This window comes from Ceratotherium simum, chromosome 33 (assembly GCF_057802395.1).
Source record: "Ceratotherium simum simum isolate JZ-2026a chromosome 33, ASM5780239v1, whole genome shotgun sequence".
NCBI lineage: Eukaryota > Metazoa > Chordata > Mammalia > Perissodactyla > Rhinocerotidae > Ceratotherium > Ceratotherium simum.
This window is the reverse complement of record NC_141932.1, coordinates 6,028,437-6,094,222: the sequence shown is the minus strand read 5'-3', so window position 1 is coordinate 6,094,222 and position 65,786 is coordinate 6,028,437. Positions and strand designations below refer to the sequence as shown.

General features: G+C 45.8%; 2 protein-coding genes across 2 annotated transcripts; both read left to right on the top strand.

Moving 5' to 3' along the window:
• Window positions 1-40,535: 40,535 nt before the first annotated feature.
• LOC101406929 (leukocyte-associated immunoglobulin-like receptor 1) lies at window positions 40,536-49,920 on the top strand. The gene is made up of 8 exons (XM_087421164.1): window positions 40,536-40,747; window positions 41,217-41,252; window positions 42,999-43,319; window positions 47,135-47,245; window positions 47,343-47,385; window positions 47,473-47,510; window positions 47,720-47,772; window positions 48,329-49,920. The coding sequence occupies exons 1-8, from the start codon at window positions 40,714-40,716 to the stop codon at window positions 48,473-48,475; spliced, it is 783 nt and encodes a 260-aa protein (XP_087277290.1). The 5' UTR covers window positions 40,536-40,713; the 3' UTR covers window positions 48,476-49,920.
• A 6,667-nt stretch (window positions 49,921-56,587) lies between these two features.
• LOC147912723 (leukocyte-associated immunoglobulin-like receptor 2) lies at window positions 56,588-65,401 on the top strand. The gene is made up of 6 exons (XM_087422326.1): window positions 56,588-56,638; window positions 57,761-57,833; window positions 58,272-58,307; window positions 59,703-60,020; window positions 65,038-65,088; window positions 65,235-65,401. Exons 1-6 carry the CDS (start codon window positions 56,588-56,590, stop codon window positions 65,399-65,401), a joined length of 696 nt encoding a protein of 231 aa, XP_087278452.1.
• Window positions 65,402-65,786: the final 385 nt, after the last annotated feature.

The following is a 65,786-nucleotide window of genomic DNA, read 5'->3' as shown; positions in this document are numbered from 1 at the left end:
ATTGCTCATTGCAGTGACAGAGAATGCACATCATGGGGTAACAGGTAACACATACCAGGTAAGAGGGTGATAATCAGGGCTGCATGTGTCCCCCCCACATTCATATGTTGAAGTCCTCAGCCCTAGAACCTCAGATGCGACTATATTTGGAGAAAGAGTCTTTAAAGAAGCAATTAAGTTAACATGAGATCATTAGGATGGGCCCTAATCCAATATGACTGGTACCCTTATAAGAAGAGATTAGGACACAGAAGGAAGACCACATGAGGACACAGGGAGGAGACTGCTCAAATTCTGACGCAATTACAATGGCTGTTTTTTCCCCAACAACAACAAGCAATTCTCTGACACCAGCTGGGTATCCCACAATTCAACTCAGTTCTGACACTATCTATCCAGAGATAGCATCAGATCCCACAGGTTAAGGGCTCAGTCCCACAGGACTGTGCTATGCCTCTCCCCAAATTCAGAAGACACGAATCACAAGTTGTCACCTGTGCTTCTGACCACCTGGCTATAGAACAGAGGTTCCCACAACCCGTCCTTTGGTTAGCTTAATCTGCTAGAGCAGCTCACAGAACTCAGAGAAACATTTTACTCACTAGATCACAGTTTATTATAGAAGGATATAACTCAGTAAGAGTCAGATGAAGAGATGCATGGGGGGGGTATGTGGGAAGGGACACAGAGCTTCCATGACATCTCGAGGAACACCACTTTCCCAGCACCTCCGTGTGTTCACGAACCCAGAGGCTCTCCAAACCCCGTCTTTTTGGGTTTTTATGGAGGCTTCACCATATAGTCATGATTGATTAAATCATTGGCCTTTGGTGATTGATTCAACTTCCAGCCCCTCTCCCCTCCCCTGAGGTCAGGGGGTTGGAACTGAAAGTTCCAACCTCTAACCACTAGGCTGACTCTCCTGACAACCAACCCAACTCCCATCCTTAGGTGGGTCTAAGTCACCTCATTAACATAACAAAAGAACCATTCATTGCTCTCATCACTTAGGAAATTCCAAGGGTTTTAGGAGCGCTGTGCCAGATGAAGACCAAATACATATTTCTTTTTATAAATCACAATATCACAATGATCATCTACAAGCCAAGGAGAGATGCTTCAGAAGACACCACCCCTGTGAATACCTTGATCTTGGACTTCCAGCATCTAGAACTGTGAAAAAATAAAATTCTGTTGTTCAAGTCCCCCAGTCTGTGGTCCTTCGTTATGGTGGCTTGAGCAGACTAATACAGAGGGTGTTAGAAGCTTTCTAGGATTCGAATTTTCTTGGGTCATTTTGAGCACGGTCAAAGGAAGAGAGAGCTTGCTCTGGATTTGGGTGTTGTCAGGAAGCAGGGGCAATTCTGTGATCGGGTATCTCCGGAAATCTTATCCACAGGGGGGCAGACGAGAGGGGGGATAAAGTTGTTCTTGGTGAAGAAGCAGCTGTCATCACTTAGCGAGAGGGCGGGGTGTTCTGTGGGTGCACAGCGTTGACTGAAGTGGACAGTCTGTGAGAGTGTTTGAGTCCCACGGGAAACCGTCACCAACTAGCTGCCCCAAGGAACTCAAGGGTGGGTTCAGAAGCATTTTACTGTTTAAGAGATGCAATCACCAACCACCCTGAGCCGGACCAAGCCTTATCACAAGAGCCATGCCTGTCACCTTTGCCTCATTTTTAATGCTAAGCTCTCCGCTCTGGGAGGAGCTCAGGCCTCATTACCATAACCTACAGTCTCTGTGGAAGCGTGTTTTCTAACTGAGCCTGCGCAAGCGAATGCCTGCCTCTCCCTTTTGAATATTCATTCCCCATCCGAAATAAAAGGCCCCTGCTTTCCTGTGTTGGGGTACTCCACGACTTTGGAAATGATTCCCCGTGGCATCCTATTTGCTGCAAAGAAGTTCTACTTTGTGTGACAACTACTTCTGGTCGAGAGTCTGATTTTAACTCACCAGGAGGTGAACCTACTTTTGGTTCAGTAACACATCCATTCCACATGTCTGGGGCTCCTTTTTTTTTTTGCTGAGGAAGATTGGCCCTCAGCTAACATTTGTGCCCATCTTCCTCTATTTTTTTGTATGTGGGATGCCTGCCATAGCGTGGCTTCATAAGCGGTGCATCGGTCTGCATCCGGGATCTGAACCTGTGAACCTGGGCTGAAATGGAGCGCACTAACTTAACACTACGCCAGCGGGCGGGTCCCCTGGGGCTCCTTTTCTTCTTTCTCAGTGGGAAGCAACCTGCCAGCCAGGTACCTGCATTTATCTCCTCCTCTCCCTCGAAGGTCATCACTGCTTCTGGACTTTGGAATATCTGCAGAGATGATGGGCATCACTTTCAGGCTTGGCCTGCCTCTCCTGCCATCTGCAGCAGGATGAATGGCCGTGGTGTGCCCACTGGTCCAGGAATGCCTGCAGGGGACCCTGACATGAGGGAGGAATAACTTGGATTAGGCCAAACCTCTGAGGTGGGAGTTTACCTATTGCAGTGCTACCTGAGGTCGCCCCTCTGCACTGCGCTTGTCTTCTTACTCTCTCCCTGTCCTGCTGTGACGCTCCTGGCTCCTGCTCCCCATCATACACCCCCGGGCCCTCTCCCCCTCAGGCACTCCTCTGGGAGGTTCTCATGGCCAGGCAGTTTCCGCAGTGTCAGATGCTCTGTGCTCGCTGTGCCAGCAAGGGCAGCTCCAGCAGTCTGCTCAGCTTTACGTCCCCCGACCCCGTACTCCCAAACTTCAGGACTCACGTCCTCTTCTCTCTCCCTGCTCCAGCCCAGTCCCATGGAGGCACCAAGATGTTTTAAAATATAGGTTTTATTATTATCCAGGTATGGCGAGGCCACCAGATCAGAAGGAGACTGCCACTGAAAACGTGGTTAGTTACATCACAGATTCTGGGGGGCACTCTCTCTTCCTGGCTTGCAGCTGACCACATTCTCGCTGTGTCTTCATATGGCACAGAGAGACAGAGACAGACAGACACAGACAGAGACAGGCAGAGAGAAAGAAAGCGACAGAGAGAGAGAGAGAGAGAGGGAGAGAGAACGTGAGCGACTGTGAGGTCTGGTCTCCCTTCTCCTTCTTGTAAGGTCACTAATCCCATTATGCGGGCCCCACTGTCTTGACCTCATCTAAACCTAATCACCTCCTGAAAACCCCACCCCCTAATACCATCACGTTGGGGGTTAGGGCTTCAATATATGAATTTGGGGGGGGGGACACAAACATTCAGTCCATAACCACCTACAAGAAGGGAATGCACTCTCTCCTCTGCAAAGTACATTTGCAAGAATCTCACCCTTTTATGAGCCTCTCATCTCGAGATGAGTGATGGGGTAAATGCACCACTTTTCGCCGCTGCATGGCAAGTTCCACGGGGTTGTGTCTGAACCTCTCTTTAGAACAGGGGGACATTTATCATCCATTGGCTACATCATTGGGACCTCTACCAAAGTGCAGGGATAATGGGAAAATTTCCTCTATTTTATTTTTTAATTTTATTTTGTGAGGAAGATCAGCCCTGAGCTAACATCCATGACCATCTTCTTCCACTTTGTGTGGGCCGCCGCCACAGCATGGCCTGACAAGCTGTGCGTCGGTGAGCACCCGGGATCAGAACCCAGGCCGCCAGTAGCGGAGCGCGTGCACTTAACCTCTACGCCATGGGGCTGGCCCCCCTCTATTTTAAAAACAGCTTTATTGAGGTATAACTGCACATATTTAATGTACACTATTTGGTGACTTTTGACATGTGCAAACACCCGTAATACCACCGCTGCATTCAAGGTCACAGACATTCCCAACACTCCTCAAGGTGCCTTCTTCCCTCTTTTAACATCTTTTATTTGTTTATTTATTTTGTGAGGAAGATCAGCCCTGAACCAACATCCATGCCAATCCTTCCTCTTTTTTTTTGCTGAGGAAGACTGGCCTTGAGCTAACATCCGGGCCCGTCTTCCTCTACTTTATATGGGACGCCACCACAGCGCGGCCTGACAAGCGGTGCGTCGGTGCGCGCCTGGGATCCGAACCCAGGCCGCCAGCAGCGGAGCGCAAGCACTTAACCTCTGCGCCACGGGCCCGGCCCATTAACATCTCTTATACTCTCCTTTGGGAAGGTTTTTGCACTCTTGCAAAAAACAACTACCCATCCCTCTGTAACTACAAATAGGTTGGTTTTTTGCCTTTTTTTTAATTTGAAAATTTTTATTTGTGGTAGAATACACATAACATAAAATTTACCATCTTAACCATTTTTAAGTGTACAGTTCAATAGTGTTAAGAACATTCACGCTGTTGTGCAACCAATCCCCAGAACTTTTTCAGCTTGCAAAACTGAAACTCTGTACCCATTAAACAACTTCCCATTCCCTCCTTCCCCAGCCCCTGGCACCCACCCTTGTACTTTCTGCCTCTACGAATTTGACTACTAGGTGCCTCATATGAGTGGAATCATAGCATATTTGTACTTTTTCGACCAGCTTATTTCACTTACCATAATGTTCTCAAGGTTCATCCATGCTGTAGCATGTGTCAGAATTTCCTTCCTATTTAAGGCTGAATAATAGTCCATTGTATGGATGGATCATGTTTTGCTTATCAGTTTATCTGTCGATGGACATTTAGGTTACTTCCACCTCTTGGTTATTGTGAATAATGCTGCTATAAACACAGGCATTCAAAGTATTTTTAAAATTTTTTTAATTGAATATATTTGACATGTAACATTGTGTAAATTTAAGGTGTACACCATGTTAACTTGATACATTTATATGTTGTAATATGATTGCTACTGTAGCGATGTTTAGCGCCTCTATCACCTTACATAATTATGCTTTCTTTTTGGTGGTTGGAATAATTAAGTTCTAGTCTCCTAGCACGTTTGATGATTATAGTAAAATACTGTTGTCTATATTCACTATACTGTGCATTACATGTCTAAGACTTGTTTAATACTCATTGCAAGTATGTACCCTGAAACAATAAGTTCTGTTTGAGACTCTGCTTTCAACATTTTTGGGTACAGACCCAGAAGTGGAATTGCCAATACTTGGTTTTTGTTAACATATTCTACTTTTCTATTTTGGAATAAATTTTGATTTACAGAAGAGTTGCAAAGATGGTAGAGAGTCCCCCAACACCCTCCGCTCAACGTTTCCTGAGGTTAACACTGAGAGGCAAACGTTCACACATTAGAATTAAATAAACTACAAACAGTGTTAGAATTTCCCCAGTTTTTCCACTAATGTCTTCTCTCCAATCTGGGATCCCACGTGACATTTAGTTTCCTCGGGTCTGTGACAGTTCTTTGGTCTTTCCTTGTTTTTCACGACCCTGACCAGTTAGCACAGAACTGCTCAGGGGTTTTGTCCAGCCTCCCTCAGTTTGGCTTCCTCTGATGTTTTCTCCTGATTGGACTGAGATTGTGCATTTGGGGGGAAGGACCAGAGAGGTGATCTGCCCTTCTCATCACTCAGGTGGTTTTCCTTTGATGGTTTTTTAGTTTCTGGTGGTGTGATGGGGACCCCAATATACAGCACTACCTATATGGTTCCAAATTGAGAACAGAGATATGATAGCAAAGGATGAGGAGCTATGAGGGGGTATAACAAAGGACCCACTTTATTTGGTACGATGATGAGGTATTTTGGAGGAAGTGATACAAGATAGTACCTGAAGGATGAGAGAAAGCTGGAGGGAAAGAGTTTCAGGCAGAAGTAACAGGATGTGTAAAGGCCCTTGGGCAGGGACAAGGTTTGGATTGGAGAGAAAAACAGTATGTGGGGGGTGGCTGGAGTGAGCAATGGAGGGGAAGTGCTAGAGGATAAGGCTGGGGAGGTGGGCAGGGCGAACTTGTGCAGGGTCTGAAGTCTAGAGGAGGAATTTAGAGCTTATTTTCAGGCATGAGAAGCCTCTACGGGCTTTTAAGCAACTCTGGGCATGGCCGTGAGGCTGTGAATGGAGTTTGGCAGGAAATGGTATGTGGGCCCAGATGCTGCAGATACGTTTAGCTGTAACAGGTGTGACAAAAATTAAAATGTTTTATTTATAGCATGACAGGCATGTAACAATTGGCCACCAGCCAAGAAAAAGACAGCATAACCTGCAGACTCCTGGAATCCCCTCTGAGCAATGCCGGACAGCGTGCCTCGCCTGGGCTGGCAGGGAAAGGAGGGTCAGATATTTTCAAATTTACTTTTCCCCTCTCTTTCGTTTGCTCTCACTTTCACACTCACTGTCTTTTGTGGGGGTGAGGTGGGGTGTACAACACAATCCATGCTTCAGAGGAAACCTTGCTCGGAAGCCTAAACAGAGGGAAGAAGTACCAGCAGAGCTGATATGGTGGAGGGAGAGATGCGAACCCTGAGTCCATCATATGACCCGCCCCGTCCCCCAGCAGGGTAATTTTTAAAAAGAGAGGCTCCAGTGCCAGACAGACAGCCTGGGTTCAGATCTCAGGTCTGCCACATGCCGGCTTTGTGACCCTGTGACTTGGAATATCCATCACCAGATATGGAGATAACCATCTTGTCCTCATAAGGAGCTATGAATGAATAAATTCACATCTGTCCAAGGGGTTACATGGTGTGTGGCACCCAATAAATGCTCAATACGTGGTAGCTGTTCTTCTTCTTATTATTTTATTATTGAGGTAAAATCCTCATAACATAAAGTAACCATTTTAAAGTGCTTGATTCAGGGGCGTTTAGTGTATTCATGATGCTGTGTGGGCATCACCTCTATCTAGTTCCGAAACATTTTCATCACCCCCAAAGGAAGCCCCATACTGATTAGCCATCGCTCCCCATTCCTCCCTCCCCTCTAGCCCTGGGCAACCACTAACCTACTTTCTGTGTCTGTGGATTTGCCCGTCCTGGACATTTCATATAAACAGAATCATACACTCTGTGGCCTTCCGTGTCTGGCTGCTTTCACTGAGCATCATGTTTCGAGGTTTATCCACGTTGTAGAATGTTTCGGGGCTTCCTTTCCTTTTATGACTGAGTAATAATCCATTGGATGAATATGCCACATTTTGTGTGTAATTTTATTTTTACTACAACAACAACCCTTACTACTATTATTGCTGCTATTATTATTACAACTACTGGGGATGTTTGCAGAAGAGGACAGGAAAACAGCCTGGAGAAGGAAAGTGGGCGAGCTTGGTGGGACACAGATGTGAGTTCAAATCTTGATTCTCTCGCTGTATAGGTCTGCGACCCCGTGGAAAACACACCCCAGATCTGGCCTTGTTTTTTTTTTTAGCAGTAAAATGAAGCTAACAATGCTTGTTTCCTAATGTTGTTTTTTATTTTCATTTTTAAATTGTGGTAAAACGTGCATAACATAAAATTTACCCTTTTAACCATTTTTAAGTGTGTGGTTCAGTGGCATTAAATACATTCACGCGATTGTGTAACCATCACCACCATCCATCCACAGAACTCTTTCAACTTCTAAAACTGAAACTCTGTCCCCACTAAACACTAACTCCCCATTCCACACCACATCAGCCCCTGACACCTGCCATTTTTCTGGGACAATGGCCATATTCTATATCTTGATGGGGGTTAAGTATCTAATTGTTAAAACACAGCTACTAGTATATTCAAGATTTGTGCATTTCATTTCATTGCATGTAGGGTGAAGCATACTGATGTCAGCAACTTTTTTTTTTTTCGGTGAGGAAGATTAGCCCTGAGCTAACATCCTTTGCCAATCCTCTTCTTTTTTTTGCTGTGGAAGATTGGCCCTGGGCTAACATCCATGCCCATCTTCCTCTACTTTACATGGGATGCCGTCACAGCATGGGCTGACAAGCAGTGCGTCGGTCCGCGCTGGGGATCCGAACCTGCGAACCCCGGGCCGCCTAAGGAGAATGCGAGCACTTAACCACTGTGCCACCAGGCCGGCCCCCAGCAGCTTACCTTTAAATGCACCCAAAACACTGCAAATGGAGTGATGGATAGCTACGTGATAAAACAGAGTAAAATGTTAATGGTTGAATCTAGGTAGTGTGGATCTGGGTATTCACTGCAAAATTCTTTCAACTCTTCTGTGTGTTTGAAACATTTTCATTATAAAATGTTGGAGAAAAACTCAGCCTGTAACAGTCGTCTCACCCACAGGTCTGTCAGTCTCTTTTCATTACAAAAAAGCTCTGGGTACCTGGCAGAAACTGGGTGGGAGGAGAGGTTTTATTTAAGGAATCACCTTGGTATGCACGGTGGTGCAGAGTACATTTGTCATTTTTGGCTCTCCACAGGGACCCTTTTCCTATTTGGGAAGAAGTTCCTGTCAGTCTGAGTCTTCGTGGGAAGTCTGTTCTGCTTCCCTCTATGGAAACCAAGGTGCTCGCTGTCCACACGTTTTGAGGTAACTGGAGTGTGTTTCTGACACCCATTCTGACATGTATTTTTTCCAACACCACCAAGTAATTCTCCGACATCAGCTGGGTGTCTGACAGTTCAACTCAGTTCTGACACTATCTGCCTGGAGATAGCGTCAGATGCCGCAAGTCAACGGCTCAGTCACACAAGACTCCCCTACCCTCCAGACTCCAGCAGCAAATCCAGGTTGTCACCTGTGCTTCTGACCCACAGGCTACAGGTGGGAGGTTCCCATGACCCCCTCCTCGGTTCTGTTAATTTGTTAGAGCGGTTCACAGAACTCAGAGATAACATTTTACTCACTAGATTGCCAGTATATTATAAAAGGATACAACTCAGAAACAGCCAGATGGAAGAGGGCATAGGGCAAGGTGAGGGGGAAGGGTGGGAAGCTTCCATGCTCTGTCCTGGCACACCACGTCCTCCAAATCGCCACGTGTTCACCAACCTGGAAGCTCTCCAAACTCCATCCCTTTGGGTTTTTATGGAGTCTTCATTAGAGAGCTGGATTGATTAAATCACTGGCCATTGGCGACAGATTCAATCTCCAGCCCCTCTCCCCTCCATAGAGGTCAGGGGGATGTGACTGAAAGTTCCAGTCCTCTAATCACGTGGTTGGTTCCCCTGGCAACCAGCCCCCAATCTTAGGTGCTTTCCAAAAGTCACCTCATTTACATAAACTTAGATGTGGTTGAAAGGGGTTTGTTATGAATATGAAGACACCTTTACAGCTCTTATCACTTAGGAAATTCCAAGGGTTTTAAGAGCTCTGTGCCAGGAAAGGGGACAAAGACCAAATATATATTTCTTATTATAAATCACAATATCACAGGTGGAGAGTGGGCATGGGTCCTGGGCTCAGCCTATCACATAGTCCCACATGGTGGGAATTTCCTCTTGAGAGAGTTAAGGCAAAGATGCTTTGCCTCCTGTGTTTCTGCCCATTCTCGGAGCTCAATTCTCTAGCCTTTCCTTAGAGTCCATAAGCTACCCAACGCCTTGGGAACACATTCCTTTTCTCATTTTCTGTTGCTTGCATACTCTGGATTGACACACTACAAATAGCACTACCATCACTGCTATTTTTACTAACCAACCTTACTTATGGGCTCAATATGTGTAAAATGTTTTCATGCATTGGTCAATGTCTAAGTCCATTTGAGCAGCTATAACAAAATACCACAGACTGGATGGCTTATGAACAACAGGCATTTATTTCTCACTGTCTGGAGGCTGGAAGTCCAAGATCAAGACACCAGCAGATTCTGAGTCTGATGAGGGGCCATTTTTTCTGTCTGTCATGTGAGGAAACCAGGAAGAGGCCCTTATCAGAATTTGACCATGCTGGCACCCTGATCTCAGACTTCCAGCCTCCAGAACTGTGAAAACAAATGTCTGTTGTTTACACTGTCGGGAGAAGAGGGAGAAGCTCCCTCTGCCCTTTTCCTTAAGGTTCTTATGGCTGGCCAAATAATCAACAAGACAGGTTAGCAGGAGAAAATAATACCAAGTTTAATAACATGTATACATGGGAGAAACTCAGAAATGAGCAACTGGTCCCTCTGTCTAAGCTGCTTGCTTAAGTATTGCAGCTAAAGGTGAGGAGCGTGTTGGGGGTGGGTAGTGGCCTGGGACTTCAGAGGGCAGGAGGACAATTCTTTTTGGGGTCATCTATAGATAATGTGGTCAGGGAGAGACAGAGTTTTTTGATAAAAGAGGCTTGGTGCCTTTGCTATTGTAACCTCTATCCTACATTATCTTTACAGCCATCATGATAGAAGATCTGTTCCAGGAAGGAGCCACCATGTCAAATTCTTTAGGCAGTTAGTGGGGGAGGTCAAATGTCCCTCAGAGAAAACAATCAAGGTAAAGAGATATATTTCAGGGTGGCCAAATCTTGATCTCCCACACCACCATCCAGTCTGTGGTATTCTTATTATGGCGGCCTGAACTGACTAAGAGAGGACTGGATGATTCTTTGCCATAGGGGCTGTCTGGCAGATTGCAGCATGCTTAGCAGCATCCCTGGCCTCCCCCTGCTAGATGCCAGGAGTATCGCTCTCTCCCTCGAGTTGTGACAATCAACAATGTCTCCAGACATTTCCCGATGCCTGTATTTGAGACCCTTCTATTATTACGGCTGATTCCATGACTCCATAGTAATTACCCAGCGGATTCCAGGGACTCAACTGTAATTACCCAGCTGGTTCTGGGAGCTCCTGGTGCAATTATCCAGCTGGTTCCTAAGACTATACCGTTGATGTGGGGCCACTGAGTCACGAGTTGAAAAATAATTTTCAGACATGACCTGCTCATTCGTGCACCTTTGTTTTGTGTTCAGCATGGGGACAGGACCCCTGAGCAGTAAGGAGCTGCAGTGCCAGTGTCTGTGTGGGACCATTATATACGATTTTAGCTATTTTACTACTCTAAAGAAACGCCAAAGGAAAAAGTATTAGGTGATCTGGTTAGTCCCAAAGAGTAGGGCATGGGGGTATGTGAATGAGATGTGTCCTTGCATTCCAAGGTATGCCTCAAGGAACATGTAGGCAGGAGATTAAAGTCATTGATCACCTCCTGAGGTGAATTCCTTCGCTCCTAGCCAGAGGCGATTGAGTAGTGCAGGACTAAGTGGAGTCTTATGGAAATTGTAAAACGAGTCATAACAAGGTTTTGACCATGTCACCATGACTCCCTAGCTGATTCTAGTGACTTTACATCCTTCAGTGACTCTACATAATTATGGGCCAATTCTTAGAACCCTGCCATAGCTATCTGGCCTTTTATAGAAATCCAATCATAATTACCCAGACAAATTGTTTATTTTATTTATTAAGTAGGGTGCCATTGAAGCCTCTAATATTTCAATTCCTCTTCTGGGTACCAGGGGTATAGATGGGACTCTGATTCTATCTTGTCCTCAAAAAGCTTATAGGCTGTTGGGAGGAGAGGAGAGAAGTGAAGCCGTTGTATCAACCAGAGAAATGACATAGCCAGCGCAGAACTTGGTGAGAGCACAGAGGAGCAACATTAGGACCTTCGTGTACAGCTGTGTAGGTTGTGCACTGCACAACTCTAGAGTCACCATCCCACAAACTTCATTTTCAGTAGAGTTCCCTGGGAAATTTGAGTGGATTCCAGGGGTCAGCCAGATACAACCTAGAGCAGGAGGAAGGAGTCCTGACTCTTAGAAAGAAGGGGAAGACTTGCTGAGGATGTTTGAAGGCTGACGGGATGATGCATTCCCTGCTGTGGGGCACGGCTCAGCTTTCTTGTGGAGATCCTGGAGAAAGAATCACTGACTAAGGTGTGTTCCATTTGGGGTCCATGTCCCTTCCCATCTCACTTAGGGTAATTGCAGTGAGTAGCAGGGCCCTATAGGATCTGTTGCCTCCATCCTTACCTCTCTGAATTAACCCCCACTCCCCTCTCCCCACCCTCACTCTGCACCAGCCACACTGTTCTCCCTGTGGATCTGTGAATGAGCCACACATCTGTCCACTCTGGTCTTTTGCTCCCACTGCCCCCTCCACTTGGAGCTATGTCCTGCCAGCTGACCACTGACTAGTCCCACCTCTCATTCTAATCATTGTTCCAATGCCACATCCTCAGTGCCTTCCCTGACATCCTTATTAACGTGCAGCCTGTCCCACCCCCTCGGGCATCCTGGATGCCCTGGACCTCTCCTCCACTTTCCACCTTCTAGTCATCTACGAGTTTACTTGTGTCGATGGTGTATTGTCTTCTCCCTCAAGGGCAAGGACCCTCATTTGCTTTGTTTATTGATGGATCTCAAGAGCCTCAAACAGCGTCGGCCACACAGCAGAGGATCAACAAATACTTATTGCATGAAAAAATGAATTTGTCGGATGAAAAAGACATTTTTCCTTCAATTTAGAAGGGGATTCCCCCACTGCGGCCACAAGAGGGAGCGCAAGGTACGTGTTAATTCTTTGCAGCCCCAGGTGGGTGGTCTCTGCCCCTGAACTTCCAGGACCTGGACCAGGTGACCTTGACCACAGGAGCCTCCGCCCCCCCACACTGGTACCACCGTGGGGGTGAAAATGCCTGAAACGGGCTGCAGTGAAGAGTAAAAGGGACAATGCACGTGCTTGAAGGTGCCTTAAAAAGGTATTGCACGAGTGGGTCCAAGCTCATCAAATGGTACACATCACACATGTGCAGGTTTTTAAAATATATTCATTATACCTCAATAAATCTGTTTAAAAATAAATAAAATAAAAATTACATTGAACAATAATGAAAAGCCATTAGGCTAGCAGAAGAAATGTGAACATCCCAATATATCAACAAAATAAGCAATATTAATCAAAGGAACTGACAGTAACACTATCTCAAAAAGCAGAAATGTGCTATAAAAAAAAGTTACTGACCACACAATTCCTTATTCATAGAAAAGGAATCACGTTCACCAAGGTCGATGTGCAGCAGTGTAATCGTGTCCAAATATCAAGGAACATGAGAGTAGTAGGATGAGCTCCATTAAAACTAAGAAAACAGCAGGAAATACGGAGGTGATTAAGGTTAAAAGAGGTTGTAAGGGTGGGCCTGATCCCATAGGAGTGGTGGCCTTACCAGAAGAGAAGGAGATACCAGACAGCTCTCTCTCCATGTGTGCGCAGAGGAAAGGCCAGATGAGGCCATAGCAAGAAGGCGACTGTCTGCAAGCCAAGGAGAGAGGCCTCAGGAGAAACCAACCCTTCGGACACCGCAGTCTTGGACTTCCAGCCTCCAGGACTGTGAGGGAATAAACCTCCGGTCTGTGGTATTTTGTAATGCCAGCCCCAGCTAACTAATATAGCATGTAAAAATCAAAGATCAACACAAATTCTGGCTCTGCTTTCCCCTCCTTTCTCTGGGCTGTGACAGGGGAGGGAGCATCTCTTTTCGCATCATTTCTCCTATCCCTTGGACTGGCCTCTCCTCTAACAGTCTCTCTCCCTACCAGGTTATGAGCTCCTCTGGCGTGAAAACTTTGGTTAGTTCAGCAAAGTTCCTGCCTCCACCACCCAGATTGTCAGAGAAAATGTCCCAATAATTGTCTGTCTGTTTTGATGACCTCCATCAGATTACTCTAAACACCTGTGTTAATGTTCCATTGCTTCTACAACAAATTATCACAGACTTAGAGGGTTAAAACAACACAAGTTTATTGTCTTACAGTTCTGGACGTCAGGAGTCTAACACTGGTCTCATCGGGCTGAAATCAAGGTGTTGGCAGGGCTGCATTTCTTCTGGAACCTCCAGGGGAGACTCCGTTCCCATGCCTTTTCCAGCTTCTGGAGGCTCCTGCATCCCTTGTCTCGTGGTCCCTTCCTCTGTCTTCAAGTCACTCTCTGACTCTCCTGCCTGCCTTTTTCACTTGTAAGGACCCTTGTGATGCCATTGAGGCCACCTGGTTAATCCAGGATCATCTCCCTGTCTCAAGACAACTTGATTAGCAACCTCGATTCTACCTGCAACCTTATTTACCCTTTTCCACGCCATGTAACATATACACAATTTCTGGGACTTAGGTAGTGGACATCTTTGGGGGCTTACCAGGATCTGGAAGAGGGCCCATCACCTGGAACAGGTATTGCATGACCTTATGCAGGTGAAATTTCCTCTCTGCATTTCTTCCTTCAATCTGGGTAATAACTGTTTTGGTCGTATAAGGCAATTTTGAGCAATTGATAGAATTAAAAAATGTCATGTCCTAGCGCAGACCTGGAAATTGCTTAATAAATGCTAACTCTTATGATTATCATTAATATATTTATCTGACACACTCGATTACATTTCCAGCACCCCACCTGCAAACACCTCCCTGCAATACCCACCAACCCAAAGCCTCGAGGCCAGCTCCCTTCACTGCTCATCCATTTGGGCTGAAAAAGACTCAGCCTGCCTGAGTCTGCACAGAATTCAGAGGGTCCCATTCCCACTTTCCCGCTTGAATGGAAATGGGGCAGGTCTGAAAGGAATGAGATGATGATGTTCCCGAAAGGAACCTGGTCCGTTTCCTGGATTCTGGCAACTCTTTGAAACTTGGGAGACAAAAACTCCTAATATGCCTATCTCCCGTGCTTAGTGGGGATCCAGCTATAGGAGCAACCCAAAGGAGAGGCAGAAATCAAGCCCCAACCCAACCCAAAGCCATCACTCCCCCTGGAGATATTAAAAGGCTGCAGGATGAGCTGAGGAGGCGAGGACTCTCAGCCAGTGTTTTGGTATTTTAAAAGAGCCTTAAAAAGTGGATAAAAAGCAACTCACACCCATTAGGAAGGCTGCTATTAAAAAAAGCAGAAAATATCAAGAGTCAGCATAGATGTGGAGTGCACTGGTGGCGGGAATGTAAAAAGTACAGTCGCTGTGGAAAACAGTATGGCAGTTCCTCAAAAAATTACGCAGAATTACCACACGATTCAACAATGCCACATCTGCATATATATCCCACAGAATTGAAAGCAGAGTCTTGAAGAGATATGCATACACGCATGTTCATAGCAGTGTTATTCACAATGGCCAAGAATTGGAAGCAGCCCAAGTGTCCATCAACAGATGAATAAGCAAACAGAATGTAGCATACACATACAGTGGAATATTATTCAGCCTTAAAAAGGAAGGAAATTCTGACTCATGCTACAACATGGGTGAACCTTGAGGACATTATGCTAAATGAAATAAGCCAGCCACAAAAGGCAAATACTGTGTGATTCCACTTATATGGGGTATCTAGAGAAGACAAATTCACAGAGTCAGAAAGCAGAATGGTGGTTGCCAGGGACTAGGGGAGGGGGAAGGGAGAGCTGTTGTTTAATGGGGAGAGAGTTTCAGTTTTGCAAGATGAAGAGAGTGCTGGAGATGGATGATGGTGATGGTTGCAATGACAATGTGAATGTATTTCCTTCTTCCTCTGTTTTCCAGAGATATGATAATGTACCTTGGTGAATGTCTTGGGCACTTAGCTTTCTCGCTCTTTCCTTCCTCCCTCCCTCCCTCCCTCTTTTCTATCTTTCTCTTTCTTTCTTTCTTTCTTTCTCTCTCTCTCTCTCTTTCTTTCTTTCTTTCTTTCTTTCTTTCTTTCTTTCTTTCTTTCTTTCTTTCTTTCTTTCTTTCTTTCTTTCTTTCTCTCTTTCTCTCTTTCTCTCTTTCTCTCTCTCTCTCTCTCTCTCTCTTTCTTTTCTTTCTCTCTTTCTTTCTTCTCTCTCTTTCTTTCACTTCTTTTTTCCTTTTTAGTTCCAGAAGTTGCATGCTCAGCAATTAATTTCCCAAGCTTCATACTTTCTTAAAAAAAGTCTAAGATCATAAAAATTTCCCTGTAAGTATAACTTTTATTGCATCTAACAAGTTTCGATATGAACCAGTGTCTGTTCATTTCTAAATATTTCACAACTTCCGTGTTATTTTTACTTTTTAACTCATAAGTTATGCAGAAAATGTCTTTTTCATTCTAAAATGTATCTTTTTCAATGTTTTAATTTTTGATTTCTGGTTTAATTTCTATAGTCGAGACTATGGTTTGTATTACAGTAAATCTGTGGAATATTTTGAGATCTCCTTGGTGAATTAGTGAGTGGTCAGTTTTTGCAAATGCTTCATATGTTCTTGAAAAGAATGTTGATTCTCTGTTGTTGTGGTTTTGTGCATATAACTATAACAACAGCAGCAACAATAACAAGTGTATTAATCATCAATATTTGAGCACTTACTAAGTGTCAGGCTCTGTCTGAGCACTCTTAACTCACTGAATATTCACGGGAGCTCTAAGAGCTAGGAACCATTGCTTTTTCTTATGTTACAGAGGAAGAAGCAGAGGCACAAAGAGATTGATCAACTTGCCCAAAGTTACAGAGCTTTTCACTGGCAGAGCCAGGATTGAAATATAGAAATATGGTCTCTGGAATTGTATTCCATGATAATGTTCAATATGCTTCCTTATCTTCCTATATTCTGTATCTATTCACTCATCATCATTCAGAAATATTTATTGGGTATCTACTATGTGTCAGGTACTGTTCTATGTACCTGCAGGGACACAATAGGAAACATTGCAGAAAAAATCTATGCCTCCCTGGGGATACACTCTGTGGGAAGACAGTAAAGAATATTAATAAGTAAAATATATAACAAGGTTAATGATACATGCCAGAAAGGAGGGGAAAAGCAGCAAAAGGCAGCATAAAATCTGGAGAGAGTGTAGCAATTTTAGATAGGATGGTCTGGGAATGGCTAGGTGAGAAGGGAACATTGTAGCAAGACTGGAGGAGGGGAAGGGATGAGACAGGTGCATCTCTGGAGGAAGAACATTCCAGGCAGCGAGACTGGTGAATGCAAAGGCCCTGAGGCAGATGCATGCTTGGTGTGTTCTAGGCATGACAAAGATGTCAGTGCAGCCAGAGCAGAGTCAGCGAGGGGGAGAGTGGGAGGAGATGCGATGAGAACAGTAGACCAAGAGGGGGACAGAAGAGCAAAGCCCTGTAAATCTGACTGAGATGGGAAGCCCTTGAATGCTTTTGAGCAGAAGAGTGACACAAAGTGACTAGTGTTTTTATTACATATTATTGGCAAATTATATTTTATTATCAGCATATTATCAGAATGCTTATTCCATGAAATTGGACTTGTACTTTAGAGAAAGATTCAGTTTTTTGTTTTTTAAATTGGGATATAATTGACATAGAACATTGTGTAGGTTTAAGGTTTACAACCTGGTGATTTGATACATTTATATTGCAATATAATTGCCAAGGTAGCACTAGCTAACACCTCTATAATGTCACATATTTATCATTTCTTCTAGTGGTGGGAACAATTAATTTTCTTAGCAAGTTTGATGTTTATTATGCAACATTGTTGCCTATATTTGCCATACCATTCATTAGATCTCCAGGGCCTGTTTGTCTTATAGTTGCACGTTTATACCCTTAAACAACAACTCTCCTATTCCCCCACCCCCAGCCCTTGGTAACCACGATTTTACTATCTGTTCCTATGAGTCTGGCTTTTTTAGATTCCACATATAAGTGAGATCATACAGTATTTGTCTTTCTCTGTCTGACTTATCTCACTTAGCATAATGTCCTCAAGGTCCATCCATATTGTTGCAAATGTCAGGATTTCCTTCTTTCTCAAGACTGAATAATATTCCACTGTATGTATGTACCATGTCTTCTTTATCCATTCATCAGTTGATGGACACTTAGGTTGTTTCCATATCTTGGCTATTGTGCATAATGCTGCAATGAACATGGGAGTACAGATGTCTCTTAAATAACCTGTTTTCATTTCCTTTGGTTATATACTCAGAAGTGGAATTGCTGAATCATATGCTAGCTATTATTAATTTTTTGAGGAATAAGAGATTCTGCTTTTGATGGAAGCACCAGTGCATGTGGAAATGAAGCCAACATTCTCAGGTGAGCTGCCTTTGGTCTTATCTCTTGGACATTCCCTGTGTGATTACCTAGCATCATCCTTGTACTTCCATTCTGGCGGCTGGTGGTGTGTGTCTCAGATCTTCCCTCTCAAAAGAGACAGCCTCCTCCTGGCTCTGGGGACTGGAGGTGCACTTCCTGTCCAGACTCGACTTTGACCTGAAGTATCCCTCTCAGTCCCCGTTCTAGCTGGATGTACGGGGACCACTTCTCCCAGTGAAGAGCGTTCTCGTTGCTCTTCTCAATGGAGGCCTCTGCCCAAAGCCATAGTCTTAGTTTGTCCAATGATTTCACAGAAGTAATAAAACATTCCCCAGGAATCAGCTCTTGGCTAGCTTTTTCTGGTTGCCTTTTCATCTTTTCAGTCATTTACTGCTTCATCTTTTGTAGGATCCACCTTCTTCCTTTGACAAAGCTTTGATCGCAAGGGAACGATTTCCTAGAATGACAGCTGTATGTTGGCTGGTTTTTTTCTCTCATCTAGATCTGCCCAAACTCCAGAAATGAGCTTGGCCGGTGCCATGGGTAGGCAGGCAGCCATCGCTAGTGCCTTGGCAGCCACGGCTGTGTCCCTCCTCCCTTATCTGTCAGCCTTGGCCCCAATTCTTGGGGGAATTGTTATGTTTAACAGGATGACTCTGCTACTCTGTTGAGATTACACTGAATGGGGGGAGGTTACTAAGAAGGGCAATTAGGGTGGGAACACAAACTGGTGCAGCCGTTATGGAAAACAGTATGGAGATTTCTCAAAAAAATTAAAAATAGGAATACCATAAGATCCAACTATCTCACTACTGGGTATTTATCCAAAGATCTTGAAATCAACAATCCAAAGAGACTTATGCACCCCTATGTTCATTGCAACATTATTCACAATAGTCAAGATGCGGAAGCAACCCAAGTGCCCTGCTATGGATGAATGGATAAAGAAGATGTGGTATATATATACACAATGGAATACTACTCAGCCATTAAAAAGACAAAGTTGTCCCATTTGCAATAACATAGATGGACCTTGAGGGTATTATGTTAAGCAAAATGAGCCAAAAGAGAAAGACAAACACCTCATGATTACATTCATATGTGGAAGATAAACAAATAGGGGGAAAAGAGAACAGATAAATGGTTACCAGAGGGAAAGGAGGCTGGGGGGTGGGGGCTAGGGGTTAAGGGGCACATACGTATGATGACAGATAAAAATTAGACTACTGGTGGTGAGCACGATGCAGTCTATACAGAAATTGATCACTAATAATGTATGCTCTAAATTATACAATGTTATAGGCCTTTATGATTTCAATAAAATAATTGGAAAAAAAAGAAGGGTAATTAGGAGGCTCTTGCAATAATCCAGGTGACAGTTGACAGTGGTTCAGACCAGGGTAGTGTTAGTGGAGGTAGTGAGAAGAGATTGCGTTTCTGCAATTCCCTCTCTCTCTCGTTCTCTCTCTTTCTCTGTGTCTCTTCCCCGCAATGGGACTCCAACTACAGTTATTAGACCTTGTCACTGTGTCCCACACATGTCTCATGCCTTTTTCTGAATATTTAATCTGCAGTCTCTCTGTGCCTGTGTCTGGTTATTGTCTTCTGACCTACGTTTCAATTCACTATTTCTCTCTTCAGCTGAGTCCAACTTGTTGTTGACCTCATCTGTTGAGTTCATCACTTCAGTGAATATATTTTTCAATTCCAGAATTTTAATTTATTTGTTTTCATATTTTCTGGTTCTTTGTTGAAATTCTCTATCATGCCACTTATTTGTTTTTAAGTAGTAATTATAGTTATTTAGAGTCCAGTGTGGTCTATTTCTACTACATATTTTTTTCTTCTGGATTCTTTGGTCTAATCTTGAGCACAGGATGCCTTACTGTTTTTGATTACATGCCCCAAACTATGTATGATACTGTTTGGGATACTTTGCCATGCTATATGGTTGTATTCCTCCAGAGAGGATTTATTTTTGCTTTTGGAAGGCACACTGTCTAGGGACTAGCCACCTACATTTAAAACTGGCTTTCTGCCGTCTGAGGTCTTGCTAGTGTCCAGTTCACTTTTATCCCAGTATTTGGACCTTCAGGGTCCCAACACAAAGCCTGGGGTGTTTATAGGGCCCTTCCTCCATGACGGACCCTTCTGCTTGATGCCCCCACTTTCAAATTTTGTTTAATGAGACTGCCAAAGTTCCATTCAGCTTTTCGGTCTCTCCTCTGCTGCTTTGAGGTTCATAATCAGCAAACTGTCACTGTAAAACTACCCCACAATGAAAAATTCCCCTCTCTTGACTTCCTTCCTCTTTTGCATCTTGGAACCATAAATTCTGTCTGCTTTGGAAGCTCTCCAAGGCCTACAAACAGATGTTCTTTATTTTTTGTTCATTTTTTTAACAGTGGGTAGTTTAGTCTAAAACAACCTAGTCAGACATTTCTGGAAACCAAACCTCCATCAGCATTTCTTTGGAGCCTACAGTCTTAAATCCATGCATTTATTTAAATCCCTACTGTCATCATCTTACTCCAAGCAACTCATCTCTCTCTTGGAGGACAAGGGCTCCCTAACTGGTCTGTCCACACAGTTTTTGTTTTCTTTAATAAATACAAAATGCATATTTATCTTATTATATTATTGCTAAATGTAATATGGCAATAATAGGCAAGAACATAGGGTCTACCCAGGTTGAAACCCAGCTCCACACCTTGACGCGGAATGATAATCAACTTAGTTAACCCTCTGAGCTTCAGTGTTCTCATCTATAAAATGGGTCTAATAATGGAAACATCCTTCACAGAGTTATTGTGAGAATTGAGTAAATTATCTGTATGGATGACTCAGAACAGTGCCTGGCACATAATCAGTGCTGAGAAAATGTCAGCTCTTATTTTTATTGCCGCCCCTGTTTCTGTCTCCATGAAGTGGTCATACAGGTATACTTTAGACAAAAATCTGATTATGCCAGGCTTATGTTTAAAACCTTCCCCGTTATCTTAAAGATAAAATCTAAAATCTTTACTTCGCCTTTTAGAAATCCCTACACATTCAGTCCCCAGTGAAGCTTCTCCTCACTGTTTTCCCATCTCCAACATTTCTGGAATTGCCTCAACTTCTTAGAACAGGCAAACTTATTTCCTGACTTGGGACTTTCACAAAAGCTGTCTCCTCTGCCCAGATTCTCCCAGACCTCCACTCTGTTTTCCCATGTTGACGGTTCATCCGTCCTCACAGTCTGACTTATACTCAGCATTATCAGGGTAGCCTTCCCCGAGGTCTGTACTTAAGGCAAAGCCCCCTTTTGACATGGAGCCAGAGCCATTTTTTATCTTGGAGCAGTCACGACATGGGCAGCTGTGGCTTACAGTGCATCAGCATTTCATGGCTTCTCTTATACAGTGTAACGTTATCACTGGACACAGCTGCCCCACCAGGCACTGTATTACCAGCCTTTCTTGCACCCAGCTGTGGACTCTTGATTAATCCTCACCATTGGAGCTGAAGCGACATGTGCCACTTCAGGAGTTATTTTTTTAAAAAGAAACGGATGTGCCATATCCACTCTCTCTTCTGTTCCCCTCTCTGGTAGCAGAGTACTCCAAGACCTTAGGAGACGTTGGAGCCAAAAGTTGGAAGATTCCTGGGGGCATGAGTCACCCCGTGGAGGATCTCCAGCTGCCAACCTGGGACACCCACACTGAAGTGTTACGTGAGTGAGAAGTAAACATTCCATTGCGATAAACCACTGATATTTTGAGGTTGATTTGTTTAAAAAAAATCTGGTGTAAGTACAGGTTACATATTACCACTGCAATTATATAACTTTGTGAACAGTTCAATATGTCTTCCTCATTGGAGCATGAGCTCCACTGATTAATGGATCTCAAATATTTGGCACAGACCCAGGCCCTTAATAAGTGGCCAATAAATATGTATTGGTTGAACAACCACAACGAAAAAAGAGAAAATTCACCAAATCACATTTATTAAATTTCCTTGGGAAGGTGACTTGCTTAAGGTTCCATATTCTACGTGAGACAGAGTCAGCATTACAATATCACTTATGTCTAACTCGCAAGCCAGTGCTCAGAATCCCTCTTCATGCTCCATGGCCAGCATCACCAACACGGATTTTTTGTTTTTTGTTTTTTTTGAGGAAGATCAGCCCTGAGCTAACATCTGTTGCCAATCCTCCTCTTTTTTGCTGAGGAAGATTGGCCCTGGGCCCATCCGTGCCCATCTTCCTCCACTTTATATAGGACTTTACCACAGCATGGCTTGATAAGCGGTGCGTGGGTCCACTCCCAGGACCTGAACCGGTGAACCCCAGGCCGCTGAAGCAGAGCGTGCAAACTTAACTGCTATGCCACTGGGCCGGCCCCTGGGTTTTTTTGTTTGGATCAGAGGTAATGTTTCAGTAGAGCATGGGCGTGGGTGAGAAAGTATAAGGGGGACAGCCCCTCCCATACCCCTAGGCAAGGGAAGGATGAACTAGACATTGTGTGTGGCCTGTCTGCAAAACAGTTAATAAGAAAACCACAAGCTGGTTGGGACTGAGTCTCTGAATGTGGCATCCTGTACAGCTGTCTGTCTGCATGGTTGCAACTGGGGTAGGGAGCATGGTGTCTGCTTGTTTGCTGTTGGCTCTCCATTGGTGTGTCCTGACTTGGTGGGAGGTGACCTCTGGGCTGGGGTGCCGGGATGCTGGGAACCTAGGTCTCTCCCTAGAACCAAGTCCTGGTTGGATTGATGCTATGGGATATTAGTGATTCAAGGGGGAGCAAATACTATGAAAGGAAGGCATTATCTACCCAAGCATCAGGTTTCCCTGCCCCAGGCTTGAGCCAGGAGCTTAGAGGCTTAATCAAGTATGGACTATGAGAGAAGCATGGAGCATTTTAAACCTGGATTTCTCTTCTAGGGCTGAGTCTGGGCCACAAGATATAGACACAGGACGATAAGTCTTTCCTCAAAAGTGTCAAGGTCTATCTTCTTGGATCAACACGATCAACTCCCACCAGAGAGCTGAAGTTGGGTAAGGAAGGGATGGGCTGATGGGGTTATTTTGGGGGTGCTTTTGGTGTCTAAACTCTTAAGTGTTTGAACCCCAAGAGACTGTAGATTCAGATCGCTTTCTAGAGAACTACTCCAGAGTCATCCTCCTGGCTGATCCAGACTCAACTTTCCCCCAGAAGAGTTGTGTGACCTTCTGGGACTGGGAGACACCTGAGTCTGAGGAATTCTGTCTGGATAGAACTGAAAATCTTGAGCTCTGGGGTAAAGATTTCATTGGAGTTCAGGAAAACGTCCAAGTTACCCATCATGTCCATGGCAGCAGACTTTGCCGTGGTCACGATGGCAGCCAAAACCACAGCTGGCAATTTCAGGCTGGACGCACGCTCAGAGGTTGCCCAGCCTCAGGTTCTGCTCCTCGTGTTCAGAGAAAGGGGAAAATGAATGGGCCACGTGGAACCCTTCACAACGTCAAGAACCGAGGGAATGGGAGAGGAGAAAGGCCTTTCACATGCCTACCTCTCTTTCTTCTAGTCGTTTGTGACGACTATCTTCATATTGGCCGAGACTCATGTTGGTTTCTGGAAGGAATGTAGCAATGTGTCCATTTGACCTTACTCAGAACTCCTATCAGGCAAGTCCCTTCTACGTATTGAAGAGTCAGTCACCCCAGATGGCGCATCGGTTGGAAGGGTTAAAGTAACACATTCCCTTGCTATATGTACTCATGTGCATTTCTTTTTTAGACTACTTCCCACGTGAGACAGAGATATCTGGCTGCTCACCAGAAAAGTGTGTGTTTCTCCTTTCACAGTGGAGTGGTATCTCTGGGAGGTGGCTGCCCACCAGGGACTTCATTGTCTAGCCTCCCTTGCATCCACATGTGACCATAATAGCTACCTATAGCCAAGAAATTTGAGCAGAAATAATGTATGTCACTTCCAGGCCAGTGACTTTTACACATGTTCATACATTCTCTGCTCTCTCTTTCTCTCATTCTGTCAGTTGGAATCAGAGGATATTGTTGCTTAAGAGAATGATGGGGCCACAGGAAGGAAGAAGCTGGTGTTTCTGAATTATCCTAGAGAGAAAATTCAACTTCTAGCCAGAAAAACCCACGCTGGTCATTTACATGAATGAGAAACAAATTCCCTTTGTGTTAAGACCCTGGTATTTTAGGGTTGACCAGTTACAGTGGCTAGTGTTTCCCCCTCTTATATCACAATGGTAGTTAAATAATTTATACTTTGCTGTTTGATTCTTTCCCCTCATTGGACTGGGGGCTTTTTTGAGGGCAGGGACTGTATCCGTTTTTTTTTCACTCCTGTATCTCAAACACCAAGCACATGACAGGCAACTGATAAATATTGATGGATTGGCTTCTGAAGAAAAGGAATTCACAAACTCACATTTATGACGTTTATAGGGAAGCGACTTGTCCAAGGTTGCTGAGGCTGTGGGAGACAGGATCAGAGGAGGAACTCATTCTGTCTGACTTCCTAGCCAGCGCATTGCACCTCTTTTGACATCTTAACCAAGTTTCCGCTACACACCTATTAGAGTGGTCAAAGTGCAGAACACTCACAACACCAAATGCTGGCAAGGACATGGAGCAACAGAAACTCTTATTCACCGTTGGTGGGAATGCAAAATGGCACAGCCACTTTGGAAGACACTTTGGTGGTTTCTTACAAAACTAAATATACTTTACCATGCAATCCAGCAATTGTGCTCTTTGGTTTTTACCCAAAGGAGTTGAAAACTTACGTTCACACAAAAAAAACCTGCACATGAATGTTTATAGCAGATTTATTCATAATTGCCAAAAACTTGGAAGCAACCAAGATGTCTTTCAGTAGGTGAATGGATAAAGGAACTGTGGTATATCTATATTATTCAGTGCTAAAAGAAATGAACTATCAAGCCATGAAAAGACCTGGAGTAAATTTAAACGCATATTACCAAGTGAAAAAAACCAATCTGAAAAGGCTACATACTGTACGATTCCAACTCTGACATTCTGGAAAAGGCAAAACTACGGTGACAGTAAAAAGATCAGTGGTTGGGGCCGGTCCGGTGGTATAACGGTTAAGTGCGCGCACTCTGCTTAGGTGGCCCCGGGGTTCGCGGGTTTAGATCTCGGGCATGCACCGTCGCATTGCTTGTCAAGCCATGCTGTGGCAGCGTCCCATATAAGGTAGAGGAAGATGGGCATGGAAGTTAGCCCAGGGCCAATCTTCCTCAGCAAAAAGAGGAGCATTGGCAACGGATGTTAGCTCAGGGTTAATCTTCCTCTCAAGAAAAAAAAAATCAGTGGTTGACAGGGGTTTAATGGGGAGGGAGGGAAGAATAAGCAGAGCACAAAGGATTTTTAGGCAGAGAAACTACTCTGTGTGATACTGTAATGGTGAATAGATGTCATTAAACATTTGTCCAAATCCATGAAATGTACACCAAGAGTGAATCCTAATGTAAACCATGGACCTTGAGTGGTTATGATGTGCCAATGCAGGTTCATCAATGGTAACAAATGTCCCACGTTGGGGGCTGGGGCTGTGGATAATGGGGGAGGCTGGGCAAGTGTAGGGGCAGCGGGTATATGGGAAATCTCTGTCCCTTCCTCTTAATTTTACTGTGAACCTAAAACTATTCTAAGAAATAAAATCTGTTAAAAAGAAAAAAGACCCAAGTTACCCATCTGTACTTGGTGTTTGCGTTGTGGATGGTGTTTGGGAGGGGTGCGCAGCCATTTGAGAAGCAAGTAAGACATCTCTCGTCCTATGAAACATCCTTCACCACTGACAAGGTCAGAAGTGAGAACAGAGTTCAGGGAAAGGAGTTATTTCTCTTTTTGTGAGAAGATCAACAAGTACACCAAAATGTGCTTGGAGTGGAGCCTCTGGACGTCACTTCCCACATGTCTATCTATCCTTTTGGGCTTCCTTGGTTCCACTGTGTGCATGGGCCGCCTCAGTCCTTCCCCTACTCTTCCCTGGAGAGCCTCCCATAGTGGAGAGAGTGCCCCTAATCTTGTAGACCTAGTCCTTCCCAAGACCCAAGGCTTGGTTGAGTGAGAGGTACTAGGACTTAGGTGATTCCAAGGTGACCTGAGACAATGAAGGAAATACAATGTCTACCTACCCAAGCATCAGGATCCCTGCCCAGGCTTACATCTGCAGCTTAGAGACTTAATCAGGTGTGGATTCTGAGTGAAGTAAGGGGCATCTCACATGGGTGTCTCTTCCAGGTCCCTGTGTGGGCCATTCAGGAATCTCCAGGTCAAGGGGAGATTCTAAGAGTTGAGAAAGAGTCCCACAAGCATAAAATTTCCCTACTCCAGGTTTACCAATGAAGTCTTCATGATTCAATCAGGTTTTTCTTTGAGGTGTCTTCTGACTCACTCCCATGGCTGTAGGTAGGATTCAGTTTGTAACAGGCTATCAGACTGAAGGCCTGAGGTCCTCACGTGATGTTGGATGGTTCCTTGTCGTATGGACCTCTCCAAATGCAGCTTGCTTCATCAATGTGTACAAGCCAAGAAGAGGGGAGAGGGGTTCTGCTAGCTTGACGGAAGTCACAATCCTTTGTTAGCCCAATCAAAGTGGCATTCACTGTTGTCCTGTTCTATTTGTTAGAAGCAAGTCGCCAAGTCCAGCCCACCCTCAAAGGGAAGTAATTACACAGGACCTAGCATGGACACCAGGAGACAGGAATTATTGGGCCTGCAATGGCTAATTTTATGTGTCAACTTGGCTGGGTCATGATACCCAGATATTTGGTCAAACACTAGTTTAGATGTTGCTGTGAAGGAATCTTTTAGATGAGATCAACATTTAAATCATTAGACTTTGAGTAAAGCAGATTACCCTGCATAATGTGGGTGGGCCTCAACCACCAGTTGAAAGCTTCAGGAGAAAACTGACTGAGGTGCCCCAAAGAAAAAGGAATCCTGCCTCCAGATCTCCTTTGGACTTGAGTGGCAACATCAGCTCTTCCCTGGGTCTCCACCTGCTGCTGTTCCCTGCAGACTTTTGACTTGCTAGTCTCCACAATTGTGTGAGTCAATTCCTTAGAATCTCATTCTGTCTGTGTGCCTCTGTGTCTGTCTCTCTCCCTATCTCTTTCTCTACACACACACACACACACACACACACACACACACACACGCACCCTTTTGGTCCTGTTTCTCTGGAGAACCCTGACTAATGAATATAGGAACCGTGTCAGAAGCTGCTTACCACAGTTGGGAAGTGGATCTAGCAACAAAAGAGCCAAGGACCTGCACAGCTGCAAACAGAACTGGTGCTGCTAGGCACAGGAAGTCAGGGAAAGAAGGCAGGGGAGACCAAGGGGCCACAAAAGACAGTGAAAAATGTACTGAGAAAGACAGAGACAGAAAGGAAACAGACAAGCACTATAAAAGTAGAGATAAGACCTAAGTCATCATAGGACCTTGAGTAGAGGGAGGAAGAACACCTCCTCCTACACCACAGCCTCATTACTCAGAGATATGGACAGAAACCCCCCCTCTTAGCCCAGCCCCCACCCCTGGTGAATGTGGGAGAGAACATGGAGCTGAGATGCTTCTCAGAACTTCTGTTTGACAGATTTATCCTATGTGAGGAGGTGGTAACCGAGACAGACCACACCTCCAGCACAGTGAGAAGGGCTGTCTTTGTGAGGAGCATCCTTGGGCTGATTTCTCGATGGGCTCTATGAATATGCCCTTGTAGGGACTTTCAGACGCTATGATAGATGGTGAACAACTTTCCTGTAAGTGATAACCTCCCAGTGATACCCTAGTCTTGTGATCACATGTGAGCAAGCCCAGCCAGGCTCAGACCCCTCTGGGGCTCAGACGGGCTGTTCTAAGCTTTTGGCTCAGGAGAGACCCAGGTGGTGATGTGGGAGGTGGGCTCTGGGTCCTTCGGGGAGATGGTGACACAGAGAAACCATCCAAATTGAGTGGGAGAGAAACATACAGAAAGAGAGAGAGAGAAAAAAAGGAGAAACAGAGAATTTGCAAGAAGCCCAATAGTCAGGGAGTGAGACTGAGGCAGAAGAGAGAAAGAGCAACAGACGGAGACAGACATCCTGACTGAAGGACATCACCGCTTATTTCAAGCACCAGGGGTATGTTGAGAGCTGTGCTGTCCATCATGGTAGCCGCTGTGTGGCTGCTGAGCATTTGACATGAAGCTCTCAACTGGGATGCACCACAAGTATAAAACACACCGACTTTGGAAGACATAGTACCAGAAAAGAACATAAGCTATCCCCTTGATCATTTTTTATATTAAAAAGTTAACGTTTTAAAATAGATTAAAATGTATTATTATAATTAATTTCACCAGTGTCTTTTAGCTTTTTTAGTGCGGCTACCAGGAAATTTAAAAATACATATGTGGCTTGTATTTGTGGTTTATATTGTATTTTTATTGGATGGAGCTGGTTTAGAGAGTCGACCTGCCACTTTAACACCATACACTCTTTCTAAAGAAGACACAACGGAAAACAGGTATCTTCGATAAAGCAAACTCCAAGGCCATCTCTGGAAAGCATGTGACCGAGAGACATTCATTCCTCAGAGACGTGGTTTGACCTATTCTCTCTGGCCCAGGAGGGAGAGGCTGACACCCCAAGCCTTGCTTGACAGACTGTGCTAGACTGGCCTCCTGTGCGCCTTGTGACTGCAGCCACTGAGAAAGCCTACAGTTGCAATGGTTTTCTAACACCACCCTCGCGTGTCGTTGGATCCTAACGTTTTTCCGTCACATTAGGACACTGAATTCATGCTCACAGGGGGCAGAACAGAGGAGAAGACAAAAACAACAAACTGGAAATAAGATAGAATACATCCAAATTGAAGTACTCAGAAAAGAACAATGAAAATCCAAGAAAAAAAGCAGAAGAAACTTGAGGAACGTGGAGAAAAGTCCCTACATATGTCTAATTGGAGTCCTAGAAGCAAAGAATAGAGAAACGGAAGAAAAAGCAATATTTGAGGAGATCATGACCTAGAAATTATCCAATTTTATCTAATTTTTAGTTATCCAAATGGATCCAATTTCGTTTGGATCAGCCATCAAGCCACTGCTTCCAGTAGCTCAGAGAAACCCAAGATAAGTGCAAGTAAAACTGTGTTTAGTGCTTCAAGGTAAATTCATCCAAACTTTGAAGGAAAAATAACACTAATCTTATAAAAATCATTTCTGAGATGAAAAGGAGAGACAGAATATATTTTATAACCCATTATTTATTTATTTATTTTTGTTGATATATAATTGACATATAACAATGTGTGAGTTTAAGGTGTACATTTATGATACATTTATATATTGCAATATGATTACCACTGTGGCATAAGCTAACACTTCCATCATGTCACATAATTACCATTTCCTTTCTGTGGTGAGAACATTTAAGATCTAGCCTTTTAGATCTTTGAAGTATACAGTAGTATTGTTGATTACAATCACTCGGCTGTGCATTAGATCCCCAGCATTCATTCATCTTATAACTGGAAGTTTGTATCCTTTGATCAACATCTCCCCATTTCCACCGGAAACAACCATTCCACTCTCTGCTTCTGTGAGTTCAACTTTTTTAGATTCCATATACAAGCGAGATCATATAGTACTTGTCTTTGTCTGATTTATTTCACTTAGCTTAATGCCCTCAAGATCCATCCTTGTTGTTGCAAATGGCAGAATTTAGTTCTTTATCATGGCTGAATAATACTCCGTTGTATATATATACTACATCTTCTTTATCCATTCATCTATTGACAGACACTTAGGTTGTTTTCACATCTTGGCTATTGTGAATAATTCTACAATAAACTTGGGTGTACAGATATTTCTTTGAGATCCTGATTTCGTTTCTTTTGGATATATACCCAGAAGTGGGATTGCTGGATCATGGTAGGTCTATTTTTAATTTTTTGAGGAACCTCTATACTGTTTTCTATATTCCATTTTAGAAGGCTAGCAAATCATTGATTTCAAAATTTAAGAAATATATTGCAGGATAAAATATTACAAGCTAATCTTGTTCAAAAATCCTTAATAAAAATTCACAAATAAAACACAGTTATATAAAAATAATATTTTACCACCAAGTGGGGTTCATAGTATGCAAGATGATTTAACATTTAAAAATTCATCAAAATAACTTTCCTCATTAACAGAGGAAAAAGAGACAAATCACATATCTTGACAGATGCAGAACATATTTAACAAAATTAAATGGCCACTCCTGGTAAACAGAACAAAATAGAACAAAAACACAAACTATGGTAAGATAGGAAATTTCTTAATCTGGTAAAGAATATATAAATGACCCTACAGATAGCGTTATATTAAATGGTGAAATCTTGATATCATCATTTATATTCAACATTGTATTAGAGATTCTAGCCAGTACAAGAAAGCAAGAAAAAGGGATAAAAGGTATAAATACTGGAAATAAAGTAATTAAAACTGTCATTGATCACAGAATACATTGTTGTATACCTATAAAATCCAAAAGAATTTATAAGCTATGAAAACTGATAAATTAATTTTGCAAGGCTATTATATAGAAGGTCAACAGAACTCAATCATGTTTCTTCATATCAGCAAATAAAAAAAAAGGAAATGAAATAAAAAAGAAACCTATGCCATGTATAATAGTCTAAAAACACGTAATAAATCCAATAAATCTAACAAAAGATGTGCAAGACCACCATACTGAACTACGAAACATTATTGAGAGGACTTTTGAAGTCCTAAATAAATGGAGATGGACAGATGTATCTGTCCATGGATCAAAAGACTCAATATTGTAAAGATATTGTTACTCCCCAAAAGAGAATGTGGATTTGATGCAATTTCAACCAAAACACAGGCATACCTATTTCTTTTTCCAGGCATACAGAGGGCTGAAATTATTTAATGATCTCTTGAAGAAGAAAAACAAAGTCAGAGACTCGCATTACCAGATGTCAAGGCTTATTATGAAGATAGAGCAACTAATTCTGTATGTTATTGGCACAGAGATACACAAACTAAACATTAGAACAGAACACAGAGGTTAGTAATAGGCATTCAATCTCCTGCAATGTGACACAGGACACCCAGCAGCGCAATGGGGAGTGGATGGTCTTTCCAATAAATTGCGCTGTATCAATCGGATTTCCATATGAAAAATGTATTTGGGCCCATCACACACATACACACGCGCACACACACTATATTATTTCCCGAGGACTGAAGATGTAAGTGAAAAGTACATATATAGCTTTGAAAGCAATACACAGGAGAACTTCACACTTTGCAGCCAGCATTTCTTAATTAGGACATATGAAAGTGCAAAATATAAAGTAAAAATATAGATAAACTGGAATATAATCAGATTCAGAAATTCTATTCTTCAAAATACACGAATAAGAGAGTGAAGCCTCAACTAGAGTAGGAAGAGGTATTCACAATGAATATATCTGACAAAGAACTCATATACATAATAAGAAAAATAGGAAGCTTCCTATTGTTTAGTTAAAAAAAAGATAGCCCAATTTTTTAAAATGAGGAAATGAGAAAAAGACTCAAATAGACATTTCTCAAAAATGAGAAGGGTATTCAAATGACCAAAACCATATGAAAATGTTCTCAAATGAATTAGTCATCAGAGAAATGTAAACTAAAACCACGATAAGACACCACAACCCATGACAGTGTGGCTAACACAAAAAGGTGAGAAACTTGGAGTCAGTGAGGATGCACAGTAACCAGAACACTCTAATGCACTGAGTATAAACTAACACAATTCCTTTAAAAAATGTTTGGTAGTACCTACTAAAGTTGAATACATGCATAGCATGAAATACAACAATTACACTCAGGTTTATACCAACAGCAATGCACAAATAAGCCCATTAATAGACATGTATTAAGATATTCAAAGCAGTGCTGTCCATCATACCCTAAGCCAGAAGCTAAACAAATACCTACTAACACTAGAATGGATAAATACATTGTGGTTATTCACACAATAGAATTCTCTAGAGCAGCAAGAATGGATGGTCTACAACTCCATGCATTATTGTGGATAAATCTTACAAACATTTGGTTGAGCCAAAGAAGTCAGACACATGTGAAGAGACTGTAGGGTATATTCATGTCTATGTAAAAAAAACAAGAAAATTTATTCCAGGCTATTAGAGGTCAGGACAGCATGTATTACTTTTGGAAAGAAGTTACTGGAAAGCAGAATAGAGGGGGCTTATGTGGAGCTAGCAATGTTCCGTTTATGAACCAGGGCAGTGCTGACATGAGTGTGCTCGATTTGTGAAAATTCATCAACCTATGCATTTGATATGTGCACTTTCTGGCTATTCTAGTTCAATAAAAGTAAGCACACACACACACACACGCACACACACACACTCTGAGACACATCACAGTAAAACTGGTGAAACAGAGTCAAAATCTTAAAAGCGTTGAAAGAAAAAGGACAGTTTATTTTTAAAGGAGCAACAAGAAGAATTACAGCTTATTCGCAACAGAAATGATTAATGCCAGCAAAAGGGGGGTGCCATATTGCAAGGGATGGAAGAAAATAACTACACACCTAGAACTCTAGAACAGGGGAAAACACCCTTCAAAATTGGAGATTAAATAAAGTCATTTCGGACAATGAAAAACTGTATTCATCATCAACAGATGGGTACGAAAAGAATGAAAGTTTCAGGAGAAAGAAGAATAATCTCAATGGAAGCAGAGACATGCAGGAAGAAGGGACAATGGGCAGGGTCCATATTTGAGTAAAGATAGGAATTTTGAATGATGATTTCATCATTAATGAATTAATAAAACGTTGACACAGGCTTACTCTATATTTGGTGAGATTTCAATAAATCATTTTGAAAACTACATTTTGTCATAAAGTTAAAAATGACAATGGACGGCCAGCCCCGTGGCTTAGCGGTTAAGTGCATGCGCTCTGCTGCTGGCGGCCAGGGGTTCGGATCCCGGGCGCGCACCGACGCACTGCTTCTTCCGCCATGTTGAGGCGGCATCCCACATACAGCAACTAGAAGGATGTGCAGCTATGACATACAACAGTCTACTGGGGCTTTGGGGGAAAAAATAATAAAATTAAAAAAATTAAAAAAAATGACAATGGACATATATACATACAGATGTATATATATGTGGTAACACTCTACAGAAATGCAAGGGAAATTTGAGCACAAGATTTCTAATGTCGGTTACATTAGGTGAGGAAGCAACGGGGCCGGGTGGGTTATACCACAGAAATAGATATGGTTTTATTAATTTTCTGGTTTTCCTGCAGGATGTCGATTTCACAGTGTTGTTCTTTACGTGTTGTATTTGATTTTCTCTAAATTGGCCTTTGGGCATTGGCCATCATGCGACGGTAAATGTGTAACAATTGGCTCTCTGAAATAAAACACCTGATTATAGCGTTTGCCAATTTCTGTGGCGTAAATACTCTCACCGGGGCTAATTTCAAGCTACAAAAGCGGCATCCTGAAGGTGAAATTGGGGAGACATATCCACAGTCGGGTGTCAGGAAACTGGTTGAGCTGGCTGGCTCACTGCTGAGTGTAAGGTTAAGTAAAGTGAGAATTGTATTAATCCAAGAGTTTAGGACTATAGGGCTGTTTTTAAGAAAAATAAAGTTTAGAAAGGGGGAGGAGGAAAAGTGAGCAAGCAAGAGGAAGAAAGGGAGGGAGAGAGACAGAGAGACAGAGGAGAGAGAGAAATCTCATTTGGCCAATGAATAAGAGGATTTTAAAAATAGTTTCTATACATATTATATATTGCCAATTATATGGAATGCCAAGATACATTCAGTAACTCATTGACCTTCATGAGAGAAAATTAATGGCTTTATAAATGGTACTGAGTCAGAATTCTAGTTGGAATAATCATTTGAATTTGTATATTTTGAACTTCTTTTTACAAGAGTAATGTACTTTCATATTTAGTCGATAAAGGAATATTATATATAATAATAATAATAAAACCTTGTAGTTAAGGAAAGTAGGAAAGTAAAAGATTCTTTTAAAAGCTTTGATATGCGTGTAGCATTTGGAAAAACCAAATCGTGACCACTTTGGATACGTGGCTTGGGGCAGAGATGCAATTCATGTCAGGCACTAATTAGGGGGTGAGCGTTGCTAATATAGACTTGAGTCTCCTGTAGAAAATTTTCAGGAATCTCTGTTCTTTTCTCAGTTCCAACCTGGGGAAGATCAGAGACCCAAACAGAGTAGCGAGAAAACCGCTCATTTGTATGCATGGTTGCTAAGTTGTAGACGATGTAAACTGTTGGTGCCTAGACCACTACATCCTGTGCATTTTCAGTTTTATTTGGCCTCAGGTGCAGCAGGAACATCTTTGCATCAGGGCCAGAGGACTGGCATGGAAGTGGGTGAGTCCACCCCGCCCCAAGCTGCTTTCTTGGCTGAACTCCAAGGGTCCTAGGCAGGAGGAGTGGAGCGCAGGGGTGTGGGCTAATGTGGATGACTTGGGCAGGGCTTTGAGGTTGAGTCTTCCGGAAACAGAAAGGATGCCTCGACACCCCGGGGTATTCTAGGCTCAGATTCGGTTCCGTAGACCCCCCACAGCAGACACTCTGTGTTTGCTGAGCCAAACTGGGGATGCTCAGAAATGGGGGTCTTTGAGATCTTATTGGGTACTCTGTGTAATGAGGGAAAGACCCAAGGCTGCAACAAGCAGCACTCTCTGAGGACCAGGATCCAGCTGGAGGACGCTGGTCGGTCCATGAGAGTCAACTGTAGGTCATTACCCCATCACAGGCCCAGGAGGAGGACTGATGAACATGGAGTGACCAGGTAGTAGTTTTGGAATATTTCAACTATTTTGATGCAAACTCATCTTTTTTTTTTTTTTTTGAGATATAGTTGACATATAACATTGCGTAAGTTTAAAGTGTACAACATATTGATTTGATACATTTATATTACAATATGATTACTGCTGCAGCTTAGCTAACACCTCTATTGCCTCACATGATCATCATTTCTTCTAGCGGTGGAAACAATTAAGATCTACTCTCAGCAGATTTAATGTTTAGAATACAGTTTTGTTGTTTATAATCGCTGTGCTGCAGATTATATCTCCAGGACTTATTTGTCTACTAGTTGCAATTATGTACCCTTGAACAACATCTCTACCATTCCCCCACCCCCTAGCTGCTGGTAACCACAATTCCACTCTCTGTTTTTTCTCCAAACTCATCTTTCAATAATACTTCATGTTGCATTATATGTCATTTTATTTATGTAGATTTTGCCTTTGCATCTGACATTAAGTTTATATTTAATTTGCAAATGTTGTGTATATATCCGAATGTATTATTCACTATTTGTGGAGTACCCCAAGTAAAGGTTTTGTTTGAGGAAGAGGTTCTATGCTCATCCTGAAGTAAGCTTTGGACACAAATCTTCTCCAGTTAGAGACCTGAGTCTTAGAAGAATGCAAAGGTTCAGGGCCTTTACAAGGGTAGTGAGGGATGACAGCTCTGCATCCCCTTCCTTAAGGAAAAGTCCAGAATAACCACCCTGCTGGACCCGATGAACTTAGTAGGTGGAGGAAGCTATAGATGCTGATTCTTTCAGCCATTGCCTTTCCAAGTAGTCAGCCTGCCCCCATGTCTTCCATGGGCATACGCTCTTCAGGCACAATGGGAATGTTAATTAAGATCCAACCAGGGAAACAGAAACTCTTCTACTTATTTAAAAGAAAGAGAGAATCAAATGCAATATGGTATTCTGAATTGGATCCTGGGATAGGAAAAGAACATTAGTGATAAAAACATATAAAATTCAAATAAAGTCTGTAGTTTAGTTAGTGATTGCAGCAATGTTAATTGCTTGGTTTTGACAGATGTACCATGGTTATGTAAAATACTTACCTAAGGGGAAACTGGATGAAGGGCGTATGGAATCTTGCTGCATCTTTGGAACTAAATCTAAAACTATTTCAAGGTAAGTTTGTTTAAAAAATAAGTTAGGGAACAAATAAATATTTTCCAAAAAGAAAATAAGATCAGTGGTCACCTGGGAGCAAAGGGACACAAGGAATCTTTTGATGGTGATGCAATTCTTGACTATGATGGTGGTGTCACAACGGTCAGAGCTCAATGAATTGCACATATTTGTGGATGCAGTTTGTTGTATGTAAATTATTTCTCAATAAAGCTGATTAAAAACCACTAATGAGGTTTAACATTCGCAAATCAATCAACGTGATACACCACATTAATAAAATGAAGAATAAAAATCACACGATCATCTCACTAGATGCAGAGAAAGCATTTGACAAGATACAGCATCCATTTATGATAAAAACTCTGAATAAAATGGGGATAGAAGGAAAGTACCTCAACATAATAAAGACCATATATGAGAAACCCACAGCTAATATCATCCTCAATGGTGAAAAACTGAAAGCTATCCCTCTAAGAACAGGAACCAGACAAGGATGCCCACTCTCACCACTCTTATTTAACATAGTACTGGAAGTCCTAGCCAGAGCAATCAGGCAAGAAAAAGAAATAAAAGGGATCCAAATTGGAAAGGAAGAAGTGAAACTGTCACTATTTGCAGATGACATGATTTTATATATAGAAAACCCTAAAGAATCCACCAGAAAACATTTAGAAGTAATAAACGAATATGGTAAAGTTGCAGGATACAAAACCAACATACAAAAATCAGTTGCATGTCTATACACTAACAACGAAGTAGCAGAAAGAGAAATTAAGAATACCATCCGATTTACAATTGCAACAAAAAGAATAAAATACCTAGGAAAAAACTTAACCAAAGAGGTGAAAGATCTGTACACCGAAAACTATAAAACATTGCTGAAAGAAATTGAAGAAGACACAAAGAAATGGAAAGATATTCCGTGCTCTTGGATTGGAAGAATTAACATAGTTAAGATGTCCATACTTCCTAAAGCAATCTATAGATGCAATGCAATCCCTATCAAAGTTCCAACAACATTTTTCACAGAAATAGAACAAAGAATCCTAAAATTTATATGGAACAACAAAAGACCCCAAATAGGTAAAGGAATCCTGAGAAAAAAGAACAAAGCTGGAGGTATCACGCTCCCTGATTTCAAAATATACTACAAAGCTATAGTAACCAAAACAGCATGGTACTGGCACAAAAACAGACACACAGATCAATGGAATAGAATCGAAAGCCCAGAAATAAACCCACACATCTATGGACAGCTAATCTTTGACAAAGGAGCCAAGAACATACAATGGAGAAAAGAAAGTCTCTTCAACAAATAGTGTTGGGAAAACTGGATAGCCACATGCAAAAAAGTGAAAGTAGACCCTTACCTTACACCATACACAAAAATTAACTCCAAATGGATTAAAGACTTGAATGTAAGACCTGAAACTATGAAACTTCTAGAAGAAAACATAGGCATTACGCTCTTCGACATCGGTCTTAGCAACATATTTTCAAGCACCATGTCTGACCGGGCAAGAGAAACAATAGAAAAAATAAACAAATGGGACTACATCAAACTAAAAATCTTCTGCACAGCAAAGGAAACCATCAGCAAAAGGAAAAGACAACCTAACAACGGGGAGAAGATATTTGCAAACCATACATCTGATAAGGGCTTAACCTCCAAAATATATAAAGAACTCATGCATCTCAACAACAAAAAAACTACCAACCCAATTAAAAAACGGGCAAAAGACCTGAACAGACATTTCTCCAAAGAAGATATACAGATAGCCAACAGACACATGGAAAGATGTTCAAAATCATTAACTATCAGGGAAATGCAAATCAAAACTACAATGAGATATCACCTCACGCCCGTCAGAATGGCTATAATTAAGAAGACAGGAAACAACATGTGTTGGAGAGGATGTGGAGAGAAGGGAACTCTCATACACTGCTGGTGGGAGTGCAAACTGGTGCAGCCACTATGGAAAACAGTATGGAGATTCCTCAAAAAGTCAAGGCTAGAGCTACCATATGGTCCAGCTATTCCACTGCTGGGTATTTATCCAAAGATCCTGAAAACACCAATGTGTAAAGATACATGCACCCCTGTGTTCATTGCAGCGTTATTCACAATAGCCAAGACTTGGAAGCAACTTAAGTGCCCATCAAGGGACGAATGGATAAAGAAGGTGTGGTATATATACACAATGGAATACTACTCAGCCATAAGAAATGATGAAATCCAGCCATTTGTGACAACATGGATCGACATTGAGGGTATTATGCAAAGTGAAAAAAGTCAGAGGGAGAAGGTCAAATACCGTATGATTTCCTTCATTAAGTAGTAGATAATAACAACAATAAACAAACACATAGAGACAGAGATTGGATTGGTGGTTACCAGAGGGGAAGGGGGCAGGGAAGAGGGCGAAAGGGATAATTCAGCACATGTGTGTGGTGATGGGTTGTAATTAGTATTTTGGTGCTGAACATGATGTAATCTATGCAGAAATAGAAGTGTAATGATGTACACCTGAAATTTATAGAATGTTATGAATCAATGTTACTGCAATAAACAACAACAACAACAACAAAATAAAAACCACTAATGAAGGCCTAAAAAAAGAGAAAGGAGGAGAATTTAATGCATAGAAGCCATTACCCAAATGAAGGAGAGCTGGGAGGAGCAGGTGCAGGGAGCTACAGTTCCATGCAGAGCAGGCAATGCTCCTGGAGCTGAGGGTTCCAGGTGACCCTACAAAATCTGGAATCATGTCTGGCAGGAACTCGAGTCATGAGGCAGATACAGTTGTCTGGGTCTTGGATGTGAAGGAAGGTTGAGAAATAGCCCGGCCAGCTCACAGGGGCAAATGGGAAAGGCAGCCTTAGGGGTCAGCCCTTTCCATCAAGCACAGCTTGGGGGATGGATATGACCATAAAAGGACCAAGGAGCAGGGCTGTGAGGAATGGGGACAGGGAGCCACTAGAGATGGAAAAGCTGAGAAAAGAGAGGAAGAGATATCCAGAGAGTAAGAGAGAGAGAGATCCACAGAAGCACACACACAGAGAAAAAGACCAGAAAGATACAGGTATGGAGGGTGGCTGGTGTTAGTCATTTCTCAGGAACAGTATTTTTGGCCTCTTGTTTAATGCTGAGTATCAAAACATGTATTCTTTGCAGCCCTCAGAAATGGGTGAGTAATTTTAATTCACTCATAAAGTGGAAGCTTTTGGTCCAGCTTAGCAAGGGGATTGTCTCCCTAGACTTCTTAACTGGGGTGATCCCTGGGCTTCATCCTTTAACCTCTACAGTCTGCAAGGCCATGAAAATAAAAGTTAATTCATCACCATCAAGGTGAGAGCCAGGTCAGCATTCAGCTTGACTGTGGGGAACCTCATCTTCCTTTAATTTTTGATTCCATAGTCTTCACTTAGTTTTCACTGCTTTGAGGCATTTAAGAAGACCTTTAAAATATTGTATTAAGCAGTTTTCATTTTTTAAATAATTATTGTATTTTAAGATGGAGTGTTGGTCCATAGATTTAGTCTGATATTTTGACAGAAAATCTAGGATATTTATTGTTTACTTTTTAAGAATTCCAAGGATAGGCCATCCCAGGGTTGGTTTAGCAATTCAAGAACCTTCTAAGAACACTGAATCTTGTATTCTTCCACCTCAGTTTGCTCAGTATTTCCCCCGTTGTGGTCAAGCTTCTTGCCTCATGGTTGCAAGACAGCTGCTGCAGCTCCAAATATCACATCATCATGATATAGCTGCCAATGAAGGACAGCAGTAAAAGGGGAAATGACCTTATGAGACGCTCTGTTATTAAGGGAGAAATATGATTTCCAGAAACCGTGGTATACTCTGTTTTAAGTATTGTTGTTCATACACGGTCATGTACCCCGTTCTGGACCAATCACTGCAAATGGGATTGCTAGATTGCCTTAACCCAAACTTCATCCTCTTGGCCCCAAACATGGAACATAGCCACTCGAACAGAACCAGGTTTCAGTTACTAAGGAAAAAGTGAGCAATGGCTGCTGTGTAGATCACCACCAATGCCTGCTACAGCGACCCCTGGGAGGAGCAGCTCTTTTCTGTCCTCAGAGGCAGTGGACATGAGTACCAACAATGGAAGTTTGGGTCCTACTGGGCTCCGTGATGCACAAACGCCTTCCCCATCCCTATCCTGCTCTTTGTTTCTGCACCCAGCTGGGTCCCACATCTGGCCCCAACCCCAAGGTCTGTCTCCTGATCATTCCATCCCTTTAGGATTGCATGTATGCGGATGGGCCACCCTATGCTTTCCCAATTCCACTGCCACTGGGGGAAGATGGAAAGAGAATTCATGTTAGTAGGATATTTTTAATGCATTAAATATCCTGCTGGGAATTTAACATTTATTGTGATATTAAATGCTTGGTGAGGATGTTAGGCTTTCCATTTTAAATATGAGGAAACATCAGCATAAAGTGGTGCAACGCCTTGTTCAAGAACAGAATGTGAGTTTGTGGAGTTTGGACCGACATTCAAGTCAGTTCGTGCACAAATCTATGTTCTACCTTGTCCCATAGATTGAGAATGAGGTTCACACCTCAAGGCATTCATGGAGAGATGAGTTGAGCCTCATCTGAGCATGGAGGGGAAGAAAACATCTTTTTGGAAGCCAAGCCTCTCCCCCGTTTCATTAGCAGGAATTGTGGAGAGGACACGGGAGAGAGCACTTCCCCTTTTCGTGAGGCCGTTGATGTAGAAACCCCATGACAGGGCCCCCCGGCCAGCACATCCTGTCCCCTTGTGTCTGCTGTAGGCTCTATCCTTCCTCCCATTGGCTCCAGGACGGCACAGGCTCGTGGCCTGGGCCATGTCTCCCCATCGCACCAGCCTCCTGGGCCTCGGTGAGTCCTGGAATGGGGGGGCTGGATTCCAGGCACAGAGGGAGTGGGAGCCTTGGGGAGGGGGTCTGCTTTCCTGCTCAGTCCTGACTCTGGTCCAGGAGACTCTGGGACCCTGGGGGAGAAGGTGGTCCTCCCCACCCCCTGGAGTCTTCCTCCCTCAGCTTTGGCCCAGACCTCAAGTCTGACCACAGAAGATTCAGTCCTAGAAGTGGGTACCCAGGTGTGGAGATGAGTTCAGACTCTGAGAAGGGCTGGAAGAGAGGAGTATCTATTTGGAAGAGGGGATGGGGGATTTGTCTTGAGACTATTTCAGAGCAAGAAGAAAGATTGCACTCAGATGTCATGTTGAGGAGGGGTGGTTTGGAAATTATAAGAGGCTGACCCCCCTGGCTCGCTCAAATCCCCTTGATAGCAGCCCTGGGAGGAAACGGGGTGGTGGACGTTTTTCTCACTACGATTTCTCTTCCAGTGCTCTGTCTGAGCCAGATGACCCACGTGCAGGATGGTGAGTCTCCTCCGCAATCCCTCCGCACCCCAAAGGCAGCTCTAGATGGGAGTGGTCCTGATCCTGGGAGGGCCTGGGGGAAGGCCCTGCAATATGCCCTCAATTGCAAACAACCCCAATCTCTCCCTGTTCTCCACCTGTGCTCTGACAGCCCCACAAAGACTATTCAAATCTGTGAGCTCTCCCCACACAAGCCTAGACCTTCCTCAGCATTCCCCGGGCAGAGAACACAACGGTCGCCAAGGGCAGAATCTGAGAATTCATCCTTGATCCCATCTTCTTCATCCTGCTATAGTCAACATATCACCCAGGGATATGATTTTCAAATGATAATTTTAAAGTTTTGTTTGCATTTTTTCATATATTTTCAGGCAAAATATTAATTTTTTAGAGTCCTCCCACAGTTTATCTGCAGATAGAATGAGAGCCCTGCATCTCTCTTGGTCTGAATCTGTCTGTCCCCACGCCCTCTGGTTCCCTTATCTCCAGAAACTTCACCTTTCTTTCACTTTCTCAAACACGCCACATTTCCACTCAGCTCTGGACCTCCTGACATGCTGATTCCTCCAGGTTGAATGCCCTGGCGTCCCCTATCGCTCAGCTCGGGTAATTCATGTTGACCCTCCCATCTCAGTTTAGATGCCTCCTCCAACTGCCCAGATGAGGTCAGCCCTGCCTCCCATCTGCTCCCCTAGGTTCCCACACTCACCCCCAGGGCACACATCACAGTTTGTAGCTGCAGATTTCCGCAATTATTCGATCAACATCTGTCCTTCCTCTAGATTTTCACCCATGAGAAAGCGGAGATCATGTGTGTGTTTCTCATATTTGTTGAACTACTGGCAAGTGGAGGCGTCTGTAAGAGGACAGATAGGAACTAAGACTTGGATGAAAGAAAGAAAGAATGGGCGAATGAATGATTGATAAACCTCTGCCAGCTCCCTGCCTCTATCACCGATTTTGCTAATTTTGACGTCACCTTCCTGTTTCAGGGCTACAAACACTCTCTTCCCCTTGCCCCAGATTAGTTGAGACAGATGGGGTTTTCCACCAGCCTCAATAACAGGAAATGGAAGTAAGGCTGAGAGGAGGGTAGAAAATACAGAGAAAACTCAGAGAGGAGCGCTTCACAGAGGACTTACATTGGAGACAGGAATCCGCATCCACTGGGGGCTGTGTGACCAGATCTGTGCTGGGGCTCTGCCACACCCCCACTGGACCTTCACTGGAACCTTCATACTGTGCTCCCGGTCCCCCACAATCCCACCTGGGACTGATCAGCTGTCCTTCAGACCCGGCCAGATCATTCCTACCTACTCCAGACTCTGGCTTCCCTTGTCCCCACAAATGACCTGGTCATTCCCATCCTCTGCCTCCATCCCAGCCCTCTCTGTCCCCCTAGAAAGTGGTCATGCACAGGGAGGGAGGGCTCTGCAGCAGAGATGCCGGCCCACAGCCTGCTCTGACACTTCCCGGGTCACCCTAAGCAAGATGGGACCAAGTCTCGGATCCTTACATCAAGTGGGGAAGATAACACTACAGTGATGAGAATTCACATGCAGGGAGAATGGACATGGAGGTGTCTTTTGTGAGGATGTTGGAATGTTCTGAAACTGGCTTGTGGTGATGGTTGCACAACTCTGCATTTGCGAAAAAAATTGAAGTGTACACTTAAAGTGGGTGAATTGTGTGACATGGTGATTTCCTCACAAGTGGATCTTGAGATCCTGCTCTGCTTCCCTCCAGGGGCCCTGCCTACACCCTCCATCTCTGCTGAGCCAGGCCCTGTGATCCCTCGAGGGCAGCCTGTGACCATCGTGTGTCGGGGCCCTGATGGGGCTAAGTCATTCCGCCTGGAGAAGGAGGATAGACGCTCCTACAGGGATCAGCACACAGTGTCCCAACTTGATCCACATGGGACAGAGGCCAGATTCCCCATCACTGCAGTGAGTGACGACTCTGCTGGGCGTTATCGCTGCCTCTATCATGGAAAGTTCAGCTGGTCTAAGCACAGTAACATTCTGGAGCTGGAGGTGACAGAGGAGGACGTCTCCACTCTGCCCTCAGGTTTGTCCCCAGGACCCTGGATCCTGTCCCCAGTTGGACCTCTGTCCACAGGCTACCCTCCCCTCCTGCTAACCTCCCTTTCCCCCTCTGCACATGTGTCCCTCTGCCTTCACACTCAGCTCATATACCTGGAGCCCTGGTCCCATCTGGACACCACAATGGCCTGGACACTCAGCCTTATCATTGGGGTGGGCACGGAGCTGGCCCTGTTAGGCTGGGTGGGGAATGAGCTTCCAAAGACTGGGTGCAGGACAGATCCGCTTCAAGAGAATGTGTGTTTTTTCTCAGAATGGTGTTAAACCATGCTTTCCACTTGATCAGCATCTGTGGGACCCCAGGGCCCCATGTGTCCCCTGTGGTGTGGTCCATCCTCCATTGGGCAAGTCACATGGTCCAGGGCACCCTGACCTGGGCTGGATGGTGCTTTGGGGAACCTTTGGGATGAGGCTGTCCCTGTCCCTGTGTGTGGTCAGCTCCCGTGACGTCCTGGACTCAGGGTCCATCAGGGACACTCAGATCCTCCTCCATGTCTTCCTGGGGCCTCAGAGGAGCTGCTCTGTGCCAGTTCCATGAGGTCAAGGAGAGCACAGTGTGTGAGGAGCAGAACAGTGACCACCCCCAGAGAGTGGAGCAGGAGGGCTCTCCCTTGTCTCCTGTGCCCCTGCCCCATTTCCTCGGGAATCGCAGCATGTTGTCTGGGACTGATGATGAGTGTCTGGGGATGGATGCTCAGGGTAGAGAGGGGCCAGGCTGAGTGGTACATCAGCCCTTCTCCTGCCTCTGTCACAGGAGCCCCTGGAGATGTCAGTTCCCAGCCCACACAGCCCTCAGCTGGAGAGTAGAGACCTCAGCCTGGAGGGGTTTCTGCGGGGCTCTGTGCTGGGGATCAGGCTCCACGGCCCAACTCCCTGCCGTGGGCTTGGATTAGGGAGTGGTAGGACCATAGCAAGGGGCTGACACCTGCAGGGCACTGGGGTGTCATCAATATTCATAATGACCATGATTGAACAAACCCCATGCCAGGCTCTGTGAAAGCAGTTATTGCCAACCACAGCCCAATGTGGGAGGTGCTCCCCTCATCTTCTAAGAGCCCCCCCCTTTTAATATATAGAAACAAAGTTAAAATTTCTTGCCACAGGAACAAGGCTCTGAAGGGGCAGGGTAGCCCAGGGCAGCCAGACCCCAGACCTCAAGGTTTGGCCGCAGCTCTGCACTGTCCCCTTGTGGTCAGGGTCCTACTGTTGGCCCGGCTCTGCAAAACACAGAGGGACAGAGGGACAGAGGGACTGATAGCTCACCTTGCAAAATCAGATACTATGGGAGAGAATGTGATCTGTTGATAGTTACGGCCGAACAACGATGTAAGATCATCAAGAGGAAGAGAGATCTCTTCTCAGAGAGCTCTGACTCTGCTGGGATGGGGGGCACAGAGCAAATGTCTCTTTCTGTCTGTGTCTGTCTCTTTCCCCCTGTCCTTCTCTCTCTCTCTCCCATTTTTCATGTGGTGAAGACTAAAGATTCAGGGCAGAATCCCAATGGCCAGACTGCAGGGTTCAGGGTTAAGATTCCAGCCCTGCCAGTCCCCAGCTCTATGCCCACAGGTGAACCGCCAACATCTTCTATGTCCTAGTTTTCTCCTGTGCAAAATGTGCAATAAATGCACGGACTGCAGTGCTGTTTAGAGGATGCAGGAGTACACATACCCAGGGCACGGGGCTTAAATCAGTGCCTGCCGAATGGGACAGTCGGAAGAAGTGCTGCTCGTGTTAACATGGAGCAAATATTTTCTTCTCACTTCATATGTGCCACACACCGACCTAATGCGGGACTGATGCACGTGGTGGAGGAAGAGAAATGGTCCCGCTTCCCAAACTTTGCTGGGGAGAATTAATTAGAAAGCACGAAAGAAATGCACATACGTACACATGTGCTTACGTAAATATATAATTTACAATGTAAAATTTCAGATCTATAATTTATATTCAAGTATGTATTTACATTATATATTAAATATATAAGTAGTATAACAAAACACAATATATTATTAAAATGAGTATAGAATGTAATATATATTATATAATGATATACAGTATATTATGTATTACTAAAATTAATATATATGTAAATGTTAACATAAAGATGTACCATGTATTATATAATAAATATGTATAATTTATATATTATATATAACATATAGTATAAGTACTTTTAAATTATATATAATTTAAAATATTTATACAATTTAAATTTACATATATACATTAAATCGCATAATTTTAAATATATATTTATTATAATTATTACATATTAAACATTTTACACAATATATTACAATGTATTAATATATTACTATATTAATAAATATAATATATAAATTAATAATTAATGAATAATTAATAATAATAATTAATAATATCATTAATATAAAATACAAAAATAATAATATAATATATTAAATATATTTACATAAAATGTAATACATATATAAATGCATTGTAATATATATTATACATATATTCATATATATACAATTTTAAATTGTGGTAAATATCATAAACGGAAGGACGGGCAGGGATGGTGAGAACAGAGGGTGGGGTCCTGGATGGTGGACGGTGCACAAGGGGTTGAGGGAAGGACGCCCAGGGAGGTGGTTTTCTTCCTTTCTTAAAGGACATCGAGGACTCAGCCTCTGAAGCAGCGGGAAGGGTGGAGGTGCTGTCCAGAAGAGGGGACATGGGGGCTCACACCCTGTGGGTGGACGAGCCCAGCAGGACCTCACTTCGACCACCTGTGAAAGGAGCGGCGAGGCGCTCCGCCCACAGGAGGTGAACTGTAAAGGAGGTGGTGGACCTACAGCGCATGCGCCAAGCTTAGACCGTGGCTGATGCGATGGATTCGCCCGCTACCTGCAGGGCTTCAGGCAACACGGGGACACGGGCTCTTGGCTTCTTCTAGCACAGAACGGTGGTTCCTCCCCCATCAGGGTCTGCTGTGAGAAACAGAAATCAGAGATGGGGATTCCTGCGCTTGGGTGGGAGCCCACAAGGAGGTCATCATGGGGAGGTCCCAGCTCCCTGTTCCTCCCGGGTGTGGTCTCTATACAGGTGCCAAAGGGCGGAGAGCAGCGCTGTTCCATACAACCTCCGGTGGGAAGGAAGTGCTGTATATCTGCGCCATCCAGTGAGGCTGTCATTACCCAGGTGTGGCCACTGAGCCCTTGCAATGTGGCTGCTGCAGCTGAGGATCTGACTCTTAAATTTATTTAACTTCTATTTCCATGGAAACAGTCCCGTGTGGGACCATAGGGGACAGCACGGACGTAGAACGTTTCCATCCTCACGGAAAGTTCCACTGGGCAGTGCTGCTCTAGAGGGAGCAGGTGGAGGTCCCAGAAGCAAGGAAGACCCCTTGAGGGGTCCCGGAGACTCAGTCTTCCCTGTCCAGCTCAGGCCTCTGACCCACGTCCTCCTGATTCCTCATTCCTAGGAATCACACAGACAAGTTCGCATGATGGTGACAATTGCCATAAGTGGTGGGAACAGAGGAGCATGGACCTGGTGTGTGCCTCTTGGGAAGGGGGAAAGAATGGCCTTTAGTATTGATCATATTCCAGCTCTGCTGATGCCCTGTGGACAGAAGAATTCAGCATTCAGGACCCCGGTTTTGTAAATTGGGGATAACGATTCCCATGTTGCAAGTCTGTTACGCATGTGAGAGATTTTATATATAAGCACCCAGCATATGTGTGGTGTGCAGTAGGTGCTAAATAAATGCATGCTGCTGATAATCTGATTTCATCTTCCATGCTCCCCCAGGCCTGTCGACAGAATATATTTATATTCTCATTGGGGTCTCTGTGGCCTTTCTCATTTGTCTCTTCCTCCTGGTCATCTTCTTCCTCCATCGTCAGCATCAGAAAAAACTTGGTAGGTCTCAGGGAGAGGGTGGGGTGAGCTGGGCAGGCTGTTTGGGGTGCTGGGAAGAGGGCCTCTCTTCTTAATTCACACCTCTGACTGTCCTCAGGGCTCCCCAGCAGCAGAGGCAAGGAGCAGAGGCCCCAGGAGAGGTGAGGCCCCTGAGAATGACCCCCCGAACCCTCCCAGTCCTCTGCCTCCAGGCTGCCCCCCAGTGCTCACTTGTTCTTTCCACTCAGGCTCAGCCCAGATGCTGACATCCTAGAGAGGACACCAGGTAAATATGAAGAGAGGGGACAGGCCTGGGAGAGGGGAAGTGAGGACTTGGTGCCATTCAGGAAGCAATGGGGGGAGGGAGAATGTTTGAGAACATTCTGGGGTGTCCTAGCTGGGGTGTGGGATGAAATCTGAATCTGTGAGGTTTCAGGCAAATTTGCCTTCTAAGGTCCACCCCAGAGAACTGACCACTTGTCCTCTCCCCTCCAGATCTGGCCACAGTCGATAGTCTTGCTGAGAAGGACAGGAAAATGCACAACTCAGTAAGTCCTTGTGGTAGTTACCTACTGCTGTGTAACAAAACAACACCAAATTTAACAGCTTAACAAAATTATCTCAGTTTCTTTGGTCAGGAATTAGAAAGTGGATTAGCTGGGTGGTTCTGACTCATGGTCTCTCATGAGGTTGCTGTCAAGACGTTGACCAGGGCTGCATTCATCTGAAGCCTTGACTGGGGCTGGAAGATCCACTTCCAAGATGGCTCACTCCCACGGCTGTGGGCAGGGGGCTTCATTTCCCCACCACATGGGCTTCTTCATGGCAGCCAGCCTCCCCTAGAATGAGGGATCCCAGAGAGGGAAGGGGAAAAGCTACAATGTCTTTTGTGGCCTCACCTTGGAGGTGATGTGCCCTCTTCTGCCATATTCTGTGGGGTCCCACAGACCAACCCTGATTCTATCTAGGAGGGGACTACAAATGATGATTCCAGGAAGTAGACCATGGGGGTCACCTGGAGGCTGACTACTACAGTCTTCCCTTCCCACAACCTCCTACCCCCACCTCAGCCATCCAGACTCACCCTGGGTCTCTCTCCCCCAGACCTCTGCTGCAGGAGGCCTGCAGGAGGTGACATATGCGCAGCTGGACCACCGGATGCTCACACAGAGAGCGGCCCAAGCCATGACCCAACAGTCCACGGAGCCCACGGCTGAGTCCAGCACATATGCAACCCTTGCCAGACACTGACCCCAGGCCCACCTGGCCTCTGCACCTAAAGACACAGCAAGTCACTCTTGCAAAAGCCTGAAGTGGCCATTTGGAGGGCTACCCTATGGAATCATCCTTTTCTGGAAAGTCATCCAGTCAATTCTCCTGGAGGCAAGAGCTGGAGTCTGGAGACCCCTAATCAACATCTAGGAGATTCATTAACCATGTGGTACCCCCTTTAATCAACTAGCTTATTGGAGAGAACATGCAGCACTTGTTTCCAGAGACACAGCTGTAGTCGCTTGGCTTTTTCCAGAGACACAGCTATAGTCCTACAGTCGCCCAATGATTCCAGATGTGTCTTATGAATCCCCAACTGCCCCTAGAGACTCTGTTTTAATTGTCTGCTCAACTGACTCTAAAGACTTCCTAGAGTTCAGATGCTCATCTTGAACCTGGGCTGTACTTATGCAGCTGATAGCTGAGACCCTGTTTTATGGATTATGCTCCACTTTGCTCATCAATAAATGTTTTCACAGGCCCAGCTACAGCAGCCCAGTGTGAGGAGCTGGGGTACACAGGTAGCTTGGTCCCAGTCTCTGCTTCCACAGTAGCTCAAAACTTAGTGAGGGAAACAAGACAGCAAGGAAGGCAGCAGTGTTTTCTGATCTGAGGGTCTCGGGGATGAATGGGGAGATGTCTGAGGGGATGTGTGGCCAGGTGAAGGCTGTCTTGACATGAGTACAGCCACGTGTGGCCGTTCCCTTGACCTACAGCCACGAGCACACAAAGAAATATAAAGCTGCTTTCTGTGTGGTGGGAACTGGCCCTTCTCCCCGGAGATAGTTGCAATTTGTAACATTACAAGGCTCTTTGGGCGTCGTATCTCAGGACGGACTGGCCATCTGTGCCAGGCTGGGATGATAACCAGGGAGCACAATGCATGTACACAACTGCTGGGCTGGGATGATAGCCAGGGGGCTCAGTGCACGTACTCAGCTGATAAGCATTTGTGCGTGGGAACACTAAATGCTTGCTCTGCAAACTCTGTAACTGCTTACTCTGGAAATTACTGATGCTATATAAACTGCTGGAAACTGAGGCCTGGTGAGAGTCTCACCTGTGGAGGGGACGCCTTGCCCAGGACCTCTGGTGATCAGATTCTTGCCTAGCCATGTCAATTGAAGGGAATCTCCCCGGCAGTGGGGCATGGATGTTGTGAGTAACCAATCTGATGTGTTTTCTTTTCGGTGAACCTGGTGTTTCTCTTTCCAGTTGATTTGTGTCATTTCCCTTCAATCGATTTGGTGTTTCCCTTTCCGATTGATCTGATGTTTTTCCCTCTTATTATATGACCTATTCAAATCTGCTGCTATCTCAGTCGATTTGGTGTTTCCCTTTCTGATCGATCTGATGTTTTTCCCTCTTATTATTTGACCTATTTGGATCTGTTTGCAGACTATTGCCTTTACTCTCCTCTTATGATAAAATATACCTTCAGTCTATTTGTTTGGAGCAGAAAGTTTCTTTTATGTCTCCAATCGAATCCCCCGAACCTCTCAAAACAAAGGCACAGAGCATACTCTTCTGCCCACCCTCACACACATGCACACACCCATGAATGCACCCATGCACACACACATGCACACACACCCACACACATGCACACGCTGTATAAATGCGTATGTGCAAGCATGCACCCATGAATGCACCCATGCACACAGGCATGCACAGGCACACACCCACACTCATGCAAATACTGTACAAATGCATATGTGCATGCATGCACCCATGAATGCACCCATGCACACACACATGCACAGACACACACACATGCACACACTGTACAAATGCATATGTGCATGCACGCACCCATGAATGCACCCATGCACACACACATGCACAGACACACACATGTACACACTGTACAAATGCATATGTGCATGCACGCACCCATGAATGCACCCATGCACACACACACTCACAGACACACATCCACACACTGTACAAATGCATATGAGTATGCATCCACCCATGAATGCACCCATGCACACATACATGCTCAGACACACACACGCACACACTGTACAAATGCATATGTGCATGCACGCACCCATGAATGCACCCATGCACACACACATGCACAGACACACACACACTGTACAAATGCATATGGGCATGTACGCACCTATGAATGCACCCATGCACACACATGTGCATACCGACACACACACACATATGCACACACTGTACAAATATGTATACACATGCACATGCCCACACATATGGACATGTGTGGCATGGTCGAGGGAGCTGGTGAGGCTAAAAGGGAGGGTCTCTCAGGCTTTTAGTCCACTTGGAGGAACACAGCAGTTTCCACTTTCCATCCCTACTCCTGATTCATCCATGCTGGATGCCACGCATTCTCCAAACGCAACAGGACCCAGCCGGCCCTAGGACACTGTCCTTGGTGTGATCTTCACCCCCTCAACTGGCTAATGCCCTTCAAGTTTGGGACTAGATACTGTCCTTCCCAGTAAACTTGAAATAACTCCTCCATCCAAACTAAGAGTATTAATTTCCAATTGCTGCTGAAACAGATTACTACACGCTTAGTGGCTTCAAACAACACCATTTATTACCTTGCAGTTCTGGACGTCAGAAGTCTGAAATCAGCTTCCCGGGGCTAAAATCAAGGTGTCGGCAGGCCTGCATTCCTTCTGGAGGCTCAAGGGGAGAAGCCATTTCATTACTGTTTCCAGCTTCCAGGGGCCATCTGCATTCCTTGATCCATGGCCCCTTCTTCCATCTTCGAGGAGCACCGTGGCTCCTTCAAATCCCTTTCTATGACTAGGACTCCTGCTTCTGTTGTCACATCTTCCTCCCTCTGTCTCTTCCCTCCTGCCTCCCTCTTATAAGGTCCCTTGTGTTTACATGGAGCCCACCTGGAATATCCAGGACCATCTCCCCCTCTCAAGATCCTTAACTCAATGACGCCTTCAAAGACACTTTTGCCATGCAAGGTAACACATCTTACAGCTGTTCCAGGGATTAGGATATGGACATCTTTGGGGGGCTGTTATTCTGTCTAGCTGAGTGGGTGTCCATCCTCAGTGCCACCTCTGTCCCTGGGCTTCACTCTGAATTCTATCTCCTTATGAGAACATTTTCTTCTCCACCAGTTGGTGAAATGATGGATGTTTGAGAGTCTGACTAATTTCTGCATCTCTAGAACTTCTACATAAGAGGAGGTCAGGTAGGAGGCAGAGGAGATTAGAAAGAGCCCCCAGGGAACCCCCAGTGCCCTAAGTGACAGTTGGCCCCTGTATGACAGGACTGTGGCTGCTCACCAGCCGTGTCCTCCCCTCCTGGACTTCCAGAGAGATGATCTTTCCAGCTTCCCTTGAAGTTAGGTGTGTCCTGGGATGAAGTTCTAGCCAGCGGAGTGTGAGCAGGAGTGACAGGGGCTCCTTCTAGGCTTGGCCTATAAACCCTTCTACACGAGATCTTCCCTGCTCCTAGTGGACAGCAATGCCCTGGGTGACCCTGGATGCCACAGGCTGAAGGTCGTGCCTGGTTCCCAGAATGACTCTGGAGCAGAGCCTGCTGTACCCCTGTATTAGCCATGTTGCAGGTTTCTGTCAAGTTGATGCATTCTCATCTGTCCTACACGGCTGTGCCAGACATGCCCTGTCCCAGACAACCCTATAGTATGCCTGAGTCACCTTGCTTTGGCCTCCTGCCTCCCTCAGTGCCCCCCTACCCCCCAACATGCTCCTGAGCAAGAATCCTCCTGCTGGGGGTGCACTTTTCAAATACAAACCAGCCAACCCAGAGCCCACAACCCAAACCACCTCCCTTATGGGGCCCTCACACTTTGGACCACTATCACCTGCCCTAATCCCCCCAGGGCCAGGTACCCGACAACTAGGATTATCCCCTCCACCCAGAGCCCCCTGAAATTATTTAATCCAGCCAATCCTAAATCTGCCTACACTATCTTGCCCATTTCTCCTTGCGGAAACCACAGTAAGGGCTCCTGCCCACAATTTCCCCTCACCCCCTTTCTTCCTCTGTGAGTCTGGTGCTCCCCTGTGTGGCTCCCCTGGCTGGCCCCTTGGGAACTGTTAGCAGTAGATACACTTCCCCAAACCCACACCTTCTGACAGTGAGACAGCTTTCCCCCAGGCGAGGGTGCGGCTGCCTCCGTGGCTGTTGCCCCCGAGCCCCCACCTGTGGTGTGCAGAAAGTAGATCCCCAGGTTTTCCTGACTCTGCTCTTCACCTTCTGTTCCGGTTACCTGGCATCAAGTCCCTGCAGGGCTCTCCGAATTCAACACCTGGGAATCGCCCTCCCACTCCTCTCTACCTGACCTGCGACCACTGACCACGTGGCCGGGCCTCTAGGTCTGTCACATGAACGGATCCCCTGCTCCGTTTCCCAGGTCCCCTGTGTTACTTCTTCGGGTCTGTTCACCCAGATGTAGGTCCCGTCCACAACCACCCACTAGATTCTTCAGCATTGTCGCTGATTGCTACAGGGCTTGTAAACAGGGCCGCTCACGCTGTCTCCACAAAGAACCACCTTGGATCTGCAGGACCACAGAGCGGGACCAGCTGTGTCACCAAGGATATGGGGTCACCTGGACCCCTCGCCAGGAGAGCCCCAGCCTGCAGTCCCCTCTCAGATTAAAACGGAACGTTACTCTGCGAACCGCTAGGGGGCGCGAGAGGCTCGTTCTGATGAATTTTTGTGCGTCTTTTCTGTCTTTTTTTCTATAGAAAAGATAAGCAACTTGAATGCCTGTTACAGTCCTGGTATTAAAGTTTTATTATATATTAAAAATATTTTTAAGAATCCAACCTAGACTCAGCTAGCTCTTACTATGGTCCAATTGCTATTTGAGTTGTATGCAAACATTAACACGTTCAATCCTCCTGGCACAAACCCTCCACAGCACATCCTATTCTGGTCTCCATTTTTCTTGAAGCTAGAGACTGAAAGATTAACTTGCTCAGGGTCAGCCAGCTCTAAGTGGCGGTGACTGCAGACCCGCGTTTGGGGCACCTGGCTCTCTATTCTGACCTGGGGACAGGATACATCTCATCGGCTGGGAGGTTTCCGTCCTGGCTCAGAGAGGGTGGCTGCCTGGCCTTCCTACTCAATTTCAATTTGTACTGAGCTTCAATTGTCTATTTGTACTCAAGGTTAATTTCCTCCAGAGATCCGCTTCCTGACCCTATAGTCTTTTATCTTTGTTTTCTTCGGTTATATTCTGTGCTGAATTTCTCTGTTTCGTGTGGAGCACATTCTCTCTCTATTATTTTTCAACTATTAGTGTATTAGTCAGGGTTCTCCTGACAGATAGAACCAACGAGTTCTTTTATAAAGATTAAGAGGAGATTTATTATAGGAATCGGCTCATGGGATTATGGAAGCTAGAAGTCCCACAATCTGCTGTCTGTAAGCTGGAGACCCATGAAAGCCAGTGGTGTAATTCAGCCCCGTCTGAAGGACCAAGAACCAGGAGCCCCGATGGATGTCCTGGGGAAGAAGAGGGTGGACGTCTCAGCCTAGGAAAAGAGAGAGGGAACTGGCCCTCCTTCACCTTTTTGTTCTATCCGGGCCCTCGGGGGGTTGGACGATGCCCGCCCACACTGATGAGGGTGGATCTCTTCACTCAGTCTCCTGAATCAAAGCTAATCTCCTCCAGAAACCCCCTCACAGACACATCCAGAAATAGTGTTTTACCAGCTCTCGGGTGTCCCTTAGCCCAGTCAGGTTGACCATTATAGTTAGAATGGTGCATTTTCACTTAAAATCTGGCTTGTGTGACTCTGACCGTGAGGCAGACAGGTGGGTACATGGGCTCCTTAGCAAGGAAAGAGTGGAGAGCCCGGCATTCATAGAGAGGATTCTTGAATATTCTCCCCATCCCAACCCAGAGCACAGGATGGCTGACCAGGTCCAGCGTCCACTCCAGTGAAAAGATGTTCTGTGAGTCCAGGCAGCAAGGCCACAGTGGGGAGAGACACGGTTTAGGGGAAATTGAAAAAGAAAAACTAAATAAAGTCAAAACCTTCCCAACTCCGAGGATGGGGGAAGAGGAAGAGCGCTCAGGGAGAGGGCCGAAAGGCAAATGTCAGGGCTAGTCTTTTCTTCTTGACCCTCAGGCCTACAGGACGCAGGGCCCAGGACCCAGGGCCGTGGGGTGCAGGGACGTTCATGCATGGACGTCCCCCAAGCGCCGCCTGGAGGACGAGCCACGTTTAGCACTCCTGGTGGTGCAGCGTGGCCAGGCGGGGGTGGGGGAGGGTGTGCCTTGCACTCGGACTCCCCCTTAGTCCCGGAGGAGTGTTCAGGGGGGTGAATGCCAGGCGCTGTAGTGGGGCCCATGGTGGTGGAAGGAGAGATGCCACCTGGACCAAATAGGGCAGGAGCAGATATTTAGACATGTCCACTGAACCCCTGGGACAAAGTGGACATTGAGATGACCAGAAGGTTCCCCAGGCCCCGCGGGAGCAGAGAGAGGGAGTCCATGACCGTTGGGGACAGACATCAGCAGGGTCTCCAGCAAACTGGTGAACAAATCCCACAGACCCCAGTCAGCTCAGACCCAGGGCCAACAGGAGGACACTGCTGTCCATCCCCCAACCGTAACATCAGCCACCTGTTCCCTCCACCCTGCACACCATCCTGGGAAGGAGCACGGAGAGGGGAACCTTGAAAGATGGAATTAAAGCTAAAGGAGCGTTTACAATGATGGAGAAGGGCTGTGTGTGTGTGTGTTCCCTGTTATTAGTGGGGGCAGCTCCTGAGTAAGATGAGATCAATGATAGTTAAATAAAGACATTTTATTTCTTATGCTGAACTGAGTTACATCATGATCTGCTACAAACGCACATGCACACACATGCATGTGCACACACATGGACTCAAACACACATGCATATACACACATACACACGAATATAATACATACCTATAATAGTACTTTCACTTGTATGCACTACTAATGTAACTTCTCCAGGTTTTCATTTCCAAAAGAATGGCAGACACCCTGTAGGACTTTTAATGGTGCTTTGATAGAACATAGCAGTGTCTGATCAATGACAAATGCTAGACAAATGCAATTTATTGTCATGATTTCTCCGAGGCTTTTCAAGAATATGTATAATTTTAAAATTTTCTAACATGAGAAATAATTCCCAGGCCCCCTTTTGAACTGTTTTCTCACTTAAAAGTCCATCAAAAGCATCCTTCCCCACATTACATTTCCACACAACCACTCGTGGGTCTGCAGCACTTTCTAGTGAGGATGAGCTCTCTCAAAGGTTTGGTTTGTCTGATCACGCTCCCTCCTGCCCCCTCTCACCACCACCTTTCCTTCACGGGGAACATCCTATAAACATGTGGGACTATTTGGGAGGCAGTAAACAGCACTAACTATTTGCTGTGTCTCTGCCCAGGGGTGAGTTTCCGCAGAGAGTGTGTGTGTTGCCAGCCTTTTCTTCCTGTTTCTTTAGGAAGCAGGGGTGCTTGTCTTCATGTAGAAAGAAAAGTGATTTCTGAGCAGAGTGGCTCTGACCACAGACCCCAGATTCCCTGCAGTACGTGGGGATGCCCTGCCCTGTGGCCACATCATCACCAACTCTGCCCGGCCACTTCCTGGGTTCTTTCTCAGGGCAGAGCCCATGGGTCTGGGCCTTCTATTTCTTAGAGGCACTGGGTCAGTTGGGCTGGCAGAACTTGGAGGTCTGGGCAGATGTGGGGGTTCAGGCCAGGAATCATAAAGCACAAGGCCCTTGATGCCTGGAGGGATGGCAGACACTGAGAGCCTGATTCTCCTCTCCTTGGACAAAGTGACCACAGGGGCTGGGGCTCTCCTGGGCTTGATCTCGGGTCTGGGGAGAGTCACAGGTCTGCACCCTTGGAGAGGCAGAGTCCCACCTGGTCCAGGAGGACATCATGGCCGGGGCTGCAGATCCCACCTCTGTCTCTATCAGACCTCATCTGCTGACTCCAGGACATTGAGGAAGTCCCTTCCCCAGGACTCCAGCTCTGCCTGAGAGCCTACCTGGGGCCGTGGCCTTAGCCAGCCACTCCCTTCAGCTGTGACCCTAAGAAGCCCCAGTTCTTTCCCTCTATGTCATGATTCCCTTGTCAGGGAAGGGCTGGCCCTTCCCCTGGGAGGACATCACGGTAAGACTCAACGTCGTCAGGGATGGGGCTACGAGACCACCCTTCCCTAGTCACAGCACCTGTGTTCTGGTTATAAATGGACACTGGGAGGATCATCAGGGTCCAGACAAGAGTCCAGCACCATCCCAACCCGTCTGGTTCTTTGCAAACTCAACAGTCAAGAAGCCTCACCCACCAACGTTTGGACAGACCTAATTGTTTCTTTGGTGTATTTGCATCTGTAGACTTAGGGGCTTTCAGTTTAGAACTGAGATATTTCAGACCCTGAAACTCATCCTGTCCCGCCTCCTCCTCCAGCCCCGCAGCCCCTTCAGTGCCCCTAATGAGAGAGCCTGACCGGAGCCAGCTGTGAGGCAGGGGTGAGTGTGTGAGGGCAGCCCAGAGTCACAGGACACAGAGGAGCACAGAGACAAGAGCATCGGACCTGCCCCAGGGTGCAACCTGCCCTGGAGACTGTGAGGAAGACTCCTACTGAGTGTTCTCCCAGTGTGCCCCTACCTCTCTGTGCACCTCCTGGGTGTAATAACATGAAGTTGTTGGGAGAATTTTATGGTGCCCCCTTTGCATGTGGGAAACCTAAGTGTTTGGATGAGGAAACGTGTGGTTTGAGAACAGTCAGCCTGTTGGGACCAGAAGCCAAGCCAGTAAGTTTCCCCACCATATGCTACACTGTCATCTGTCTATTTATCTATGTATCTATCCTATATGCCACACTGTCACCTATCTATCTATGAATCTACCCATCTAGGTATCTAAGTCTCTGTGTATCTATGTACGTATGTATCTATCTGTATCTATCAATCTATCAATGTATGTATACACGTATGTATGCATGTATCTGTCCACCTATGTATCTATTTATCTATCCACCTATCATCTATCATCTCTATCCATCTCTGACTGAGTTAATACTATGTGCGTTTCCTCTGGACATGGGTTTGGCCTCGTTATGAAATCTCTCACTAGAAATGCCTTCAGGAAACCAAGACCTCTCTAGATCCAAACAGAGGAAGCTAGAGTTGGGCCAGGGAGCCAATCGCCTCCCTTCCTGTGAGACCGCAGCCATGATCCCAGAGAGCCTGTCCTGCACACTTCCTGACCTGCCGGTCCCTGTTCTCCCAGCTCCAGGACAAGGACAGAGCAGACGGTAAGAGGCTGGCCGTGGCTCCCAATCTCACCCTCCTCCTGGGCCTTGGTGAGTCGGGAATGCAGGGGGAGGACTCCAGGGAGAGAAGGTGGGAGACTCTGTGGGGGTCTAGTCCCCACCTCAGTCCAGCCTCTAGTCCAGGACTGCTGGGCCCTGGGGAGGAGAGTCACCCCTGCAGGCCCTGACCACTCCTGTCACCTGGGCCCAAGTCAACCGCAGAGGGACCAGGGCTTCAACATGTCCCAGACATTGGGATTGGGACAAGTCAGACACAAGAAAGGCCAGAGGGAGCGTCTGGTTAGGAGGTCCCTGGGAACTTGTCTGGAACCGGCTATAGTGGGAGGGAGCCCTCTGACTGGAGCTAATGTTGCTTAAGGGTCTGGAGGTCACTGGTGGTAAGTGTTTCCCTGCGTCAGACTGTCCTTCATCCCTAGGGCTAAGGAAACCAGGTGGTGGACATTGTTCTCATTGGGGCTTCCCTTCCAGGGCTCTGCCTGGACCAGGTGATCCTCACACAGGTGGGTGAGTCATTTCCACACGATTGCTGACCCCCTTCACCCCAAGGGCAGCTCTGGACGGGAGTTGAGTTGACTCTGGGAGGGATCCAAACCCCAAGTTACACAGATGAATATCCCTCCTCAGTCTTCCCCAGGAGCAGATCACACATCGTCATCCTTGGTTCCTCCTCAGCTCACCCCATATTGACTCTGTTACAGGATCCTGTGGATTTCACCCTGCGTGTTCTCACGTCCGCCCGCATCTCCCGCTGGGCACTGTCTCCCCCAGTCTGAGGCTCCCTCGTCTCTCACCTCCATGGCAGCTACTGAGCCTCCAGGGGATGCTGCCCACCCTCCTTCATGCCAGCTCTGCCCGTCCATTCTCTCCCTGCAGGTGGATTTAGAAAACACACATCTGATGATGTTACTTCCCAGCTTAAACCCTTCAATAGTTGAATCCAGCTCACATCAGATCCCTCATCAAAGTGTTTCCTCTGGCCCTGTCTATCTCTAGTGGCATCCTGCCCTGCTCTGACTTTCTTGTCACCAGACACTTCCATTTTCTTTCAGTTTCTCAAACACGCCAGACTCATCCTGCCCTCATGACCTTCTCTCATCCTGAGTTCTCCACCTCCAACACCCCGGCCTCCCCTTATCTGCTCAGCTGAGAGAATTCCTACTTGTCTCCCAGATCTCAGCTCAGGCATCTCTCCCGGGGAAAAGTCTCCCCTGACCCTCCAGATGAGGTAGAGCCTCCTTCTTATGTGCTCTCCTTATGCTAGAGGACACTTATCACAGGTCTGTCTGGCATCAAGGCTGTCTCATCACTCCATGTTGTCTCCCAACTGTTGCACACAATAGAGAGCATCTTGGCAGTTTATTTCTCTCTCACAGAAATGCAGTCTCTGGAGTTTTGCCAGAGGTCAGGTGTTAGCCCCATCATGTCTCCAGAGATGCAGGCTCTCTCTATGTGCTCCACAATTTTAGTTCATGGCTAAAAGCTGTAAGGTCATCTCTTGATGCAAGATGGCTGCTAGAGCTCCAGCCGTCACATATGTTTGCAGACTGGATGTCGATGAAAGGCAGAAATAAGAAAAAGGCACACAGGCTTAATTGCCACCATTTAGGTTGCCTTCCTGAGAATCTCACACAAAGGCTCCTTCCATCTCATTGGCACAGATGTGGTCGCACAGCTGCATAGCACAGATCCTGGAGTTACCAAGCATCATATGTTGTTCTGTGAGGCTCTGCCCAGCTATAAGTGATGCTCTGATTCAAATGAGGACATAGAGAGCATGTGTTGTGGAGGCAACGGCAGTCTCTACATCATTTTCCTCCTGTCCCTCAGGGGGACAAGGAAGGAAAGTCTATTTCCTCATAATGGACCCTGAGATACTGCTCTCATCTCTCATCCCTCCAGGGCCCCTGCTCAGACCCTCCATCTCTGCTGAGCCAGACTCTGTGATCCCCCAGGGGTGGCCTATGACCATCGTGTGCCGGGGCCCTGCTGCGGCTGAGGTATTCCTCCTGGAGAAGGATAGAAAATCCTACAGGGATCAGCGAATCCTGTCTCTAGTTGGTCCACGTGAGACAGAGGCCAGATTCCACATCACTGCAGTGAGTGACGACACTGCCGGGCATTATCGCTGCTTCTATCATAAAAGGTCCACTTGGTCTGAGAGCAGTGAGTTCCTGGAGCTGGAGGTGACAGAGGAGGACGTCTCTGCTCTGCCCTCAGGTTTGTCCCCAGGTCCCTGGACCCTGTCCCCATCTGTGTCCTCTGTCCACAGGCTCCCCTGCCCTCCTGCTGACCCCCAAGCCCTCTGGCTCCCTCTACTCCTCTGCACACACATGTCCCTCTGCCTTCACACCTGGTTCAGGTCCCTGGAGCCCTGGTCCCATCTGGACACCATGATGGCCTGGACACTCGGCCCCAGCATCTGGGTGGGCACACACTGCTGGGCTGGGTGGGGAGTGGGCTTCCAGAGATTGGATGTTGGACAGACCCCCTTCAAGGAAATGCGTGTCTTTTCTCTCAGGGTGGTTTTAAACCATCCCCTCCACTGGGCCAGAGTCTGCAGGGGCCCCAGGCAACGCGTCCCCTGTGGTCTGGTCCACCTTCCACTGGGCAGGTCACATGGTCCAGGGAGCCCTGACCTGGGCTGGACGGTGCTTTGGGGAACCCTTGGAATGAGACTGTCCCTGCCCCTGTGTGTGCTCAGCCCCCGTGACATCCTGGACTCAGAGTCCGGACAAGAGCTTTGTCCCCCCTCAGGGACAAGGGTGGGGGGAAAGGAGAGGGACATTCTTCCTTTAAAACTGAGTGTCTTCTCTCCCTTTTCTCTTTGTTTTGCTGTGACTCAGACATCCCATGGCTCAGACGCACAGTGTCCAGCGGTGACCCCATCATCCAGGCCTGGAGGTATCCACCTAGTTTATCCTGATCCTGTGACCCCCCCCCCAATGACCTGAGGGAACTACGGGTGGCAGAGTGTCCCTGCTAGGTAGGGTCAACCTCCGGGACCTCTGACCCTGTGGCCAGGCGAGGTGGCTCCTGCACACCCTGTTTGCCCATGGATGAGGGACCAGCGACTCTGTGCTAATGTGGAGAATGGTGTCCAGCCCTCAGACGAGCGGAAGCAGAGAAAGTGCCCTCCCTGTGCCCCCTCGTCTCCCTGTCCCCATTCCGGGGAGTGTAGAGTGTCATCTACACTTGCGAGGTGGAAAGAAAGACGCCAGGTGGGTGGACACTGTGGGAGGTGAGGGTCCGGGCTGAGTGGACAGACGGAGGAGCTCAGGCTCAGCCCTTCTCCTGCTCTGTTAACAGGAGCCCTGGAGACCTCAGCCCCCCACATTGATCCCCCTCCTTAGCTGTGGAGTAGCAGACCTGGCCTGGGGCGTCCACTCCTAGGGGATCTGCTGGGGAGTGGGCTGTGGGTGGCCCCTCACCCTGCCTGCTGGCAGGCGGGACTGCGTTTTAGTGGGGCAGGGATGATATACATATTTTTTTCTTTCTTTAATTTTTATTGCAGTAACACTGGTTTATAACATTGTATAAATTTCAGGTGTACATCATTATACTTCTATTTCTGCATTGATTACATCAAGTTCACCACCAAAATACTAATTACAATCCATCACCACACACATGTGCCTAATCATCCCTTTCACCCTCCTCCCTCCCCACATCCCCCTGGTAACCACCAATCCAATCTCTGTCTCTATGTGTTTGTTTGTTGTTGTTTTTATCTTCTACTTATGAATGAGATCATATGGTATTTGACCTTCTCCCTCTGACTTATTTCACTTAGTATAATACCGTTAAGGTCCATCTGTCTTGTCACAAATGGCTGGATTTCATCTTTTCTTATGGCTGAGCAGTATTCCATTGTGTATATATACCACATCTTCCTTATCCCTTCGTCCCTTGAGGGGCACTTAGGTTGCTTCCAAGTCTTGGCTATTGTGAATAACGCTGCAATGAACACAAGGATGCATTCATGTTTTTTTAATGTCTTTTCATTTTATTGATGGTTTCCTTTGCTGCGCAGAAACTCTTTAGTTTGATGTAGTCCCATTTGTTTATTTTTTCTAGTTTCCTTTGCCCTGTCAGACATTGTACTTGAAAATATGTTGCTAAGACTGATGTCGAAGAGTGTACTGCCTATGTTTTCTTCTAGAAGTTTCATGGTTTCAGGTCTTACATTCGTGTCTTTAATCCATTTTGAGTTAATTTTTGTGTGTGGTTTAAGGTAATGGTCTACTTTCATTTTTTTGCGTGTGGCTGTCCAATTTTCCCAACACCGTTTATTGAAGAGACTCTCCTTTCTCCATTGTATGTTCTTGGCTCCTTTGTCGAAAATTAGCTGTCCATAGATGCGTGGCTTTATTTCTGGGGTCTTGATTCTGTTCCATTGATCTGTGTGTCTGTTTTTGTGCCAGTACCATGCTGTTTTGATCTCTACGGCTTTGTAGTATATTTTGAAATCAGGGAGTGTGATACCTCCAGCTTTGTTCTTTTCCTCAGGATTCCTTTGTCTATTCAGGGCTTTTTATTTTTCCATATAATTTTTTTTTTTTGTGAGGAAGATCAGCGCTGAGCTAACATCCATGCTAATCCTCCTCTTTTTGCTGAGGAAGACCGGCTCTGAGCTAACATCTATTGCCAATCCTCCTCCTCTTTTTCCCCAAAGCCCCAGTAGATAGTTGTATGTCATAGTTGCACATCCTTCTAGTTGCTGTATGTGGGACGTGGCCTCAGCATGGCCGGAGAAGGGGTGTGTCGGTGCGCGCCCGGGATCCAAACCTGGGCCGCCCGTAGCAGAGCATGTGCACTTAACCGCTAAGCCATGGGGCTGGCCCATATAAATTTTAAGTTTCTTTGTTCTATTTCTGTGAAAATGTTGTTGGAACTTTGGTAGTGATTGCATTGAATCTATAGATGGCTTTAGGAAGTATGGACATCTTAACTATGTTAATTCTTCCAATCCAAGAGCACGGAATATCTTTCGATTTCTTTGTGTCTTCTTCAATTTCTTTCAGTAATGTTTTATAGTTTTCAGTGTACAGATCTTTCACCTTTTTGGTTAAGTTTACTCCTAGGTATTTTATTCTTTTTGTTGCAATTGTAAATGGGATTGTATTCTTAATTTCTCTTTCTGCTGCTTCATTGTTAGTGTGTAGAATTGCTATATTGTATGTTGATTTTGTATCCTGGAACCATGCCATATTTTTTTTTCTGACTTTTTTTTTTTTTTTTTTTGTGAGCAAGATCAGCCCTGAGCTAACATCCATGTCAATCCTCCTCTTTTTGCTGAGGAAGACCAGCCCTGAGCTAACATCGATTGCCAATCCTCTTCTTTTTTTTTTTTTTTTCCCTTTTTCTCCCCAAAGCCCCAGTAGATAGTTGTACGTTATAGTTGCACATCCTACTAGTTGCTGTATGTGGGACGCTGCCTCAGCATGGCCTGACAAGCGGTGCGTTGGCGCGTGCCTGGAATCCGAACCTGGGCCACCAGTAGCGGAGCGTGTGCACTTAACTGCTAGGCCATGGGGCTGGCCCCTACCGTATTCATTTATTATTTGTTAAAGTTTTTTGGTGGATTCTCTAGGGTGTTCTATATATAAAATCATGGGGGATGACATTCTCTGAGCACTGGGCCCCACTGTGTCCTCCCAGCTCAGTGCATCACGTCTGTCCTGGGCCTGACAAGATGTGTGGACCCCTTGAGGAAGGGGTCTTCTCAGGAGACACCTAGGGAGGGTGATAGTGAGACAAAGAGGTATTATTGAGGGGAAGTGTGTGTGTGTCTGTGTGTATATATCTATGCATTGATATATATATGTAAGTATGGTTTTAAAACTATTTGCATGGAAACTTCCAGGAGGAGGAGAGCTAAACTCTATCAAGTCCACAATGATATAAATATATTCTGCATGCACCCGTAAGGGGATGGGGATAATGTATTATGTGCCCTTTAAGGAGATGTTGCCTCAGCGTGGGAGAGTTCTCCTGACAGCAAGCAGGTTGAGTCCCCACCCTGTCTCTCTGTCTCTCTGACTGTACTTCTGCCTCCCTGTCACTGTAACAGGAGTTTAGTGGCACCACTGTTTGGACTTCAGTTTGTCCATCTGTCTGAGTGGACTCCTATCTCACCTTCTCCCTCTGGTATTTGCATGGAAACTTCCAGGAGGAGGAGAGCCCAGGGTGAGGCCTCTCTGGACCCCTCCCACCCTCCCTCCTCTCTGCCCCCAAGTACATAGTGGCCCTGGTTCTATTTCAGCTTTATCAGTGTCTCTGAGGCTCATGCCTCTGACCACAGAGGGAGGTGACTTCCCCATGTGCCTGCCCACTGATGTCTCAGCAGGACCCCCAGATCCTGGAGTTCTGACAATCAGCACCCCCATGGGAGGTCGGCTCCCAGGGACCCACCGGAACTGGCGATCCCAGCACAGACCCCACCCCCGCCCATAAGCTCCCAGGGTCTCTTTTGCTGAATGCTCTGGTTGGGAAGGAGGAGAGTGGCTGAGGGAAGGGTGACCAGAGTCATCTTTCCTCTCTTAGGAATGGAAACACAAAGGGCCATGCTGACTTCATCCCATTCCCTTGTCCTCTCCCAAGATGCTCAGATGCTGGTATCTGAAGCTATGAGTGGAGGGAATGCGAAAGCATGAGTGAACCAGGAAACGCGGGTGCTGGGGTGAGGGGGGTGGAGCAGAGGCAGCTTCACCCTCCTGTCCGGAGCTCAGGGTCCCTGCAAGTCCCAGCCCCTCACCCAGAGCCAGGTCAGCCAGCTCAGGGCTGGGAGGATGTGAGGACAGTGGTCAAGCCAGATGTCACAGCCTCTGACCCCTGCACTGAGGGGGCAGGGGTCCTGCTGCTCACACTGTGCAGGATGGAGACTCACTGGGCAGTGAAATCCCCTTGCATCATCCTTCAGCAGAAGGCCTGTTCCCTCTGAGGGTATGAGAACCAGGAGTGGGGAGACTCCCCCACATCCCTGAGCAGATTTAATCAAAAGCAGGTGTGAACTTCCCAGCTGTGCCCTGCTCTTGGGTCCTCTTGTTGACTGGTTGTGTGACCTGGGGGTGTGGACCAGGGATCTTGGGGTGGAGGAGGGAGAGAAGGGATCAGGGGAGGCAGGGGTGTGGGTATTCCCAGTGAAGGGAGGGTCTTGGGAAGGCTCAGGATGCGAGGTCAGCTGAGAAGGGGGAGAGGCTGCCCCAGACATTCATCAGTCCTTTCTGACTCCTAGGAGCCCCTGGTGAAGTCAGCCTCCTGCCCACAGAAGCAGGTTCCCAGACAGGTAAGTCACCTGGGAGTGTGCCCAGGGGAAGTGCTGGGCAGGGACAGATCCTGAAGCAAGTGGGGCAGGAGCTCCTGTCCCAGTGGTCCTGCGCTGGGATAGGTCTTGTCCACCTGTCAGTGATGCCCCTGTCCTTCTTCTTACAGCCACCACCTCCTCGAATTACATGGTGGTGAACTCTGTCCGCATGGGCCTGGCCGGTGTGATCTTGCTGATCCTGGTAGTGATTCTGGCAGAAGCTTGGCGCAGTCAGTGCAGGTCCCAACATGGACCACAGGAATGGAGACAGGAGGGTGCCCACCAGAGAGATTAGACCCCAGGGCCCCAGGAGGCACATCCCCTAGAGCTCTGAGGCTCACACAGGAGCCCAAGGAGCCCCAATGTCCTCCATGGGCTGTGGGATCTGCAGTGCACCCGAGGGAGGCTGCTCTGAGGGACCCAGAACCCATTCTTGAGAGCACATGGGGTGCAGTGGAGATGCATCCCAGCCTCTCCTGAGTTGGTCAGTTTCTTGTTTCTGAGGATTTGCCTCCATGTCTGATACTCACAATCACAGCGTCTGCCTCACTCCTTCCTGGATCTCCCTTCTCTCTTGATTCTAACACAAGATCCATGTCCCTCCAGCCTCCCCCTCCCTCTTCCTTCTCATCCCACCTGTTTCAGAGGCTCCATGAAGCTCGTTTCCTCAGTGTTCCCTC

Coding starts and splice junctions, on each gene's coding strand:
- LOC101406929 (XM_087421164.1), top strand. CDS start 40,714: ATGTCTCCCCATCGCACCAGCCTCCTGGGCCTCG. Junction 47,246..47,342: donor TCAGCATCAGAAAAAACTTG/GTAGGTCTCAGG, acceptor GACTGTCCTCAG/GGCTCCCCAGCAGCAGAGGC. Junction 47,773..48,328: donor ACAGGAAAATGCACAACTCA/GTAAGTCCTTGT, acceptor TCTCTCCCCCAG/ACCTCTGCTGCAGGAGGCCT.
- LOC147912723 (XM_087422326.1), top strand. CDS start 56,588: ATGATTCCCTTGTCAGGGAAGGGCTGGCCCTTCCCCTGGGAGGACATC. Junction 57,834..58,271: donor CACCCTCCTCCTGGGCCTTG/GTGAGTCGGGAA, acceptor CTTCCCTTCCAG/GGCTCTGCCTGGACCAGGTG. Junction 65,089..65,234: donor AGAAGCAGGTTCCCAGACAG/GTAAGTCACCTG, acceptor TTCTTCTTACAG/CCACCACCTCCTCGAATTAC.